Source organism: Asparagus officinalis, chromosome 2, assembly GCF_001876935.1.
Source record: "Asparagus officinalis chromosome 2, Aspof.V1, whole genome shotgun sequence".
Lineage (NCBI taxonomy): Eukaryota > Viridiplantae > Streptophyta > Magnoliopsida > Asparagales > Asparagaceae > Asparagus > Asparagus officinalis.
Window position 1 is genome coordinate 1,019,367 of NC_033795.1, and position 71,509 is coordinate 1,090,875.

The 71,509-nt window shown below is 37.0% G+C and overlaps 6 protein-coding genes across 8 annotated transcripts; 2 read left to right on the forward strand and 4 right to left on the reverse strand.

Moving 5' to 3' along the window:
* LOC109829814 lies at positions 6,451-7,969 on the reverse strand. The gene is made up of 5 exons (XM_020396862.1): positions 7,872-7,969; positions 7,562-7,759; positions 7,216-7,456; positions 7,072-7,125; positions 6,451-6,956 (listed from the first exon to the last, which is right to left on the reverse strand). The coding sequence occupies exons 2-5, from the start codon at positions 7,613-7,615 to the stop codon at positions 6,853-6,855; spliced, it is 453 nt and encodes a 150-aa protein (XP_020252451.1). The 5' UTR covers positions 7,616-7,759; positions 7,872-7,969; the 3' UTR covers positions 6,451-6,852.
* On the reverse strand, positions 29,878-32,174 carry LOC109829344. Of its 3 annotated transcripts, none has more exons than XM_020396477.1 (6): positions 32,020-32,174; positions 31,680-31,731; positions 31,039-31,118; positions 30,875-30,947; positions 30,695-30,755; positions 29,878-30,165 (listed from the first exon to the last, which is right to left on the reverse strand). In XM_020396477.1, the coding sequence occupies exons 1-5, from the start codon at positions 32,134-32,136 to the stop codon at positions 30,739-30,741; spliced, it is 339 nt and encodes a 112-aa protein (XP_020252066.1). In that variant the 5' UTR covers positions 32,137-32,174; the 3' UTR covers positions 29,878-30,165; positions 30,695-30,738. The 3 variants fall into 3 exon arrangements, with proteins under 3 accessions (XP_020252066.1, XP_020252065.1, XP_020252064.1); XM_020396476.1 differs by having other exon boundaries at positions 31,039-31,124; XM_020396475.1 differs by having other exon boundaries at positions 31,039-31,169.
* Positions 42,967-46,706, reverse strand: LOC109829815 (cucumisin-like). Its single transcript, XM_020396863.1, has 9 exons — positions 46,435-46,706; positions 46,259-46,338; positions 46,096-46,187; positions 45,271-46,025; positions 45,100-45,203; positions 44,745-44,963; positions 44,551-44,662; positions 44,220-44,433; positions 42,967-43,524 (listed from the first exon to the last, which is right to left on the reverse strand). Exons 1-9 carry the CDS (start codon positions 46,648-46,650, stop codon positions 43,001-43,003), a joined length of 2,316 nt encoding a protein of 771 aa, XP_020252452.1. The 5' UTR covers positions 46,651-46,706; the 3' UTR covers positions 42,967-43,000.
* LOC109829817 (elongin-C) lies at positions 49,430-51,031 on the reverse strand. Its single transcript, XM_020396864.1, has 3 exons — positions 50,861-51,031; positions 50,656-50,761; positions 49,430-49,793 (listed from the first exon to the last, which is right to left on the reverse strand). The coding sequence occupies exons 1-3, from the start codon at positions 50,970-50,972 to the stop codon at positions 49,715-49,717; spliced, it is 297 nt and encodes a 98-aa protein (XP_020252453.1). The 5' UTR covers positions 50,973-51,031; the 3' UTR covers positions 49,430-49,714.
* Positions 51,306-54,802, forward strand: LOC109829818 (ras-related protein Rab2BV). The gene is made up of 3 exons (XM_020396865.1): positions 51,306-51,416; positions 51,509-51,685; positions 54,118-54,802. Exons 2-3 carry the CDS (start codon positions 51,521-51,523, stop codon positions 54,595-54,597), a joined length of 645 nt encoding a protein of 214 aa, XP_020252454.1. The 5' UTR covers positions 51,306-51,416; positions 51,509-51,520; the 3' UTR covers positions 54,598-54,802.
* Positions 58,940-61,132, forward strand: LOC109829819 (protein NRT1/ PTR FAMILY 5.6). The gene is made up of 4 exons (XM_020396866.1): positions 58,940-59,076; positions 59,165-59,382; positions 59,461-59,975; positions 60,051-61,132. Exons 1-4 carry the CDS (start codon positions 58,950-58,952, stop codon positions 60,919-60,921), a joined length of 1,731 nt encoding a protein of 576 aa, XP_020252455.1. The 5' UTR covers positions 58,940-58,949; the 3' UTR covers positions 60,922-61,132.

Consider the following 71,509-nt stretch of genomic DNA (forward strand, 5'->3'; position numbering starts at 1 on the left):
CACATCGAATTTCTGTCCTAAAGTTTTTAGCTCCTAATGCAAGAACAAGAAGAAAAAAAGAGGGGAGAGGAAATTTAAAAAAAAAACTTTTTTACTTTTTGATGAGGGATTATTAAAGATACACGTATAGGATATGAAGGTACCTTGCATGCCTCCATTGATTTCTTCGATCATGCATTTTTTTCAGGAAGCAGGCTTCCTTTTCTAACTGCATTGAGTCCTGCGCGCACCGCACAGTAAAAATGAACTTTAAATGAAATATGAGATTATCTATGTAACTCAGAATGCAGATCATCTTGAAAATGGAAAAATGTTAATGAAGCAGATAAGCCGTTGAGCTTATTCAAAAGAGAGAGAGAGAGAGAGAGAGAGAGAGAGAGAGAGAGAGAGAGAGAGAGAGAGAAAACTCCGCCGCTAGCTTTAGTCAGTTTGAATATAATCAAAATCAAATTGACGAAAATTCGCGTGAAAGGATGACACAATCTATGACTAGATTTTTACATTTGTTTTTGTTTTTTATTTCTTGAATCCAATTTCACAATTGAACTCCTAACATTTCCAGCCATTGCGAGCTGGTTCAATGATTCTGGTACCGAATGCATAGTTTTTTTTAATAGGTAAATCTAACGATCGCCAAAAAAACACCAATTTAGGTCTTCAATAATTAATCATCAAAAAATGCCAGGACTACTCTTTTTTTTTTGTAAAAAAAATGTAGGATTTCCATTTTATGGTGCGAATGAGATTTAATTTAATTAAAAAGAAAGAAAATTGGTAGAAAATAAAAGGAGAAGAAAGGGGTACCTGAGCTTACTACATTCGGGGGACGAAATTTCGAAATTTAGCGTCTCTCAGCGTGAAGGAATTCAGGGGATGGTGTAGTATTTATAGCATCTTGGAACTCCAGCAACAATTAAGGCTTCGGATGGAGGCTCGGCCCGTCTATAGGCCCAAATAGAGTTTACAGTACAAATAGAAATAGTAGGGGGCCCTTATTGGGCTTTGACTAAATGCCATTATTGCTGCTTACCCGCGTGCGACATTTGAGTTGTACTAATACAACGTTGATAATTGCAGCAGTAAAATACCCTCTGATTAGTATGATATCAACTCCGTTGACATAATTAGGGTGACCAAAAATATTTGTATATTAAGAAAAATATTTGTATCCGTATCTCTTAGATTGTGGATATGATTGCGAATATCTATGTAGGATAGAATATGATAAAGAATATAGTTATGTGGTGGAATAAGGGGTGGTTTGGTTTGATTTCTATAAAAAAAATGGAAAATGAAAAGTGTCAAGAATTTAATTTCCTTTTATTTTTATAAAAATTTGTAGGAAAAGTTTATAGAACTCAAAAAGTACTAGTTTTCTTATTTGTCGCTATTTCTTTGTTTGGTTCAAAACATAAAAATGAGTTCATAACTTTATAGAAAATAAGTTGTTTTCTTCTTCTTTTGTTTGGTTGGATAAGAAAATTTTATAGAAAAGTAAAACTCATGCAATAATGTAGGCAATTTAAAATTTCTAGGTAATTTCAAATTTAATGGAAAAGTGATACGGGTGTTATTTGCGTCGGAAATCTTTTTCATTGTGGAATTCATTACAATTGTTTATCAATTACATATTCAACAAGAAGGAGTCTTTTAATAAGACTTTTCTTACACAAATGAAAATAAATGAAGACTTCCTAGAAACACACGCAGGATCGTTTATCGATCGCTGGTTGCGTGGGATCTTTGTCTATGTCGGGGACGCTTTGATCCGTGGACCGCCAAAAACCAGATTCGGTTGATCGTGAAGAAGGTTTATTGTTCCCGTTCCCTTATAAAAACAAGAATGGAAGTAAATATCTCAATGATACGAGATAAATATCCTTCTCAAGATCAAAACGACAGTATGATCTTGAGGGAACATGTGACAGTGTGTAGATCTCTCCAAATGTTCTTCTTTATGCTTAAGAACTCGCCTTTAGATCTGAAATTCGTGGCTCTACTCTCACAAGGTCAGCAACTTGCCTCAAAGCTCGAAATTCCTGATCCCCTGTATAGGAGGCCTAGGGGTGTATTTATAGGCTTCGGATGCCGTGTTTTCGGATAGGAATCTATGATTTGATCATATCCTCAGTTAATAACAACTTTTCCACATTCAAGGATAACCCCAATTAAGGAGGCTCCGGAACCGTCAAAACCGATCGAAAACCGTCGAAAACGCGTTCGGGAGGCTGATCTGTGCAAAATAGTCATGTCCATTTCGCACATGTGCGAAACACTTTGGTGTGTTTCGCACGTGCAAAACACATCGAAACATGTGCATGTGCGAAACAGTTTGTATTGTCTTCAGTATTTTTGCTTTAATTCTTTCGTCCGACCTCGGAATTAGGTGATTCAAGTTGCGTTGGAAAGCTGGCGAAGAGACCTACGACTTTTGTGTTTTGAGCTATTTCGGATTCGGATTGCATCATAGTCGAAATTTCAGTTCTTCATATTCGTGCATCTATTTTCTTCTCGAACCATGCATTCTAAATCGCGTTGTTGCTTCATCGCTTCCTTTACTTCCCCCTTGGCATTGAATAATCTTTTTTGACTAAGATAACGACGTTCTTCTTCTTCTCTTCGTCTCGAGCTGTGTTCGGGAACTTATAGGTAATTTTTAATGCCTACAGGTATATTTTATTATTATTTAAACATAAATGTCAGATTTCCTTGCAATTTGCGCCCTTTTGGAGAGAAAGTTGATTTCTATATAATAGTATACACTTTTTCCTACTTTATAGAAATTATTTCTATAAATTTTTTATAACCAAACACAGTTTATAGAAATCTAACGAAATCTATTATTACAACGACATTGTCAGGTGTTTTCTCAAAAAAAATTATAAAATAGGTGAACCAAACAGGCCCTAACTATACAATCAATTTGGATTGATAATCATTATATTTGCAACAATTTTAATTCTTAGATTTATAACTTTAAGATTAATTTTAATGATCAAGAGATTTAATATTAGGTTTTAAAATATAATGAACATATTGATGAAGAGATTTAATATTAGCTTTTAAAATATGATCAACATATGAACTCTCTTGCTTGTACCATATGAACCAAAATTTTTTTTCAATATTATTTAATTTTCTAATATCTGTTTTGCATCCGCATCTATATCCGCATGCATATCCATATCGGTAGGCAATTTCAGCAGATATGGTTATGAATTCTCTTTAGTAAGACATATTTATATCCGTATCCAAAATTGATAACTAGATATAATAAGTATCATATCCAGTAAGTAGTATCATATCGGAGCGGCAGCAGGCACGACTGGATATGATACTTGCTCCCCTAAGGGAAATTTTTCATATTTGAGAAAAAAAACATCCTATAGAAAATCCTGTTAAGGGGAGAAGAAAAGATGCAAGCTGTTAAATTAAGGGAAAAATATGTCCAGGCCCCAAAAACAGAAACTTCATGTGCTGCAGCCCCTCCTAGTTTTCCCCATGTGATTTAGCCTCTTGAAGTGTGACATTTTGTGCTGCACCCCCTTTTTAACAATTATTACATGCCAACTAAGCTAAAATCCCTAAAATAACATTATCCCCTCTCCTCAATCCTTCAAACTCAGTTCTCTCTCTCTCTCTCTCTCTCTCTCTCTCTCTCTCTCTCTCTAAGTATCAGGCAGTCTAAATTGGTTTGTACACATAAGACTAAGTATCAGGCAGTCTAAATTGGTTTGTACACATAAGACTAAGTATCAGGCAGTCTAAATTGGTTTGTACACATAAGACTAAGTATCAGGCAGTCTAAATTGGTTTGTACACATAAGACTAAGTATCAGGCAGTCTAAATTGGTTTGTACACATAAGACTAAGTATCAGGCAGTCTAAATTGGTTTGTACACATAAGACTAAGTATCAGGCAGTCTAAATTGGTTTGTACACATAAGACTAAGTATCAGGCAGTCTAAATTGGTTTGTACAAAAGTATCAGGCAGTCTAAATTTGATGTTGGTATTCTTATCTTTGCTTGGATTTTGTCATGGAGTATAAAATAGAACTAACTTGGTATAAAATAGAACTAACATTGTATAAATTAGAACTAACTTGGTATAAATTAGAACTAACGTGGTATAAATTAGAACTAATTTGTTATAAATTAGAACTAACTTGTTATAAATTAGAACTAATATGGTTAAAATTAGAACTAACGTGGTATAAAATAGAACTAACTTGTTATTAATTAGAACTAACACGGTATAAAATAGAACTAACGTGGTATAAATTAGAACTAACATGGTATAGAATAGAACTAACACTGTGCAGATTAGAACTAACACGCTACAGAATAGAACTAACACTGTGCAGATTAGAACTAACACGCTACAGAATAGAACTAACACTGTGCAGATTAGAACTAACACTCTACGGAATAGAACCAACACTGTGCAGATTAGAACTAACACGCACTAATTTGGATTTTTTACAGAAAATAATAATTGATCTGGGGTTTTGGGGGGAAATAATTGATGGTAATTGACCTAATGGAATTTTCGGGCATACAAACCTAATTACAAGTTTAACCCCATAAATTTATTAAAGAATGAAGTAAGTCTACTTGGTGCACTAACGATCTTACCAAAAATCCTGTATTGGGAGCACCATGTTCTGCATTTGGGCACAAGAAGGTATATGATCCGATCTTTCCACAAAAAACTTGGCCTCATATGCAGAATAAGCAGGAAAGAGTCGTGCATGGAGTAAAGTAATATGACTAATTCCACATTTGAAACTAAAACTTCAAGGAAAATAACATAAATGATGTTTATTACAGAAACGTTAGAGAACTTCATAAGCATGACACTTTTTATACCTTGGACGTAAAGTTTGATGGATGTCTAACAGAAGAAGCTCGGGATACTTTCGAATAACACGAGGAAGTTGACCTCTCAAGATGCCAAAATCTGTGAGGAATTGTACTTTCCTCCTGAGAGTATTGTCGACATTAGCAGAAAATATCTCTGAACAGCGACATAATATTCTCCTTATGGTTCTGCCATCAAAACCAATTTCTTTCATAAATGAAACCACCTACAAAGGAATGGGAGAAGTATCAGGAGACTTAAACGCTACAGTGTTAGTTCTAACACGCGGCTACAGTGTTAGTTCTAACACGCGGCTACAGTGTTAGTTCTAACACGCTACAATGTTAATTCTAACAAGCTACAATGTTAGTTCTAACACGCTACAGTGTTAGTTCTAACACGCGGCTACAGTGTTAGTTCTAACACGCTATGTTAGTTCTAACACGCGGCTACAGTGTTAGTTCTAACACGCGGCTACAGTGTTAGTTCTAACACGCTATAATGTTAGTTCTAACAAGCTACAGTGTTAGTTCTAACACGCGGCTACAGTGTTAGTTCTAACACGCTACAGTGTTAGTTCTAACACTGTAGTGTGTTAGAACTAACACTGTAGCGTGTTAGAACTAACACTGTACCCGCGTGTTAGAACTAATTTTTTTTTTGACATTTTTTCTTAGCTTCTCCTATCGGGCTCTGTTTTTCCAGTCTGAATAAAAAAAATGGGAGAAGAGTTTAGAAAGAAAAGTGAAGTTTGTCCAAAGCTACTTAATCTGATGGCGTCAAAGGAGAGAAATTGGATTGATGAAGAAGATCCTTCAGTCCTCTCTCTGGGTTATTTTCCTAAAGCCTCTAAACCCACTAAATGAGGATTTTTGGACACAGTTGCAGCCAATACTGAAGGTACACTTTCAATCCAGGCAAAGTTTTCTTTAATGTGTTTTGTTCTGTAGAGTCTAATGATCTCCTTCTTTGCCATTTTCTTCATTTTTCTTCAGGTTGCCCATCATCACTACATGTTGTTGCCTCTGTTAATGCAGCTAGACCCAATAGCAAGAGCTCTCAATCAAGACGTAGTCGAGGGCAAGAAGGGGAGCGACGACGAGCTACCGTGACGAGGTCGGGCGGAGGAGAGGAGGGGAGGCGGCGGCGTACTCGGGGGAGGCTTGGGAACCTGGGCGGAGGTGGCGACGGCGAGGAGGACGAGGGCCAGAGCGACGAGCTTAAGAAAGCCGAGAGAGAGAGAGAACTGGGTTTGAAGGATTGAGAAGAAGGGATAAGGTTATTTTGAGAATTTCAGCTTAGTTGGCATGTAATAATTGTTAAAAAGAGGCTGTAGCACAAAATATCACACTTCAAGGGGCTGAACCACATGGGGAAAACTAGGAGGGGCTGCAGCACATGAAGTTTCTGTTTTTGGGGCCTGGACACATTTTTCCCTTAAATTAAACATGACTATATTCATGATATTCTTCGGATATAATTACCTACATTTGCCATCACAATATTGCAGCTGTACATAAATTGCGAAGCGAACGCTAATACGACAGCAGGCCCATAAAGTAAGCTACTTTGTGAAAAAAGATACTCGTGCAGCCCACATGAACTTTCATTACTCGTGCTACATTTCATTTTCCATCAACTGCCATCATCATATTTCTTTTACACCACACAGCCAAAACTTTATTGCAAAACTACCCTCCGCTACAGCACTTAGACCAACAAACCCCTGACAACATTAACAAAATACCCCCTCCACTTCATTGTTATTATTTCCGGTTCCCTGCCCAAGTAATAATAGAACAGAAGCAACAAAAACCAAAAGGGCACCTACTGCAAAATCGTAACTTGAGCCGGTAATTTTTTTTTTTTTAAAAAAACAAATCTATGTAAAATAACAAAAGGTAACTATTCCTACTGAGAACTTTTTCTTTATAACCTCCTCCAACCTTTCCAAATTGCGTACATGACCACGAGAGAAATCAATCATCAATCAGTAGGTCCACTCCTGGGGAAGACGAGCATCGTGGGCCGAAAATGCGGCCCGTTGTGGGCCGAGCGGCGACCGTTTCCCCTCATTCCACATCTCGTTTACGCCTGAAATAAATAAATTTAAATATAAAAAAAAAAGATTCTACGATGGAAATGCGGAATGTAGCAAAAAAAGAATAAAAATATAATTAAAAAAAAGGGTTGATAAAACCACCATTACCCTTCATGTTGAGCGCATTACCAACCCCAACCGGTAACAAAACAGTCGAGCAAGCTGAAAATAGATAATAAAATAAACAGTTATAAAATTCGTAAATATCATTAAAAGCCGTTGAAAGCGGAAACCTAGGGGATTAATAATTACCAGGATTCCTCTTGGGCTCAGTCTGGGCTCCTGCTCGGCGTGGAATGAAGACGCCTGTCCCTTTAGACTCCCTCCGACCGACAAACACGGCTCTCACAGAAGGCTCCTGTTGGGCCAGCTTCTGAAGCGGCGGCCCAATTAGGCCCATCTCATCTCCACACCCATCATTTCTCGAAAATCTGCAGCGGTTCTTCGCAGCCCACTGCTCCTTCATCAGTTGCAGCCTCCTCAACTCATAAAACTGAAGAAGATAAATCACATAACAACATTAATTATTATACAAAATATCGAGTAATGCGGTGGTCTTCGAAAAGGGGAGGGGGGAAAAGTCGGGGTTTTAGCTTACGCGAGCAGCCCGCAGCTGTTGCTGGATGAGAGCTCGATTAGGCGGAAGGCCCATCTTGTGATGAGGCCCAGCAAGCCCACATCGATGAAGGTATTGATGGTGGAGGCTTATCCTTGAAAGTTGTGCAGCTGCGTAAAGAAGACGGAGAGCCTCGTCACCGTGAGTCGCCGACTCTGGCTGGGTCCCCACTTTTAAAGACTGTGTAATAATTCAAGAATTTAGCAGCAACCAAAAAAAAGGAGAAAAAAAAAAGAAGAAGAAGAAGCCTGTTCGAGTTTGAGAAAAAATTAAGAGCGAAGCAAGTTAGCACCTTTGGATTTTGTCGAGCGAAAGCAGAGAAAGATCCAAAGCTAAGGCCGGAGACGAGGCCATCTGCAGCCTCGTCCTCTGCTTCGGGCGGGCGACGCCGGGATTCTCGACGAGGGAGAAATCGTCGGAGAAGAAATCGTCAGGGAGCCAGAACTCGCCGGAGCTCACGATCTCTTTCGGCATCCTGTCTTTTTGATGATACGGAGAGCGAGGATGCGGGGTAATGGGGTTTTGTCAAAGGACAGATTTTGTTTATTTATTTATGGAGGAGAAGAGATTTGCGCTTGATATGCGCACTCCCTTTTAATCAAATTCTACCCCGGATATTAACTTACCATGGTTAAAACATGCGGTTGAAACGTGGCTATATCGCACTTAACTAACTCACACTTTCATTCACTTTGAACTTAAATAACCTCACTTGCTTTTTTTTTCCAGCAATTTATATATATATATAGAGAGAATAATGGAGGTAACCTGACAGCTCACCTCCCGTGAACTACAAGTGCTAATGACACTGTGCGCCCCTACTAGTCATAATCGTGGGGCTCACATGTCATACACTTACAGCTCATGGGAAAAGGTGAGCTGCCAACTCACCTCCATTATACTATAAATATATATTATATATATATAATAATATATATATATATATATATATATATATATATATATATAAGTATTATATATATATATATTTGTTGTGGTGGTGTGTGTGTGCTGTGTTAAGAGCATGTGTATTACAACTGGTTAAAGTGGCTTAAATAACCTTACTTGTTATTTTACGGTATTTATGTATCCCAAAGTTGTTTAAAAGCATGTTTGGCAACTGGTTAAAATGACTTAAAGTGTCTTATACATCAAGCGATGTTTTGCAAACATCTTATTTTGGGTTACAACCCAAAAAAAGGCCTGAGTCAAGCAGTGTAGCTTATTTTTTTTTTAGTGGCTTACTCTTTACCCCTTAACATTTAAAAAAATATTAAAACTCTCTTTCTCTCTCTCTCTCTCTCTCTCTCCATTTTCTAGTCGTTTTGACAACGAGTATTCGTTTAACACCATACATTTACCAAACACTCTAGTATTGAAAGTGAACTATAAACTAAGGGGGTGTTTGGTTGCACAATTTTATAGAAATGTTTGTTAGACCCTAGAGGGGGGTGATTAGGATCTTATGCTAATCTAATCCGATTATATGCCAATTAAAACTAATTAATGAGTTATCCTAGCAAGTATGAAATATAACAACTATATAAGCTAGGATAAGCAATATGAACAATGAGATATATCCTATATGATGAATATATATATATGCAAGGATATATAAACTAACACAAGATGACATATCCTATCAAAGAGATATACAATATGATATATGTATATGCAAGGATATAAAACTAACACAAGGGGTAAACAATATGAACTAGATAGTGGATCATATAAATAATGAGCTAATGACAATGGCGACAAGAAATATAAACACAAGTATAAATAAACGCCAAAGCACACTCAAACACAAGATATGATCACGGAGTTCGGACCTTTCGTCCTACGTCTCCGCTCCCCACTCCCGGGGAGAAATCCACTATCACAACCGAGTTTTCTACGTTCACCCGAACAACGTTTACACCTCACACTCGGTTTTCTAGCTAACCGAAAACTTTACAAACAACACTCTTGTAATCACACTCTACACCCTCACAAGTGTTGGACCTAGCCGTGTCTCCCTCAAGTGCTCGGTTACAACCTCTCCCTAGGCTCGTCAACCGAAGCCACTCCTCTTGGGACGATCCCCGACTCTCACCACACACTCCTCTCGGTGTACAAGTGTATTACAAAGTGAATCTCACAATAAGGCTTAATACAATAATTGATTGTTCTCAACTATGGATGAGAATACAATGAAAGCTCACACTCAATGTTATAACCTCTCACCAACCCATAATATATTATGAATGCAAATACAATAAGCTCAAGTGGGTGTGTGTAACAATGAGATAAAATAAAATCTAACTCAAATAGCAAACTAGCAATAATAAGAATATAAAAATCAATAATGAAATTGCTAGAGAAAAGAGTTAGAAAACTTCTCTATGAACACAAAGAAGAGGATGAAGAAGATTGAGAATAAATCCCTCAATCTGCAGTAAAAAACTTCCTCATTTGTAAACAGAAACCCAAACTTAAACAAACATGGGAAAAACCTTAAACCCTTGTTTAAAAACTTTTCTTAGCTTGCAGATAACTGAGATCAAGGAGGGTATTTATAACCTCCAAAACCTCAGCCAACAACCCCAAGCAAAAGACAAAAACAGCCCCAGAAAATCAGCTCAGAAAAATAGCCGTTGGGAACCAACGGATATATTGGCGGTCGACCGGAAATTCCTGCGGTCGCCCGATGGAGCTCTCGGTCGACCGGACCGGTCGACCGACAAACTCTCTGCTGCCCACTGACGGCTGAACATATGAGCGGTCGACCGGATCGGTCGACCGAAAACCGATACATGAAAATCTGATTTCCTAATTTTAAAACGTTGTTTAAAAGTATCAAATAAATTTCAAAAAATGTAAAACTTTGGGGAATGATTGTAGACATGATAATAAACATGCTACAATGACTGTTTTCCAAAAAGGACTTCCCAAATGAAAAATATCATCATTTTACAAACTAGTCCAAAACATGAAAATATGAGATACTTGAATTTTGATGTTTTGACATAAACCAACTTTTGAATATGTAATATCATAAAAACCAAAACACATGTATGTATATATATAACTATATATATATACGAAGAAACCAATAAATGTGTGTGTATAGATATTGAGCTTAACGTACTTAACACACATAATATAAATCCTAAACTAAATTACCCAAGCCGATCTTGATCTTCAATAAGCTTGACTTGGTACACGTTGCGGATAAAGCTAAACTTGGATTTTGAACTTGAATTGTACGATGCTTCACTCCACAATTCCGCCAACCTCCTCTTGATATGATCGTGTAGGCTCAATCCATCTAACCTCCAACTACGTTGTTTGTCTATAATAAATAAGAAAACACAAATACTAGACAAACAACATTAGAAGTAAATTGTTTGTTAAACATCATCAAAATAAGAAGGCCAACAAAGTTTTCTCAAAATGTCTGATAATGGTAATTCTGTAATTAAAAATTTTCTGTAGATTTTCGTAAACTGTGTTTGGTTCAAATAAAATTTACAGAAATATTTTTTGTAAAGTACAAAAAAGTACCAAAATTTACAGAAATCAATTTCCTCTCAAAATGGGCAGAAATCACCCAGAAATCTGACGTCACATTGACACTTTTCTATAAAGTTGACACTTTTCTATAAATTTAGAGGGTATTTGGTTCAATTTCTATAAATTATAGGAAATCTTGCTATTTTCTATAAAGTTATGGGCTATTTTTTTTGTTTTGAACCAAACAAGCAAATTAAAAAAACAAGAAAATTGATACTTTTTGATTTCTCAAAACTTTTCCTATAATTTTTTTAAGAAATGCAAGGAAATCATATTTTGGCTGGAAAACATTTCTTATAATTTATAGAAATTGAACCAAACACCCCCTAAATGGATTATAATTTAAAGTTGCCAAAACAAGCTGTAAATTAATACATTAGCGTCCTCTATTATATAAATGCGAAAGTCTTTATTTGAACTTTCTTTAATGATACTCCAAATCAATTTAGATGAAGATATATGTTGACATTTTAAACTATAAATGTTTATAAATGATACCGAAGACAGCTGAGAGCATTTTAATGCAAAGTAAACAAAATGTTGAGGGATTTTCGGTTGGTTTTTCGTTCTATGGTTAATTTGAACTTTTGTTTTGTTTTTCAAGCAGATGATATATTTAATTTTTGGTATGGGATTTTCCCCTACTCTCCTAAGAGGACAATTGTTTATTTTTATGCAACTCTTGGAGATATTTCATCATTGTTGTTGTTTTTGTTCTTTATTAAACAGTAACTAATGAAGCACTGAGGTTATTATAACAATTATTGATTATCTATTTGAAGTTTAAGACTTTTTTTAAGGACACGTTAGTCAAATGAGGCATTTCACGCCGAGTAGGATAATTATTAAAAGTGGAATAATTTTTTGCTAATAGGATATTTTGATTGCGATAAACGATAACAGTTTTAAAAAACGGGATATTTTGATAAAGTAACATGGGATAAATTTTTATAATCATCAAGTATATATTTATGCATTTTTAGGGTATAACTACTATTTATGTATTTTAAACTTACTATTATTGATTAATAATTATTTTTCGAGAATGTTATTTACCATTAAATAACTTTTGGCTGGACTATAGGTTATTGGTAATTATTATTATAATATATATTGTGGCATTTTTATTTTTTAATTATTATTGTAGTATGAGTCTTAAAAAAAATTATATTTTCCTTCCTTTTTCTTTCCCTCATCTCTCAATTTTTTATTTAATAACTTATGGATTGATACAATATTTACTTTTAAATTAATTATATAATTATTACATTCGATAAAAAAGAATAATATCAGAGATGACTAAGAGGAGACGAGATTTGATCTGACGACATTGCCTAATGATGATGACGACCATAGTAGGAAAAAAGTAAGGGGAAAAAATTAAATAAATAGTTTTTTTTACCATTTATCTATTCATCTATAATAATGAGAGGATCCAAGATCCACTATTCATGCCACAGTGAATTACTGTAGCATTGTTATTGTACCACATACGGGAGAATTTTCATGCTACAATAAATTGTTGTAGCATTATTACTATAGCAGAGGCGGGAACTGGACCGTTTAAAAACATTACTATAATATTATAACTGTAGCATAAGCGGGAGGCCATAAAATTTTAAAAATGTTACTGTAGCACATAAAAAGTAGTATTTAAAATACATAATAACTGTAGCAGAAATAAAAAAAATAAAAGTTGCGCTTTGCAAGGCGTGCACACTAGTTAGTTCAAAGCAAAAAATATGGGATAATTTGAGAGACTAGCACTCCTATTTTTATATAAAATAATAAAAATATGGGATAACTTTGTAAAATTCTCCTAGTTCTAGTTTTATAATAATTCTAGTCAAATAACACTTTATTTTAGTTAACTAACAACGTAAAATTTTATCTCACAAATTATCCTAATTCTAGTTTTAAATTCTATTTAATTAAACCTGAATACAAATTAAGAATAAGCATAATTTATGATGATATCATGGGTGCTAGATTTAAAAAAAAAAAATCCTCAACCACCAGTTAGATAGTCAACCATTGTTATTAAAAACAGTAGTGTTTTGACTATTTTTGAAAATAAATGAATAAGTTACATGCCGCACGTCAGAGGCGAAGAATGTCTCCGCTTTTAATCTCACCCACATTTTTAACCGTACCCGACCTTAACTTAACCACACCAAGCATGAAAATGACGAAAGCACCCCTCCACAGTCCAGCATTCTCCGGATCCGCTCCCTCGCGGTGACGCTTAAACCTGCGCGAGAAGCGTCGGTGGAGGTGCACCGCTCTAACCGGACGACGTGGCATTTACAAAGGCGGTAAAAACGAAAGATCTGCCGCCGTCTTTTTTAACGGCGTCAGGGTGAAGAAAGCCTCAGCTATCACTTTCGAGTTTCGAGGCTGCGCCGTGCCGTTTGCGGACGCAAGAATCAGGTTTTAATTGGGTTTAATGTTTTTTTTTTCCTCCTAGTTTCCCGCCAAAATACTGGGAAATTGTGGAATATATTGTTATGGTACACTGATGATAAAAGTTATGGGAAGCTCTACCTGCTGAAAAGGACACCACGATGGAAAGTACGACAGTTTTTTCTTTTTTTTGCTTTTCCGGACTTCAGTTGTTTCAATAAACTAATATTTATAATATTATATTAAGTAATTTTTTTACGTAAATAAGTAAAATCTTTTTTAATTAACATAACTAATTAAATCTTGAAGACCACTTTTAAAATATTCTTTACTTCTTATTCAATCAATCTATCTGACATATCCTCAACGGTGGTAATTCTTAACTTGAGTAGTGATAAGTGCATTACAATTTTCGTGCTACTTTGTCATTATCACTCACAAAATAGTAGGGTTATGGTAAGTCATCGCTATAATTTTCTAGTGAGACCCTCAATCTTTTGTGGGTGATAGTGAAAAGTAGTACAAAAAAATATATTACACTTAGGTCCCGTTTGTTTGTATTTTTTTGCCTTGAAAAGTCTGCTACATTTCTGACATTTTTCAGAAATGTGCCAGCTTTCAATGGGGGAAAAAATACAACCAAACGGACCCTTAGTATTTTTCTTCTCAATTGTTATATGTTATTATTTAATTTTCAAATTAATTTGTTAGGTTTTTTCATAGAAACCACCTAATAAATAGAGTGATTATATAAGAACTGCCTATAATTTTAAATTTATATAAAAACAACCCAAGTTTTGTCTACTTTAAGACCAATTTTCCAGTAATATCCTTAATAAGGGCACGTGCCGCGTGTGTTTCTCCCACCAATAATTAAAGGTGTTAATGAAAGTTTAGTCAAAAAGCCAGCAAAAAAGCTGACACGGGTGGCTGATTGAAAGGAAAAACATACTTTTTAGGTTATTCTGGTATAAATTAGAAATTGTAGGTAGTTTCTATATAATCAACCTATTTATTAGGAGTGTGCAACGGTCGGTTTGGTTCGGTTTTTATCAAAATTTGAACAACCAAACCGAACCGCCTATAATTCAAAACCGAACCTAACTTTTCCAAGTCGGTTCGGTACGGTTCGGTTCGGTTTGTTCGGTTCTAACTTCATCAAACTTCTTATCAAACAACAAACTGTGTTAAAGAAAAAAAAATATCAACAAAGTAGGAGATTATGAAACATTAAACACTGATATAATGATACTGTTTTCAACCCATAATGATCCAGAAAATGAGTTTAGAGTTTGAGTCTTTGACTCTTTGGGGACAGATCGGGTAGGGTTTGAGATCAGAATGGCTAGTATTGCATTATATTCGGTCGGTTCGGGTTGAAAAGTTTTCAAACCGACCCGAACCGCCCTACTCATAAAACCGAATTTTTCGGGTCGGTTCGGGTCGGTTTTTTCGGTTTGGACCGAACCATGCTCAGCCCTACTATTTATAAGGTGTTTTCCATGGAAAACCCCAAATTTATTTCTATCATTGAAAACAAGGCTAAATTGCACTTAAATGTCTTTCATCAACCTTGCACTTTAATACCCTCTATTTTAAATCTGTGCATTAAAACACCCCCAAAGTATTTAAGTATTGCAGATAAATAGCTAAAAGTTTCAAAATATTAAGCATTTGTGCCCTCTAATTTATCCAATGCTACACGATATGATGCTGCTTTCTTTTTTACCCAATGTTGCATATAAATCCTCAATTTGTATATATTCTCATTTAAATATCCTAAAGATTTTACGTGTTTCAGTTTAGTACTCCCTATTATGTGATATTCTTAGAGACGTAGAGAAAAGTTAATGCAATCTGTAATTTTTTGACTACGCTGCATTTAAATGTTTTGGGGCATTTTTTTTTTTTTACTTCGTTTGAAAGTAAAGGTCACTTGAGTATAGTGTTAGTGAAAACATTAGGCCATTTAAGTGCAATTATTTAGCCTAGAATATAATGCAAAATCAATATAAGTTTCTGTAGTTAAAGCACAAAGAATAATACGTGATGCTAGATTCCATCACACCTATCCATATCATATGCAAGAGGTATAGGATTGTGCTATCCACAGAGGCGTGGTGATTAGTTTGCATATTTCATTACCCATTTGATTGGTAAACAACTATATATCCATCATATTCGGATGGTTCTAATTTAATTTAATTTATGAGCACTAGTAAATATACAGAAAATTATATTTGTAATTAATTATACTAAAAATTGGGGGGATAAAGAATCAAAAGCTTTATTCAACATTCCTAACTTAATTTTCAAGAAAAATAAATAAGAAAAAAGTTGTGGGAAATCCAAAAGAAAAAAAAAAGGTAGCCTCAATGGACACTTTTTGTCTCCAGCCTTTTGAATGAAATTTAAGTTTCCCGCCGAAAGTAGCACGGGGCCCCACCCGTCAAACTCTGAATAATTCGTGCGTCAAAAACTTAAAATTCAAACATCGAAAATGGGTCAAGATCCAGAATCGAGATCGGACCCACTTTCGGATAAACATCCAAAATCCGAAACAGTTGCCCGTATGTTTTTGGTTGTTTTCCGAATTTTTCCTGAAAAGCAGGACGAATGATATAATAAGTTATTAACAAACATCACGGTCCAATTTCCCAAAGTTTGAAGACCCAAGTTCGAGGTAAATAATCAAGTCGGTGGGTTTTATAGGCGTCGGGTGACTGGACCCGACCCAGATACTTTCTCCTCATTGATTTCCTTAAATTTATAACATTAATTACGGTTATAGCATATTATATTTATTTTGTAATCGCAGTGTAATAAAGCTCAAATACGAAGCTAATAAATGTTTGCATGAATTAGTTATGATTAGATCATTGATAAGTTACGTTTTGAATTACATTAGCCACCGTCATATTTGTCGGGTGCCGACTCAAACTTCAAACTAGATTCGGATTTAAAGGCTTAGTCAAATCATAGTAGTTTTCTTAAAGGTCAAGTTGACAGTCTTCTTGGAGGTTAAGTTGACTTGGTGGGTAAATCAGAACGTCTTTATATAGGTGGGAGATATATAATATTTTTGTAATCGGTGTTTAATAGAGAGTGCATTCGGGTTCGAGGGTAGTGTAAGAGAGAGGGTTTCACCAGGGGTTGATCCAGAAAAATTTGTCTGTGGGGGGCAAGATCACTAGCTACAAATAAGTATATGATACTTTAACTAAGTGTTAACAACACGAAATCAAAGCGAACATATATATACACAAAAAATAGTCAATAGAAGTATTTTTTTTTTTTTTGAAAGAAAACAAGGGATGTACCCTGTCATTATATTAGTGCCAAAATAATTACATAAAAGAGGATACTAGATGTATCCAAGATTGGAAATTAGAAAAAGTAGTTTCTCAAAACAAGTGATATATGACTTTCTTCTTTCAAACATCCATGAAGGTGAAGAGAGGGCATTGCCGTCATTCACCGTTGACATAGATATAAGAAAGAACCAAAGCCAGCCATATATATTGTAATGAGAAACTAAATTTTCTAAAACCCAATACAACAAAAGAATAATACATACTGTGTTTATATAACAAAAACAAATAAAACCAACCCTTTTTTCTTACAAGACATCAAGTTTTCCTTGCAATTGGTTTTCCCTCCAACTTAGCTGATAACTTCATAGCTGCAGATCCACTTCCAAAGCCTATCCATTCATATAGACAATGTATAGCTGAGTTTGTAATATTCTTAATAGAGAAGTTTGTATGATCAAAGATATACTTATTCCTTGCTGTCCATAAGCTCCAACATACAGATGAAAAAAAATTTCGCCACAAAAGTCCATAGAGATGCTTTTGATTCTCTAAAATGATAAGAAGCTCTTCCAAAGAATTCGGCCAAATGAAAGGTAAGTTGTAATTCATGAAATGAAGCCATATTTGCTTAGTAATCAAACATGAGAAAAAAAGATGTTCCCTTGTCTCAGGTTCCAATCCACAAAAGGAACAAGTAATGTCCCCATTCCACCCTTTTGATTGTAGAATATCTTTAGTATGTAGTCTGTTATTAGTGAGGAGCCAAACAAAAATACGAACTTTAGAAGGAGTCAAAGGATTCCAAATCACTTTATATATAGGGTTAATCACTCCTCTCCAGCTTAAAAAGCTGTAAAAGGATTTAACAGTGAATACTCCATCAGTGGTAAGAGACCAGGATGGAAAGTCTGGACTATTGAGAACATGATAATTCTTGAGAAGATCCTTGAGATTGGTTTTGTTGATTTGAGTAACCTGTGAGATACATCTCTTCATCAACAATTGCCATTGCCATATGTTGCAATGAAAAAGGCCTTGGCTCCTGACAGATACATTTGTGGAGAGAGCTAACTTGTATGAATCAGGAAAAATACTTGCTAGACTATTAGCACAAGCCCATTTATCCTCCCAAAATCTAATGTTTTCTCCTGAGCCTAGCACCCATAAGATATTGTGAGCACAAGCCCATTTATCCTCCCAAAATCTAATGTTTTCTCCTGAGCCTAGCACCCATAAGATATTGTGAAAAAAAGCCTCCTTAATAGATATAACAGCATTCCAGAAAGAGGAGTTTGAGTAATTGAAAGTTCGAGATTGAAGATTTGTGCCTGTATGGACATAAAGCTTGTGTAGGAAGTCCCCTGATGCTGTTTGTCTATGTAAACACTTCCATAACCACTTTGATAGAAGAGAAACATTAAACAAAGATATATCTTTAACTCCCAGTCCACCCTCTTTTTTGCTTAAACATACCTTTTTCCAATTCACTAAGCATTTGAAAGAATTGACATCTGCTTTGCCTGTCCATAAGAAATTTTTTCTGACTTTATCAATTTCCTTAATCAGCCACTTAGGTAGCTTGTAAAAGGACATATAGTATAGAGGAATAGAGGTGAGCACTGAATTTAGGAGAATCAATCTCCCTCCAAAAGATAAAGAATTTGTTTTCCAAGTAGCCAGCTTCCTGTAGAGATTATCCATAAGAGGTTGCCAATCAGATTTTGATAGTTTCCCATATTTAAGAGGTAGGCCAAGGTACTTGATTGGTAAGTGATCAACCTTGCAATCTAAAGAAGATGCTAGGGTCTGAGCCTTAAGATGCATTTTACCAAAATATATGATAGATGATTTTGAGTAGTTAATACTCAGACCAGACATGTCTTCAAAAAGGTAAAGAATAGTTTTGAGAGTAGAAATATCCCTTGAAGCACTTTTGACAAATAGTAGTGTGTCATCCGCAAACTGTAAGATCCTCAATTGATTGAGAGGTTCTCTAAGACCAAGAGATGATAGAAGACCCTCCTCAACATTATTCATAATCATTCTATAAAGAACATCTGCTGCAAGATTAAATAACAAGGGAGATAATGGATCGCCTTGTTTAAGCCCTCGTTTACAAGAGAAAAATTTTGTAGGTGTACCATTGACAAGTACAGCACAATAAGATGATGAGATGATATATTGGATCCATGTACACCACCTAGAGCCAAAGCCTCTTGCTTTCAACAAACTAATGATAAAATTCCAATCGATAGAATCAAAAGCCTTTGCAAAGTCAATTTTGAACATAGCAACTTCTTTTTTCCTTTTAGAACAAGAATGTATCATTTCATTAGCTAAAAGAATGGAATCAAGAGTTGACTTTCCAGCTTGAAAAGCCGATTGGGTAGGTGAAACTAAGGATGATATCAATGGGGATAGCCTATTTGCCAAGAGCTTGGAGAAGATTTTGAAGAGGCAATTAATAAGGCTAATAGGCCTGAAATCTTTCACCGTGGAACATTCCTTAGTTTTAGGCACCAGAGTAATGAAAACTTTATTAATTCTATGCAAAAGAGAAGGATCCTCATGAAAAAAGCTCATTAAAGAACAAAGGTCTTCTTTAATCAGATTCCAGAAGGTTTGATAAAAAGCCATAGAGAAGCCATCTGGTCCTGGAACAAAGGTCTTCTTTAATCAGATTCCAGAAGGTTTGATAAAAAGCCATAGAGAAGCCATCTGGTCCTGGTGCTTTGTTAGCATTCATACTAAACACCGAAGGTTTGATAAAAAGCCATAGAGAAGCCATCTGGTCCTGGTGCTTTGTTAGCATTCATACTAAACACCGTTCTTTTAATATCAGCCTCAGTGAAAGGCTCTTCTAAGGAGAGCAAAAAAGACTCTTGTTGAGGGTATAGAGTAGACCAGTCAATATGCAGGTGGTTACTATTAGTCTGCCCAAATAAACCATAATAGTAATCATAAAAAGCATTGGAGACCTCACAATCACCCATGAGATCTCTACCATTATGTTTAATGGTAGCAATAAAATTAGCAATAAAATTAGTCTGTCAATAGAAGTATTTTGATTAAAAAATTTACAATTGTTCCCTTCGCTTTGTCATGTTTTGATAATATTGTATGATTTTCTCATTGTCAATGTTATCAAATATCTCTCTCTCGATATAGGTGGCTAAACAATCATTCAACCAGTCATCACCCATGCGATTGCGCATTCGATTCTTCATTATATTCATTGCAGAGAATGTTCTTCCCACGATCTCAGTAGCAACTAGTAATATCAAAGATAACTTCAAAAGAAGATATACTAAATGATGTGCAACATGCTTTTTTGTCTCTACCAACTTTGCAGAAAGATCACCAATTCCTTTTAGATTTAAAAATCTATCATCTAATGCACATCTATAATGTAATTCTCAAACTGCCCATCAGGTGTCATAATATCAACTGAGAAGAATTCTGAATGATAGAAGTGGCGAGCTGGATAAGTTTTTGTTTATAAAAAAGCAACAAATGAATCTTGCGTGCTAGGTGTTAACGGAGCAGATACGATTCAAATATGACACTTACCATATCTGTAAGTAGGTTTGGCCTCATGGGCCAAATTGTTACTCGACCCATTAAAGGACTCAACCCGTTTTGTTGGGAATATCCCACGTTCAGGGATTTCTTCCGTTGGAGAGAACGGGTCTTATGGAGAGTCGATTTTAGAGAGATAATGGGTAGATTTTTGGGGACGCAGTTGGAGAGGAAAGCCCATAAATAGAGATGAGTTCTTCTCATTTGAGTATATCAATCTCCATTGGAGTCCCTAAAAACAATTGCTCTCTTCCCCTCTCAATATCCATGTTCGCTTTCTATAAACGGATACGGATACGAATACGGATATAGATACAGATTATCTTCGGTAAAAAAATCTTAATCATATCCGCACTCATCGGAAACGGATACGGTTCGGATATTTGATAATCGGATCAGATACGATCACGGGTATGGGCTTAATTTTGGATGGGGTGGGGGGCGAAAATGTGATTACTCCCCTGCCTCACCCCCCTCTAGTAACTGAATTTAACTCAGATGGGTGGGGTATTAACCACCTCCGAATTAGAACTGAATGGAAAATTCAGGTGACTTATTTCAATCTATTGATGTTTCAGGGGACTAATATCTCAAAAAAAAGATCGTTATTACGAGGGTAAGCAAATAGAATTTGTACTACATCCTGCAGTAAAATAGATTATCATAAAAAATGTGCACAGCAAGAGTTTGCTATCAACCTGACAATAATTAAAGCCAAGGCCCAAGGGTGGCAAAAAAATCAAATGCTGTAGATTATTTCTGGAAAGATGGGGTAAGTTATAATATGGTCACAGTCCAATGGAGAAAGATATGTACTTCTGTATAAATCCTAAGCATATGGCAAGTAAACTTCAATAAAGAGGTTTCCAGCAAGTTGTTTTAACTTTAGACATTCAAAATCCATCAAGTACAGTAACCAAACATGAACAGTTTCGAAATACTAGGCTTTGCTTATGAATGACGCAGATGACGATGCCAAAATCTAGTTGAAAAGATGGGCGTATTACACTGTGGGAACAAGAATCTAAAATTTTGTTCTTGGGGATCAATGAATTGGGCAACAACTTCATAGGTCGGGTTGAAATTTTTAACACAATTAATTTTGTCTATATGGAGGAACCCTATGTTTTTAAGAAAATGATTGGTGCACCTAACCCTAAAGTTTGGGACAAAGGCTTCAGTACTGTTGTTATTTTCATACCTGTCAATTAACAGCAGTAACAGATGATAAAACATAAATATTTTTTGGTTCTACCTGAAAAGCACGTTGTTAGAATTAATAGCGTATGGCGTGCTGGAATAGTAATAATAATTTGCCCTTGAACATCCAATATAAATTATGTAATAATATTGTAATGTTAATAAATCTAATTGTTGCACATAATTTGGGTATTATTTATATAATTGTTATATATATCCTTAGAAGTTATTTTGTTAGATCATGCACTGTGATGGTCACTTGCTTGGAGATATGATCTAACTTAGAAATTTCTTAAATTTGTGCTTAACCTATAACTAGTAAAGGATAACTTTGTTATAACAGGTTATTATGCATGACACCGATATATGAGATATGGTGGTGGGTCTCAACCATCGAGAATGGAGATTCTCCGGGTGTATGTCATAAGCACGCATTATGATGTGTGTAGCACTAGACCGTATTTGAATTCTCTAGGATGAGTCACCTAAGAGATAGAGAGTTCAAATTGTTACATGGTCCCTTTGACTTGATGATATTATCATTTTCGATTTGATAATTTAGTATGCTTTGATGTGATGGTTAAGCTTGTTTAGCAAGCGCTACACAACCTGAAACATTGGGTTGCTAAATTTCATTTAGGAAAATGATGGATGTCTAGATAGGATCCAGTATGCTCATTATGATGAGTTAATTTATTATGCATTCCCATGAAGCTATTAAATTCCTGCCGGCAGGTAGCTTTGAAAATATTTTTACAAAATTTATTTTCTTATAAAAAATAAAATATTTTGATGTTTCAAAATAATTTTTATTTATGTTCATGGGAATTGCAAATTTAGACATGAGCAAATAGGTGAGTTGTCCTACTTAAAAGAGTTGCCTAGAATAAATGATACTGGAAGGGATTGAATGTAAGATATTATTTATTAATAATTAATCCCATATTATGGAAGAGCTTTTATGAACAATTGGTCGGATAGGGATTTGATTGTTAAATTAAAATTATTAATTTGATTAATAATTGGTTCTCGATATGGGACCCAATTGGTCTCACTAATGTCATTAGAAGAGGTATACATGCAATGCAATTCTATTTCTATCCTTAATTGTTATGGATAAAGTTTTTGAATAAATCTATTTCTATCCTTAATTGTTATGGATAAAGTTTTTGAATAAATCTATTTCTATCCTTAATTGTTATGGATAAAGTTTTTGAACAAATCTATTCTATCCTTAATTGTTATGGATAGAGTTCTAGATAATTATGAATTGTTTAAAGTTAAAATCTCTAAGACTAGTGTAATCCTATAAATAGGGTTCATATGTAGCCTTATGAGAGGAAAGAGATGAGATTGAAAATCTTATGAAGATAATATGAAGAAATAGATTTTTGAGAACCTATCTCTCAGTATTGCTCCTCTACGGTGACGGGTGGATTTCAATTGGAGGCTTTTTCTCTTGAGGAAGCTATTTTGGATTGATCTCGGGACAGATTATTGTAGAAATTCGGAAAGCGTTTCAGGTATTTTTCTAATATTTAATTAATTTTGATTAATAGTCATGATATGCTTTTTCCGCTGCGTTGTATGTCATGATTCCAACATGGCGAGCCTATCACGAAGACGAGGCGGACCAAGATGAGGTGGGTGGCGGTGAGATCTGACGGCGTGCGGCGAAAACTAGGCGTGTGAAGACGACGGGATTTGACAACAACGGGAGACGAGGCGAGAGATCCGACGACATGAGGCGAAGACGAGGCGGGTTTGTTAGCAGTTAAGGTTTAAAACTTTGGATACCTAAATGGACCCGAATTCTTATATTTATTAAATTGCGGATATCCGTATCCGCAACCGAATCTTATACTCATATCCGTATCCTGATCCGTATTCGAAAAAGAAAAATCCGTATTCGAAACCGTATCTGCCCGGTTTTAAAAATGACTTACCATATCCGCATCCGTTCGGATACGGATGCGGATCGGTTCGGATAAAACCAAACCGTTGGGGCCCCCTATTGCGCGCTCAAACATGCTATACAAATGAGCAATTTGGTATTTGACTCTGTGAACCGGTTGTTCAGTTATTGGAGTCGCATGTCGATGACCTGATAGAATAGCCGAACTTGAAAATGGTGCAAGTTTGTTACTTGCTCAACTCTACAGCCTTGACCTTCCTTGAGGAACAAATATCTCTTCCATTCTAACAACAATGATATTGTTATTCTCACAAAATAAGCAAACTTCCTCAAATAAGGAACTCCATCCATCATCTCTCATTAACTGGGTTTGGGTATGTGGTTTTGAATTTTTTTTGGGCCTAATACTAAATAAAAATTTGTTGGGGGTCAGTTGCCCCCACTGCCCCCATGCTAAATCCGCCCCTAGGTTTCACAGTTTTTGTCTGTGTAAAAAATTATAATTTGACAGTGAGAGTGAATTATTTTCAATCCCTTAATTTTCTCTTGTTAAGAGGTTTCCATGTTAAATCTTATATATGATTCTATTTAATGCATTTAGTGATTTTCAGGATTTTTGACGTGATAAAAAATTCCTAACAATATTATGAATTCTCTTGTTATAATTTTCTGCATAAGACAAAATCCTAGGCTTTATTTATGTAAGAATAAATATTTGAACGTCGTGAATAGACAATAAAGTTGTTGAAGGTGGTATGAACTTGACTTGCAGACATATGGCTTTTGTTCGGACATGCCAGGTCAAATCCAACTGGCCAGCTTTGGCACCTAATCTTCAGCTTTTTAAAAGAAAATGAGAAATTGACGCAAAAAAAATTAGATTCTTAAATTAATTAATACAATTAATTTAATGAAAATAAGGCACTGTCGCGTGGCCTTTTTTTTTTAAAAAATAAAAGGGATTAATTTTGTAATATACAGATTTTGAAATTTCCAAACACAGATATTTTATTGTGCCATATCACTTGTGACATCTATAAACTACAGCCTAAAAGACACGCCCGCCTCCTTTTCACCACTAAACGTAGGAATAGAAGCATGTTGCTCCTTAAGTATGTACTAATTACCTACTAATTATGGTGATTATTGTAATAACGAGGGACAAGATTTGTCATCACAAAAAAAAAGGCTATACGAGGATGTGAAGTATATGTTCCCTTTTGATTGGGTGGAGAACACGCCTCATTGAATCACGGCCAAGATTAAGCTAAATCTTTTATATATGGATTGATTGAGGCGCCCGTGTTTTTGTCCTTATCCTCTTGTTTATTGATGGATAATTGCTGTGTTGGAATCTATTAGAACTTCGATCACGTGCCTCCCCCCTCCCCCAAAAAAGGGCATTAACTTTAATTCATGGCTTGAAGCTTTCTACTTTGTACAGACCAAATGCTGATTTGGGCTAATTATGTTCTCGGTTTGGTTTGCAGATAAGGGCATGTTTGTTTGCACGGAAATAATTGTGAAGTAGCTGAAGTAAAAGAAGTAGAGGCTACTTCTGCTACTTCCAAGCAAAAAAATGTGTTTGGTTCTCTAAAAAACCTACTTCCAATACTTCCTTAAATGCTTATGTGGCGCCTACGTGTCATCCTTACTTCCAAAATATTTTTCCAATCCTCAATACTCAGAAGTAGCTCGGAAGTAGTTGAAATGCATATTAATTATGACATAAATAATTTTTTTTATTAATATTTCCTTTAGTAGTTACTTCTAACAATTTTTCATTGATAAAATTACTTCCTAATAATATTTCCAAATGTTATCCAAACAAAAAAAGTAAATGAAGAGGAAGAAGTTCTACTTCCATTACTTCTAAAAATATATGAAACAAACAAAAAAAATGCTATTTCCGTTCTACTTCCATTACTTCTAAAAATATATGAAACAAACAAAAAAAATGCTATTTCCACTACTTCCTACTCCATAGCTTTGAAAGTTAATTCTATAACCTACTTCTTACTTCTAATGCGGATTTGGTCGGAATTCTTGAAGTACAAATTAACCTAACAAAATGCTGATTTGGGCAGATTCTGTAGATCTTTTGTTGTTGTTTTAAGACCTCATTAGTTGGCATCGCTTCACAAGTCTTAATCTGAGCTCAATTAACGAGACTAAAGTAAGTTCATAATTGTTCCCTAAGGTCAAAATATTAGTTGAAAATCGACAACATACCTGGTCACCAACTTAATAAGGACGACCACTTCAAATAGAAATGAAAAAATCGCAGTACTAATTGCTCAGGGACTTTTGACATCACAGCGAACTCAGTTGTATTAAAACTTTGCTCCAGTAGGCTGACTTGGCCCTGCCAATTCTCTTAATGATTGTGATCCGCTGTTAATACCCAGCTTAATCAAAAGATTAAACTGAAAGTCACCATTAATCTTGACACAACAATCGCATCATCCTACCATGCAGCTGACCTTGTATCTTTTGTCTGAGTTCCCATAGTACTTCCAGGTATTTTATAAAAGAGGATAAAAGCACAAGACTAGTTGTAATCGGGCTTAGCCCAAATGAAAAAGGAGAGAAAATAAGACTCGTGGCCTGTAGGCCCATGAGAAAATAAACCAAATCCAACTTTTATACGCCCGTTCTCTACGCTCTACGGGTGACTGTCACTGATCAGCGATCAACTTCTTTTATGCAACTCTCGACCGTAAGAAACTGGTGCACGCGTGCCTAACACTAAAGAAAACGCGCGCTGCTTACTCGTCTTGATCAAGATCACAGAGCACAATTTTCGTGCTTGGAACGTAATCCGTCTCCTTCATCTCCGTAACCAATCACACGCACAATTAAACAAGAAAGCCGGTCAATTTGTGGCTTCGTTTCATCAACAGACGCAGAAGAGCACGTACAACTTTTTCTTCATCTCAATCCAACTGCATCCAGGCACTTTCTGCACTTTACATACATTGCATAGGAGCATTGAACACGGATACGATCGATGCCAGCCCTCTCCTGGCCTGAGAATTCAAGCTCACTTCTTGCTTGCCCGTCCAAATGAGAGCTCAAGACCCCTATTTATAGTTGTTTAAGAGGGCTAGGAAGCGTGTGGAAGAGTCATTAATCCTAGCCATACATTACTACGAAGTTTCTAAAAGAATAAATACTAGCCATACACTTGTATCTTCTAGAAACTTATTGGTAGATATTTTGTAAGATGTTATTAGAAAGGGGTTCTAGAAAGTTGTTCTAGAACAATCTAAGTTGGTGAGCAATTCTAACAAACACAACAGAATGCACACGTATATTCGAATTAGATGGGTGCGGAATATCCAAGCACAGGTGCCCAAACCTCTCATGCTCCTGATAAGTAGAGAGAGAACCACTACTACAAAAGCCTCTTATAGCAATGGTTTCAACCGTTGCTTATAGGCCTATTAGTAACGGTATGGACCGTTTCTAATACATTAACAACGGTGAAAACCGTCACAAATAATCCGTTATTGCAACACTCTAAACCCGTTGCAAATAGAACAATCGTTGCTATTAGATTAATTTTTATAAAATAATAAAAATTCCACGTCAGCAAATCCTTACCGTTGCTATAGTCTATTAACAACAAAAAACAACCGTTACTATAAGATTTAATATTTATTTTTAAAAAAATAAAATTATTCTCGCAACAGAATGCTACATGGTATTAAAAAGATATTTTCACTAAAATATTAGTGTTTATTCTCGCATCCAACTGTAGCAATGATATTCATCTATTTCTAATCATTTATTTCAATACATGATATCATTCAAACGAAACAAATAATTACCATCATAAATAAGAAATTAACTTAATCAATTAAAAAATAATGCGTGTTCGATACAAGCTTTGTCAATAAATTCCATGAAGTGATAATCAACTGTAAAACTTTGACTTTAGACCATTTACAAGGTTCACAACTTCTCCGCATCCTACAACTCTTGACTAAAATTCAAATCTAACAAATGAAAACCTATTCAAAGACATGTATGAATGCACGGCGGCAGGCCAACATAAGCGCATACGGTCTAATTAGTGAGATATCCTGCCCATCAAACTCCTCGGGGACACAAGAGGCTTTCCGTGATAAAATTAAAACCCAAACGCAAAACCCTGCGGCCTGGAATTTCTGCCGGCCTCGCGCGCGAAGGGTCTTGAGGTCTTCAATATGTAATTAACCAACAAAATCCTATTCCTACTAATCATGCGTTGGGCCCCACGTTACTTTTAATTTCCGTGTGACGGCTGGGTTTGCCTTACTTATGGTCAAAGTTCTCCAGCCCAATAACAGTGGGCCCCACATGCTTTTAATTACTCGCTTTGTTATGAACTTAATAGCCTACTAATTCCTTCGTATAGACTATATATAATTGCAAAAACTTTATATTTAATTGGGAGGAAAAAAAAGAAAACGATTCACTATATAGCCCCTGAGCTCCCATAGCCTTATCCTATCGAAAAGCTGAATCATTAATTTCTAACTTCTTTTAGTCATCCTCTCACATGATTTCTTCATCTTCCTAAACAAATCCCATCTCACTCCCTTTTTTTTGTGTAAATATAGCAATCATCCTAACTTGCTAAAATACCGTCAAACTTCTCATTATCCCACTTCATGGTAGTTATTATCATCTTCTTATCTGATCAATAGCTGAGGCTTTGATACCAATTTGTTATGGCAAATCCCTAGGATAAACTAATATGAATTAGACGAAAATGCAGAAAATATCAAGAATACAAATAACAAAGGGATATATATATGCTGTTATGCTTGTAGGCTATGTCCACGGGCGAAAGCACTTAACCTATTTAACAATTTCTACCACCTATAGAGCCAAATCAAGAATCTCTTGAATCAATTGCTTTAGTCTATTGATCCCGGCTCAATGCTTATTGCTGCCGTCAGGTGGATCAATCGCATGCATCCTTAATACCGTCGATGCTCATCGGAAGCTTAGCCAGAATGGGTTCAGCGAATGGTGGGGTCGATCGCTATATATATAGTTCGGTGTCATCACAGTAGCAGCAGAGCAATCTCCATCATCAACGGAATTGGATACTTGATACGTGAACATATCCCAAAATTTGAAATAGATTCGACTTTGTTGTCGCTTCCAAGTTCCATAGAGATGGATATATACCTGCATTGTGGGAGTGAAGAGAAGAGAAAGAGTTCGTCGCCGAGGGATCGGGCCAGAGCCTGAGCCTGAGCCTGCTGATGTTTCTTGATGGAAATCGGGATCGTACAGGATAAATTAAGGAAGCCATCGCTTGCAGACGGAGCGGAATCTCGCGATGGCTCCTGCCGGAAGATTAGACCGAGCGCAGAAGCCATCGCTTGCAGACGGAGCGGAATCTCGCGATGGCTCCTGCCGGAAGATTAGACCGAGCGCATGTCGGACACGATATCCAGCAACATTAGATAGATTTTGTAATAGAAATAAACCTCCCTGATTTTATAACTTCGGACCTTAATTATGAGATGATGATTTGGAGGGAAGTATAAATCTTGTTTTTTTATTTTAAAAAAAATTCTTCAACAGTATGAGTTACTATATCCTCCACTGGTTTAACAAACAGTAAGATTGGAGAGGTGTTTTAATAAACACGGAGGATTTGGGGTATATACCCAAAACAATTCCCATAATAACACGGTGGAGCAGGCGGATTGTCTATTAGCCGTCCATGCTCAAATTCCATCGGACGCGCACTTAAAGTAGAATAGTGTGTCCACCAAAGTTTTTAACCACTCATATTGCCTAGAGATCCTTGTATTATATAAAAATGTGTTTTATATTAATAAATATGTGGCTACAAACTTTGGTGGACATCAGTTAAATACTCTGTTTTTTACTGATAACAGAAAGTAGGTCGAAGTATAAAATCCCATCAAACCCTAACACTCAAGGACTTGTCTCGCAACCCACTAAAACTAGGCTAGGATTAATTGATCCTAACTTTGTTTTGGTATATTTGATAATCAAGAAAATTTTGACCAAATATGCTCGGTTTAGAATATACATCCAAGAAGTGCGGAAGTTTTAAATTAAAACATGTATTATATAATTGAGTGTAAGCCTAAATAAACGTATACATATATTCAAAAAGTATCCAAGAAGATTGGGTACAGGTACGGATACAGGTATGTGTTTGGTATGACCACAGTTTCCGAATAGAAGTACCCAGGTAACATAGATGTCCACAAACTATACATCAGAGGAAGCTTCAAACCTTTGAACAAAACTATATACAAACAACATCAATAACCTTCAAAAATGAGAGACCTGAATAATAAACATCTGATTGCTATTTATATAATTTACTATAACATTGAAGTGCACACAAAAGTATCCATAATCCCCACAAGTGAATATTGGGAATACAGTAAAACAGCTGATACGACACATGCAGTTCTCCATTTCCACACATAGTAAATATTTAATCATTTATCACTTGCTATACACACTAAAAGCTGATCAGGATAAAAGAGAACAACTTGAAGGAGCCATTGGACATTCTTTGGTAGTGACTATTGATGCTGCATCTATCTTCAGCAAATTTTCCGTCGTAGCTATTACTATTGCCATAAACAAACCATAGATCAGTTGAGAAACAAGAAAATTTATTGCAACCCTTAAGATAAATTAGATTACATTAGAGTATATTCCAATTATTTTACGAAGGTTTTTTCATCCAGTCAAAAAAATGTGTTCAGACAAATGAGGCATGAATTCATGCACTGTTGATTTTAAGCATAAGGTGAATGTCTTGGATAGCAATTAACTTCAATAGTAAAAGTTTTTGAATGCCTTGTTCACTATTTTTTTTTTCCTCAGAACAAAATTGCAGAGTGGAAAGGATTGCTATGATGATATTTTTAAGGGTATCTGATAGCTTTAAAAGTTTGAGTACCATCCTCATAACTATCTTATTAAATTTTGTTAATCATATCAACATGACTTTGTTGAGGAATCATATTTATGGTAGCCCTTCTTGATCTACTCAAATTTGTAAACAATCTGTGGTATCCAAAAACAGAAATAAATCATAAAGGTAAATGAAATGTAACAAATAAAACATATTAAAGGCTTAGAGATCTGAAGTACCTTCTTCCTATCTAAATAGAACACCAAGGTCTTGAATAGTTGCTTCAATAGTACAATGAACCTGTAAACACAGAGGGGAAAAAGTTATCCACACTTTATATCATTATGATAACAAATTTTTGATCCTAATAATTGATAATCCAACCCTACTGTGATTTAATTCCTCCATTGAATTCTTACCTTGCCACCATTCTCCTCTTGAATTTTCGGGGTTCAAATACTCATAGCCATCATTTTTATCCTTTTTCTTCTCCTGAACATGTGTTAAAAAAAATTTAGAACATAATCCCGTATATATTTAAAAAAAAGAGAACATATGATTTTGACATAACTTTGTCACTTACATTAAAATTTCCAGGCTGACGGTTGGGATAATAGTTGTCTCTGCAACCATAATCCACAGATGAGCCCATCGAGCATGGTTCTGACACTTCAAAATACACAACTGAGTTAGCTTTTCCTCGAGAATAGCCATCTGAAAATATATGCAATTTCCATTTGAGATAATCTTGAATAAGCCTTGAACAAAACCATAGTAAGTTACTTAATAATTACCCTTAAATCTCAGCAACAAAAGGAGGTTTGATTCAGTTCTATGTATCACTACGTGCATTTGATAAAATTGAGTTTATTTTGTGTTACATTAGATGGTTGACACATAATTAGGAGCAGAGCCTCTCACATCTGCATATGTTCTTTCCTTTAGTTTATAGAAGCTATTAGAAATTAGATACTATTATCACTGGTGCATGATAAATTCCCTAAACAAGATAATGAAGGTAGAATTTCAAATTCATGGACACACCTAACAATTTGGCTAACATTGCTCAACATTATAGACTATAAAATTTTTGTTGTACAACATACTTCTCATTAATGTAATTAATAATAAGACGCATAATTAAATCATCAGTTACCGACACACGCTAGTTTGTACATAGAGTTAGAAGCTAACGATAAAGCCAAAATGAGGATATTCAATGACCTGCAACTGCATTTGAACTCTGACCACCATATCCCTCCCTCTTTGAAGCCTCCTGAAAAATTCAAATCAAAGGGTTAGGAGAAATAACAGGGACCCACAATCTTAAATTTTGAAACATATACACACAATCTTCATATCTTGCATGGATCCCTAGGTATCGTCAATGTATAGAAAGTTTGGTGGATGGTCCACTTAAGTTAACATAAGAATTTCTCTCTCTCTCTATATATATATATATATAGATATAGATATATATCCTCTCAAATCAATCAACCAACAAGAACCCATTTGCTCAAATAACCCAAAAACTAAGATAACTGATCAAATTAATCTAGATTACCTGCTGAGAATTTGGAGGAAAGAGATCATTGAGAACATCAGGGAACCTAGATTTTGGTTGCTTGACAGGGAAATAGTTGTCAACAAAAGCCTTTGCTGCCTTCTTGTTATCCTCCATCTCTGAAAAATACGATATTTTTCTGTGTTATAATTCTCTCAAAGAAGAAGCTAAGGTTGAGAATGGAGAAGGAAGAGGGAACAGGGGCCAGCATTTAAAGACTCCTCCCTCCCTCCACTTTCTCTCTCTAGACTCTCTCTCTCTAGACTCTCTCACCGACCTAGATAATTATGCTAAATCCAAAAAAAGAAATTAAATCCCGAGAAATCCTCTAATTATTATTTACTAATGTATGTCGACTGAATCTTAGTAATATATATATGCTTTGTTTTCTTTTTGGAGGGGGTGTGTGTGTGGGGATTTTGCTCTCGTCAGTCACAAGTGCCACGTGGCAGTAGGAGGGGGCAGTCTGATGTGGGTCCTAGATGCTGAGGCGGTGACACGTGTGCTAGAGGATATAAACGGCCTTAACTTCCTCCGCTCGGGTTCTGGTCTTGTGCTGTATTGAATTGGTTTTTTGAGCTGGCATGGGGAGAAATATGGGGCCTTCGGTTGAAAATCACACAGAAGGAAAGAATTAAGAATGCGAAATACTTTTAAGTTGTCTTAAATTTAGTTCATCTCCGAAATTATAGTAATGATCAATGATTATAGTTTTATATTAATTCTAACATGTCCTCGCAGGTCGTCCTTTTTTATGGGTCGAAACCTATACAAACGTAGCAGTGTCAATTTTTAGAAAATCCGCATTTAATTCGTGGCCGGTGAGATTTGAACCTGTGTTGCTCTGATACCATCTTAAATTTAGTTCTTCTAACCATTACACAAAAACTCTAAAGTTATGATGAGGATCAATGATTATAGTTTTATATTAATTCTAACAAGTTGATCATATAAACTGATTTATTTTGATTGTACTGATTCTATAATAGTTTTATTATTGATTTTCATCTATTATACATAGGGCTGGACATATTCGGTTCGGTTCGGTTTTATGCCCAATCCGCATCCAATCCGAATTTTTCGGATTCTCAAAACTCTCATCCAGATACAGATTTTTTCCCCTTCATACGAATATTCGGCCCAACCGAAATTCGGTTCGGTTCGGTTCGGTTCAGTTTCGGTTTTGAATTTGCAAAGAGTTCTATCCAAATACTTCTGTTGTGAATTTGCAAGCTGGGCATTGTCCTCATGATGAGGTTCCTGAGCTCGCCAACAAAGCTTTATTAGATTGGTTATCATCTTTAGAATAAAGTTTTGAGTTGATATAATTACGCAGAGAACTGATGTTTTAAAGATGTTGTTCATATAATACATCATGCTTATCTCTTGTAAGTATCATGTACATAACACATTTTGTGATTGATTTGAATCTTATGTAATTCTCAAGATCTTTTCTGCGAAATTTTTTAACTAAAGTTTAAGTTTATTTAATTATACAGGGGAGTGATGTTTTGTATGATATTGTTCATATAATGTAGCATATGCATCTTTTGTAAGTGCATCATGTGCATAACAAATTTTCTGGATTGATTTGAATCTTTACTTAGTTCTCAAGGATATTTTTCTGTGATATTACTGTACTCATTGCTTGAAACTGCTCCTTGCGCCGTTTGAATCTATTGGATGATAACAGGAAAAGTTTTGAGGTATAAGTTTAGTCTCTAAACCGCCCAACAGAAATCGGATCGGTTTTTTTGGGCGGTTCAGGGGTTCAAACCGGATCCAAACCGGTTTAATTCGGTTCGGGCGGTTTAGAGACTTCTTCTCATCCATTTAATTCGGTTCGGTTAACCGGTCCGTTTTTTCGGGCGGTTTTTTCGGTTGAACCGTTTTTTTGGGTTTTTGCCCACCCCTAATTATACACACATCTAGGCCATTACGTACAAATTCGATTATAAATATATATCAAGACCATACTAGATGGTTCGGATATGTGGTGACATCTCAATGACACCGTATAAATTGGGGAATGATATAAAAGTCTTCTTCTTATTTCTTTCTTTTTCTTTTTTGTTACTGTTGATGTCTGATATCACACAGTCGAGGGGGTTGCAGTTCTGGTCTTCGCGCTGGCGGCGAATAGGAAGAGGATGAGAGATGGGGCCGACTCCTCATCCGACTTTATACCCGATCCTTAGACTGGAATTCCCGATCCTTCTGCGCAAACAAGGAGAAACCCGTGGGAGGGCGGGGCTCATTTCCCCCGTGATACCTTCGACGGTGAAGTTAGCTAGTGGGCTTGAGTGGGGTTTAAGGGAGAGTCCCTGGGCCATTGAGGTCCTTAGAGGATACTTTTTGAGAGTTATTAGTTCTTTTTCACAAAGGTAAAAATCAGAGCTTTAGTGAAGTAGCAGCAGAAAAGATATACCTCCCCCCTTCTTTCCTCCCTTTTATAGCACGTCGCCTTTGAGAGTTTGACCCTTTGGCTTTGACTATGCACATGCGGCGGTTGGGGGTGAGCAGACAGGCTGCTGAGTCGTCCTTCTCCTTCCAGATGCCGGCTGACGATTGAAAGGGAAGTCATTTGAGTACAGGAGAGAAATGTCTGTTCAATATCCTGGATTTGACAGATGAGGCAGGACAAATGATAAGCCAACTACTTGGTCGTCCTTCTCCCTCCAGATGGAGGCTAGTGATTGGAGGGGGAGTCATTCAAGGCCAGGGGAGCATTATGGCGATCCCTGGGAAATAACTTGTGAGTAGAATAAGCGGCTTAGGCACGAGATTTGTCAAAGCGGAGATCTTGATGGGACTGATCAATGTTGTAGCATCGATTGACATCTGAAGCGAGCTTAGCTGGACCTCATCCCCTTAGTAGAGGCGGGTCGGTTCGTGAGTTGTCTTTATGATTTCTCGACCCGACAGCCGAGTGAGCTTCGGGTCGAGTGTATGATCGAGATGTCTGCTCAAGAAGTCATCTTAATTACGGGGACCGACTGATCCCGCACTTCGAGTCGGTAATGATGACCATTGGTCAAAAAATGACTCGTCTGTTCGGTTAGCCGACAGACTTGCCCTTGGCATCAGCACAAGCACTAACGTTTGGTTGGTTGGTCTTGAGGGATTCAGTGCTGGCCCTGGGCATATCCTAAATCCTGAGGAGCACATTAATTGTGTGGAGGGGGAGGAAGTACGTAGTCAGGCTCCTTCAGCTAGCCTTCATGTTTTGTTTTGTTTTTTTAATTTTCTACAGGCCAGGGTGGTTGTTTTACAAGGAAAGTGACGGTCAAAGTCGATGAGTACGTTTTTACAGGGAATTAACGTGATGGTCGGAGTTGATGACTCATGCACGTAACTTAATTAACATGGTCAGATCGATCGATGCCCAGTAGGACCAACTTGACCACGAGACAAGAGCTCCCATTTTAACAAAATTCAAGCATAGTGGAATAGCATTTGTTCTCATATATGTCGACCCCTCACTAATGAAAATTATATTCTTGTCAACCAATGACGACCCAACCTCTTAGAGGAACCTTTAACCATGTGCAATGATTTATCCCACTGTTATGTAGATAGATGATTCCTAGCTAGCTCAAGGAGCTGTTTATCAATTTAATCATCATTACACGTACGTACACATGCTTAATTAATTAATAATTAGACTAACAATTAATTAACATCATCGCCTGCACATAATTAAAAAGAACCGGCCAGTTGTTCCATCTTATCACACTTACTGTGGAGTATGCTATCAAGAAAAAAATGGAGCTATATATTTTTATGTTTTTTCTTTTCAATGTTTTTGAAATATGAGAAGAGAGATCAAGGTAAGAATTTATTTGCGATGTATATTAGATAATTTGAAGATCTTAATTAATTAATTTCTTCAGAACCAGCCAAATGATCATTCGTCGTCTTAGAATAGGTGGATGTTGATGCATGTGACACCTAATTAATTAAGTCCCCGCATATATATAACAATCTTGTGAAGTTTAATTTGGATAAGATAAAATGCAATATTTTGCAATTTTCTTCTTGGAAGTTATTGATTGCTCTTAAGAATTTTGGGCCTTCCTTCTACTTTTGATGCATACAAGTTGGAAGTGCTAATATCGTGTTCAATTAAGGACAACATGAAATTACCTTGTGGTGACGAGGTACCATGGACTTTATCTATGTCGTCACGTGAAGAAAACTACAAAAAATGTAAATTATCCTAATAATTAAGGATCGGAGGAGACGTGCTCAATGCTTAGCCCACTTACTAAACAAGGAAGAATTCAACCATTGAAATGATGATACTTGTAATAAATCGAAGAACACAAGATTGGCATTTTGTGAATATTTCTTCAAGTCAATTTTTACACTACGTGTCGCAAGATACCCCACTCTCACCAAATTGTTTGGAGTTTAAGCGATACAAGCCTCTAAGCATGGAAGTATCGCATCTGATCCCAAGATTGTAAAGTCTTCAAGTATTCTTGCCGCATCAAATTAAGCCATACACCAACTATATATAATCTCAAAGAAATTAAATGGCAACTAGACACTAAAAAAAAAAATTCTCACATGATATATCGTGATACTTTAATACGTATCATGTTATGGATAAGGCTCTCTTATCTAATCTTCATGCAACTTTCTTAGTTGCCCTTGTTCATTATCATCTTCTTAGAATCACATGATTCTTAATTAACAATCATAGAACAAAAGATATGGGCAGGGTTAATCATGACCAAAGATTTGATTTTTACTATAATATCATATATATATAGATTCAAGTTTAGCTTAGCTTTGCCGCTGGCTTAAATCTCATATAATAATGACAAGTCAATCAATTCTCCATCATGAAAGGGGAAAATATGCACTCCACACTTGTTGAATATTTCTACTTCACCTCATCAAATCTCTTGAGCTATCTATATGGTGAGGATTAAGGATTATAATGTTATAATCTAACATGCATATATATGCAGCTTTTAAGATGTTTTCAATAGGTTGAAATCTAAACAGCTTTACACACCGGATATACTTTTTCAAAACCATATATATTAAAATGCTTTCCATTATGACAAAACTCTAGAGTTATGTGGATTTAGAATGTTATAGTTTTATAAAATATATGCTAAACCACCAGTTGTTCAATAGATAAATTGAGATCATGATATCCAGTACTAGTGTTGGATTCATGTGACCCTTGTGGTGACCATGCGATGTGTCTAGCTCTCATTGAGATCAACATGAACCATAATGTGATGCGGATAGGCCACGTGGGTCAAGCTCGATCAACATGCAAAAACTAACTAGCTAGTATGTTTGACCCAATTGTAGGGCCAAATTTAGCTGGTGGTCTGATCCATTGGCATCCCACAAGCATCAAAAGGAACGAGATGCTATTGGAAGTCTGATTTAGGGGTCAGTCTCTTGACTCTGAGAACAAAAACTAGTTGTCGGCATATGGAATGAGATCATAGTTAAAGGAAATCAGAGAGAGAGAGAGAGAGAGAGAGAGAGAGAGAGAGAGAGAGAGAGAGAGAGAGAGAGAGAGAGTACCGCGAGCTGTCTCAAGCTAATAACAAAAACCGAGGAGAGAGATGGGAGAGAGAGAGAGAGAGAGAGAGAGAGAGAGAGAGATTAAACCTTGGTTTAGGTTGTAAGCATTGCATTCCTAAAAATAAAAGAAAATAATATTTAAGCATTGCCATTTTGAACATGTTAAAAGTCAAATCACTTAGGTGTATGCTAGCTAGTGGTGCGTGCGTGGGATGCGCCTATGAGTAACAAGAATCAATTCAATAAATAATGTTAAGAACTTGTTTGAACCAACAAATTAAGACTATTTATCTATATCTATATATATGTATCTATACTATTTATTAAAGAGAATATTCATATCAACACTTTTTAATTTCTTATTTTACCCTTTTAAAATTTATAATTCACAATTATACCATTTTTTAATAAGTAATTCTTAAATTATTATCCATAACTCTTGTTATAACGTCTAAATTACTAAATATTAATCCACATAGAGAAGTCAAGATGTGTCTTACACTGTACCTAACCAAACTGATTCAAGACCAAGATAACCCCTCCTCAACACGCTTGACTTGATTGGCTGACAACTAGTATACTGAGTCAAAAGGTGGTACTACTCGGTCAACCCCTCAATTGACTCCACAAGCGATCCGATTCAGCCCACTGTTCAGCTAACATCTCACGTAACCGAGTCAAAAGGCGGTACTTCTCAGCCCTGGACCTGACGAGTCGAAGGCCGGTTATCTCAAACCCTTTGCCACCTGACTACTATCGCATTAACTGACCTGACAACATTATCATTACTCTAGCCCATATAGTCTTTATGACTCAGCAGACCCAGTCAGCACTAAGCGTCTATTGTCATTCCCACAATAAATGACCAGGTGTCTCACCTCCTTCAACAATTGACACCTAGCACACGTCTGCCGACTCAGCTGCCTAGCTGGACTCGGCCCAAGTTACCTTCTTGGCGCTCAAACCCACTATAAAAGGAGCAACACTTCATGGGGTAACGGTCTCTAGCCTTTTTGACAAAACTAAGAACTAACTCCATACTTTCCCACTCATACTTTCCCACTCATATTTTCCCACTCAAGATCACCTACTGACTTGATCGTCGGAGGAACAACTGGAGAACTCAACTCCACCCTCTTATGAGTTCCTTCATGTGTAGGAAAGAACAGGGAGCCCCAAAACCACTCATCAAAAGGAGTTAGAGGACCCTAACCACTCCACAAACTCTCAAATAACTCATTGTTTGATAACTGATATCAACAACTCTTTATCAATGCACCTTCTAATATCCCCAAAATATTTGGTCAAGAATATAATTACTATCAATAGTTTATGATCTAATACTTCATACAAATGCTTATATTTACATTTAGAATTTTAGAGTGTCAATGTTTAATTTTGGGCTACCTTAATTGCGTGTCGGGAGGCTTTACGACTTGCTCCTCTCTAAAAAGTTGAAACAACTACATTGAAGAGACATTAAAGTTTAAGCCAGGGGAGAACTAGAGTTTTGTAGGAACCACCTAAGGTAAAATTAGAGAATGACACCTCATTCTTTATCGGTTTGGGCCTTTTGAGCACAAGCTGCTAATGAGTCTAAAATTTCAGCTCAAGAATATAAATGTAGAGTTAAAGACTTTTAAAATTCAATTTGAATCAATGGATAAACTATAAACCCAATTAACTAACAAATAACCTTTTTCATTTCCCTTTATATAACTTCTACCTCATCTCTTGAGTATAAATTGGCTCATACATTGTCTTCCACTCACTATAACATCTATTAACCCAAATTCATACAATTACAAAAGAAAAGCTCAACCAAAACTCCACTTAGATTAGAATGAAAATTTTAGCAGAGCACAAGATGCCGACTTCTTTCGAGGATCAAATTTGCTCAAACACGTGTTAGCTTGATATTTTCCTCTATAATTCAATTAGAATTTTGAAAGTGTGTTTCGAAACTTGCTTGTTATAGAAATGAGTCAATTTCGTATGATTTAAATTGCTACAGTCAATTTGATGAATAGTTTTCTTTTTAGAGACATTGGTATCAGGCGAATATAAAAATCTATTATAAAAAGACTAAAACAAACAAATGTATCTTAAAATCTCATTAGATTAAATACTTTTAAAATTCACCCCCTAAACACATTTCACGGCGTAATTTGAAAATACATTATACTAAAGATATTTATGATGCTAATATCATGAAGTATGGACATGATTAGGAATGCATCATGCTAATTGTATTACCCTTTTGATATTACTCTTAGAAATACAAAATAAACTTTACCCTTTTGATATTACTCTTAGAAATACAAAATAAACTTACTTACCATGATTTCAGACAAATAAAGTTAAATAAATACTACAACAAGCATCATATTTACATACATCCAAAATAAATATAACATTTTATTATAATAAACCTTGATTGCTAAAGTGATATCTTCTTAAGATTTGACTTTTACCTTCTAAGTAATAACTCATTTTTATATGTGATATCTATTTTTCATTTATTTCTCTCTCTTTCTCTCCTTCCAACCATCCAACTTCTATTTTTGAGAAATGAAGTTCTTAGGATGATGTTAAAGATCGTATAGATTTTCATAGAAATGCTATCAATTTAGTGCCAAGCTGTGAATTAGAGATTGATGAAAGGCATATGAATAACATAATCAGTCTCTCTTGTGATTGTCACGGAACTTCAATAAGTGACAAATCTCTACTTTCAAGATATACCTCCATCATCCAATCATGTCAATTTCAGCTTCAAGTTTAAGAAATTTATTTGGGAAAGCTCTATAAATTAGCATTTAATTTCTTTAAATAGCTTGAACCTTTGTGTAAATTGAGCAAAGATGTATCTCCTATCTCTAATATTAAAGCATCTTTTAATGTTGATATTGTGTTTACAGAAGAAGTTTGTTCACGCATAGGATTATAATTTTTTTTACGTTATTAATCCACGTTGGATATAAACTATTTAGCAAATTCGGCCCTCTATATCTGTATGGTTTGTTTTAACTTCAAATGCTAATGATTAACATAGATTTTGATGAGGTAATTAAAATTAGAACATGATATGAATTGGCTCCTTTCTTTGTACCATTACCTTACACATTCAGGTCCTTCTAGCTTGTTGGCCAATCTAATTACTTAAGAGACATAGCGTACAAATCTCTAATTACATCCTTTATTTAGGTTCTATAAATATTGATCAAATTTAAACCAACTTAAGCACATGAATTGAGAGTCTCCATCGATTCACTTCATCATTTTATGGTCCATGTTTAAAATTTTCAACATTAAACAAGAATGCCCACGTGCAACACACATGCATTTTACTAGTTATACTAAAACAACATTGGTCAAGAATATAAATAGATACATCAATCTGTGTTATCATAGTTATATATTACTATGATTTGTTAAAAAAATAACCCATATTTACTATAGCTATATACGACTATGATTCATTTTAAGAAAAATAAATAAATAAAGTTATCATAAAATATAGTAATCCTTATATTTAAAATAAGGGGTTTTTTGCTCATAAAAATAAAGTTTTTACTCTCATCCGGTAAAAAGTTCACCAAGTCATATATATGTTCCAATTAATCCAATATACAAAATTTATTTACCTTGAAACCCAAAGAGAATAGATGGTGTATAACAGCAAACAATGGGTATACAAAAATACCTTGTAGAATGTAATAATACACCTTGTAGCAGTAGTATTTAGCTATATACACTATAGTATATAGCTATGTATCCCGTTGGAGTCAGCTATAAACTTTAAATTCTATTAAGTTGGGTTTGTTGGAACATATAGAACTAGGTATAGGTTTTATAGTAAGTGGGAGTAAGACTTTAGGTTTATAAGCAAAACACCCTTAAAATAAACCACAATCATAATAGCATACGTGAATGTTTTAAGGTTAATTTAGGGATCGAGGCGTTACAGGCACACCTCCGACCACACCCCCTAGCTATAGTGCCGGAGAGGGGGGCACTTGAGATTTTTAAAAAAATCTCAAGTGGGGCCCCCTGCACTGTAGATAGAGGGGGAAATCTCAAGTGGGGCCCCTGGTACTGTAGATAGGGGGATGGGGGTATGCCGGCGGTGTGCCCGAGGGTGTGCCTCTATCATTTCTCGTTAATTTAACCCCTACACCCCCACACCACACCCAAAAAAAATGGAATGTATCTTAGACCCCCTCCCCAACTATTTTTTAACTCTAGAACCCATCTCAATTATGGAGTTATTGTAGATAACCCCCCTCAACTTTCAAAATATTATTTACTCACCCTTAACTTTTCTCACTGAACCCCTAAACAAATAGATAACGATGACGTAGTAGGTCAAAAAACACTTGGGAATGTGAGATTCAATGCACCTACTATGCAATCACCAAAGTATGCAACTTGTATTTGTGTTCTCACTGAAAAAGACAAAATAAGAAGAAAGGGAGAAAAAGAGTCTTTGAATAGCTTGGACAAAATAGAGGAAACTTCTCTTCAATCCTCCATAATAATAAAAAAATATAGGCCCATGCATTAACTTAAGGACGAAGAGAAATCTCAACACGTTTCCTAATAAAAATCTTTCTAGAAACTGAGGGAAAAGTAATAAATTAATGACAATGTTGATGGTAATACCACTAATAATTCAAAGCAACGCGACAAAATGACCCATCATTAAACAAATCATGAGCACAATGACTATAACATAATTCTTCAAGAAATAATTCCTCAGAGAGAGCCCATAGAGAGAGCCATGGATTCTAAGGGAGCTTCCTTGGTTCTTTTGCTCTTGGTTTCCTTCCACGCTCATATTTTTCCAAGCTCAGAAGCAAGGCCATTTCCTATTATTAATGAAGAAAGTAAGTAATAAAGAGCTCTGTTAATCGTTCTTCTTCTTTTTTTTTTTTGGTGTTTTGAGTTTAATTAGTTTATGATTATGAATGAATTGGTGGTTGTTTCAGGGTACGTGATGGTGTTGCAATCTCTTGGTATGAACTGCCGCTGCTGCGACGACCGAGAAAACGGAGGAGAATGCAGGAGCTCATGGGAATCCAAGTGCAGAAATCTTGATTGTAGACCCTGGAAAATTTTGTGATTTTTCCTTAAGTTTCTCTTTATATAGATGTACCAATTCAAAGATCCAGATGAATGATTAGTCCTGTAATTATTCTGTGACTTTCTTATGAGTTTGAGATGCTATGGTACAATACTTTGAAAGGCAGTATATTATTACAACCAGAAGATTCCTCAAAACACCCGTCTCGAATGTTTCCTTTTGATCCATGTGTTTGCAAAACACAGTATACAAAAAATTCTAAACCTCATGAAGAAGAAGAAAAAAAACTCGCAAATTAATTCTTCATTAAATCACTGACACACAAATATAGATTCATCATCAGGAGGAAGTATACACAACAACTGGACTGCGAACATAATTTTCACCATCAGACCACGCTATTGAACCTGAGCTCAGAAACTTTGCAATCGCTCCTTGGATTCTCACCTCAAAAGATTTTTTCTCCGTCGAGAACTTAAAATGAAGTATACTGGGCTCAACAGTTATCTTTATACCCGACTGAGTACTCACCACAGCGGTATATGTAGAAGATTTGTGTCCAACATTAGTGACAGTTCTCTTGAAGATAGCAGAGAAAGCTTTCCCACTCTTGACGGAGAGAGCGAAAGAGGGATAGTTCAGATCCCAGACGGTCCCGTTATTAGTGACAGAACAGGTGCCGTTGTCTCCAGTGACAAGCCGAAGATCCTTCGAGCTGTATCCTTGCCCACATAAAAATCTAACATAATCCGCTTCGCTTGTGTCATAAACCAATCCAGGGTTTATGGCTGCTATCGGGTTTACTTGGCCAGCACCATATGCGAGTTGTGCTTCAGGGTTTTTGGTTGCTTCCATCGGATAAGCTGCAATGGAACCAAAAAATATATGCATGCGCTATACGTCAGTAAGAACATTGTGAAGATCTAAGATTGTATTTCTAGTTTAAAAAAAATGGACCATCAATGATTTCAGCAGCGCATATATTAAGCCGTCAACGCAGCAATGCAGAGAAAAGTTCTTCACTGACATAAAATCTGCCTGCAATAATGTGTTCAAGGTCGAACCATTGCAAATTGTTGTAGAAAAACACAGCACAAGACCACAGAATAAGACAATCTCAAACACACATAATTAATGAGATTCGGAAAAGTCCTGGAGCAAATAATTTTTCTTATTAGAAAAGATAAGAAATGGTCACCAACAGGAGAATTCTCTGTAATACTAATCTCCTTACCCTCGTTGCATACGGAATGCATAGAAATTGCAATGATGGTAAGATTATTTCCCCAAAACAGAATTCCCAAGGTACCCCCTAACCAAAGTTTTTATATAGGTCAGATCGAAAATTTTGTAGACTTACTAGTCAGAAATTGAAAACAGGTTGGAAATAAAATAATAGATGGCATAGAATTCAAGACATCCCAACTCAAAAGGCATTGTAGAGGGGTTTCGAAAAATTGTCTGCAAATTGCAATGCCAATGTATATCTGGCCATCACAGACGGAATTTTGCAGTCTGCAAATGTCATGTTTCCAGTAGCGATACATGTCAGACTTACCACTTGTCATGAGAGCGGACTTGATGGCTGCAGGAGACCATGTTGGATGGAATGATTTGACGTAGGCAGCCGCGCCTGTTGCATGAGGGCAAGCCATGGAAGTACCTGAAAGCAAGTTGTAGGATACAGATCGCTTGTCATCAGGATACACCGACATCGATCCTATTGGCGACCATGCAGCCAGAATGTCAACCCCGGGTGCACACAAATCAGGCTGTACACACGCAATACGTTGAACCGTGTAGTTAAATTCTTGAAACACATACACACATGCGCATGCGCACACACATCAATTGTATATATCAATTGAGAAAACACATGTTACTATTACTTTGAGAATGTCAGCTGTAATAGGATTAGGCCCTCGAGAAGAGAATGAGACGATGAACGGAGCTCTTGTATCATCGAGTCCTTGGCTTTTCAAAATATTAGCTCCTGGAACGCTATGAATAAACAAATGAAACTTATTTAGGCCATAAGTTGTACCTAAATCAATATGAACACGAAGAGGCAAATTTTCAATACCTTGTCATGTTAATGTATTGCAAGATGTTTCCACGATCAAGAGGTCCTATTACTGTGGCAGGCAACGGGTATGAGAGAGCATAATCTGTATATGAATCTGCTTGCATGACTGCACCAATAGCACCGGCAAGAATCAGACCCCCGCCTTCAGTCCTTGAATCGCAAAGCACAATCTTCCCCTTCACGATTTTCTCATCCAAGGATCCATAGTAACAATGTCTGAAATATGACAACAAAAATTACTAGTATCAATTAACCCTTTTTAGTAAGGGGTCCTGATGGGAATTTATTAACAAGAGAAAATAGAAACAAAATGTAAAAGAAGAGGAAGGGGGAGAAGATGCATGAATTTCACCTGGAGGAGGATCCATCATATCCTGCAGAAGTATTCGGTGCATCTCCTGCATAGACTAGAGGATGCATTGTATCCTTCAAGTCAAAAGTGTTTACTGTTGTCCCCTGCAAAGTAAAATTAAACAGAAATAGCCGCAATTTCTACTTATTCAACAACATGATGAGAACTTACATTGTAAGAATTTCCATTCCTGAGCTTCACTTCTGCAACAAATTGCCTGTCAATGGTGCTAGCAGCCACTGTAAGCGACCATGGCGAATAATTCTGAACAGTCGATGAACTTGGTCCCGTATTTCCACCAGAATTCGAAGTCAGAATTCCATTCTTCATAGCATGGAAAGAACCAATAGCGATAGAGTCATCAAAGTAGTCAGATCTAAAAGGTCCCCCGGCAGAGATAGAGATTATATCCACACCATCATGGATTGCGTCATCAAATGCAGCTAGGATATCTGCATCAGAGCATCCATCTGACCAGCAAATCTTGTAAACAGCTATTCTTGCTGAAGGAACTCCTCCTCGAGCGATTCCTTTAGCAAGACCATACAAGCTTGCTCCTCTAACTTGTCGTCCCGCAGCAATTGATGAAGTGTGTGATCCATGGCCATTAGAATCTCGAGGTGATGCTATTTCTCCTTTGCTTACATTTCTTTCGGATAAATAGTATTTTGCTCCGATGATTTTTCTGTTGCAGGTGAAATTTGAGGAATGACAGGTTCCCTTCCATTTGCTAGGAGGTGGATCAAAGCCTTCATCGCTGAAACTATCGGATTCAGGCCAGATCCCTGTGTCGAGCATGCCTATGATGACATGGCTCTCAAATGCTAGCTTGGATGCATTTATAGGGAAGCCTATGAAGCTCCATGATCTTGTAGTGTGGAGCTCTCTCTGCTTGCTGGGGAACACTGATACAACCTCATCCCTGTCTGAGATTAACATTATTCATCAAGAAGACCTCTTTTTGTTTCATTTCAGAATTCAAACAAGCTAACTTACTGGCAATCTTCTTAGCTTCTTCATCAGAAAGATTTGCGGCAAAGCCATTGAAGCTCTTTGTGTAACTTCTAACCAAGAGCTCTGATGCACCGCTGTATATCATTTATCAATAGTATCAGATGAGTTGTAGGTAACATTTATGCAAAATGTTAGAAAGAGAAACCTGCCAAGTTCTTGATCAAGCAAGACTCTGTGATGTATGCGATGGTTAACTGTCAGATCTCCCATGTACACTATATGGACCTAATAGATATATAGAAAAAGTTGCTTCAGTAACCATATTAATATCAAATAGTAAGAATTCTCTATGCGGTCTGTGAGCTTTAGATTAAAATTTACCTTTCTATCAATCCTCAATGCACCGACAGAGCCATAAGGTACAGACATAAGAAGTGTCGCATGAAAGATAAGAAAACATAACAAACGTAGATAGAAAGCTTGACAGAACATGAGCGTATGAGAGAGTGTGCACGTGTGTGTATGAGATAGAGAGAAGCAAGAGTGTGAGTGTTTATAAAGGCCTAAAATATTAAACATTTCCTCAGTTATGTACATTTCATTTAGAAATTCATTGAAAGAATATTACAAGGAACAAACACATAAAGGTGTGAAGGCAATCCGAGAAATGACATACAAGGAGTTCAAAATAAGACAGGTATGCTAAAATAATCTCTCTACAACCAACGTGGCCTGGCTGTCTTTCATTTAGTGCTCTAATGGTTTCCAATCAAGATAGTCAAAATATCAGCTTTACCATAAGAAACAAAAAGACTATTGATCATCTACTTGCCCTCAACCACAAAACATCAAACAAGTGTTTAGAGAAAGGTCTATTTCTTAATTTGTATCCCCCAAAAAAAATGAAGAAACACACATTTCATTTAACTCAGCAGGAGACTTGTCTTTGTCAATAGAAATCTGTCCTAATATGATTCTCAAAGCTTAATATATTCTGGCCAGCTCATCTCTGATAGCAACCTCTATCAAATAAATCTAGCAGAATTGAGAATGAGATGTAGGCCTAAATTGTGAGCATACAATCCAAAGAATACAGCATAGAAGTCATAGAAACTACATATTCATTTGATTGGAAACCTCAGTGACAATTATTAACCTCCCAACAGCAAGACCTGAATGAGAAAATTATGCAGTTTAAGCATGTGAGACCAAGGAAAAACCTGTAAAAATCTCTAAGACTAAGAAAGTGTAAAAATGAAAATGACGATTGAAAACCAGAGAGCATAATGGAAGATAAAAGCCATGGCATAGATGGATGATATTTACATGAGACTATTTAATTGTTCAGGTTAACAGTACTTGATGTGATCTTTTTATACATGCAAATTATAAAATAGCGTTAAAAGTGAATTCAAATTAGGCAACAAGATATAAACGGCTTCAATGATAGAGGTAGGCTGCTTGCATCGTCACTTCCAAAGTCATTTCATTTTCAATCTAATCGAGATAAAGAAAAGCCTCTACAAGGGGGGCAAAAATCACAGAAAAGCGTCGAGAGAACATAAACAAGATCATCTTTGCTTCTATAGCAATATTGTAAAAGATTTTTTTTTTACAACGTTCATTCATTCACAAACTAATAAAAAGAAGTAACTCAAAAACATAGTCATTTTACTTCTTTCTTTTCACGCACAACTGGAGAACAGAAAGGATTCCTCAAGAATCCCAGGTTCAAGAAGCGTGTGACAAATACCAACAAAATCCTAACTTTTCATGACATCCATTCATTCACAAATAGAAAAGGTAAAACTTACATATATCGACAATGTTAAATCGAACAGATAAAAAATCTCAAAGTTCTTCAGGCTATAGGCTATACTATACATCCCATGATGTCAAGATCAATATATTAGCTTATCACAGCTATAATCAAAAGTTTTGCTCCAGCATATGTTTTAATAGAAGCATCCCCTCTGGCAATGCAAAGCCATAAAGGGTAACAACAAAGAGACTTATTTCTATGCAAATAAAAGCGAAATACGTGTCACGATATGTCCCCTATTATTGTCAAAACTTTTAGAGTTGAAAGTTCAGAAACTTGTTGTTCATTGAGCAAGGCACTATCAGGATTCAGGGACATCAACAAAAGTGTCAAAACTAGACAATGACAAGAGGGACACACGTCAAGATGCTAGCAGTCATTGATGAATGAATATTCAACTAATTTCGTCCTAAATTTCAATAAGAATTGCATATTTGTAAGACCCATTGAATGTTTCAACAGACTTAGGCTTGAGATGAGAACTTTTAGCATTTAGATGTCAAGTGAGCTCACCGCATGCAGCTAAATTTGCAAGTAACTGCCGATGTAAATAATACCCACATAGTTACCCCAAACATAATAGTACTAAGAACTTGCGTTTTTTTTCCAATTTTTTTCTGTAGCTTATTCTTTATTCCATTTAGGACATTGCAGTTTATTTGACATATATGTTCGACATTGAAAGTTGAGTGAAAAGCATGAAAGTGAAGTCATTTTCAACTAACACACGTCAACCCTCAGGGATAGGTATATAGCAACCCGGATTGCCGAACTTGTCTTAGTTTTCTTGTATAAATAACATTTTCTTCAATTCTCAATTTCACAATTGCACTCATAATTAGAAAAAGGAGAAATTGCAATATAATACAATGCTTAATTAGTATTGGACTTTAAAACCCTATGATCAACCATTAACCATCCAGAACCAAGATCCAGAGATCACTACTTCTGTATAATTATGAAATGACAAGCATGGATAGAATTGACATAAGTATGAGGGCAAGTTTTGAAGCAATTTGACTTCTTACCTTCATGGAGATGATACATAAAAAAAAAATGCAAACCAATCAAACAGAAAAACTACAAAAATCTATAAGTAATGATGGGAGCATTCTATCATTTCTACCATGGAAAAAGTGTAATTTTCTTTCTTCCATTCTTTAGCAGTAGACATTCTGTATGAACAGCAGTCGTACAACGTGGTCTGAAGCAAAGTATCTCATGATACTTCATCAAATAAAATGTCCATATGTAATCTTATCGTACTACCCACAGAGGAGAGTAACAACTACAAACTCATATTGCTATTTTGCAAATATTTGTAACTTCATTATTAATAATAACATGAAAACTAAAGACAAGGACTACTGGGTAAAAATACCTATCAATTGCTGATATCCATATATTTACTCACAAATATGAAATCATAACTTTTCAGCACAACAATCTGCATTCTCTCATTCTCTTAAAGGTAACGACAAAAATCTATCCTGCTTAATAACATTATTTGAACACTCATCACAATCACATGTTAGTATTCATTTCCATCAAGCCGAAGTTCAAATGCCTGCATGACGCATTAACATTGACATCACAGTAAACAAATCAAACTAATAGAAGCAGACAAGGAACATGGCGCAAATACAAGTTACAAAGCCGTCAAACTGCGCACAGGCATAATCAATAGACCTTGCTAGGTCACCCTGATAAATGACATCGTTCTACAAAGAACAATTGACTAATCGCTTGATCATAAGTACACAACACATATAGAGGCAAAATATACAAGCAAGGATATAAGTGAATGGCCTAAAGCAATTGGGACATGCAAATCTCTTTCTATGTGTGGAGATAGTTAGCAGCCATCATCAACTCCAAAGTTAATTCAGGTTCAATATGAAACTCCGTCTCCTTTCCACTGCCATAAACAAAAGTTACGAGTTAGAGAAAGGCTTCATTAAGCAACAACAGCTTTAAAATCATATAACGATTCAACATATAATCACAGTTGGGAAAGATAAATAACATTCATAATCCAGTGCTTATCCTAGTTAATGTCAGTATCAACTATCAAGGAAACACAACTGGAGGTTGGATTCTAGATGTAATCAGAAAGGAAGACATCGTTTCCTTGGGAGAAATCTCAAACATTGAAAGCTCAACAGCGGACACACGGAAGATCCACAAGTTAAAGCTTTGGAAGCCTTAACCTTCAGTTTATAAAGATCGAAGCTTGAACAAAGAATTACCAGGTAACGATTAAGGTTGGCATCAGTATGTTTTTTCCTCATTGGTAGCAATTATTACCTTTGACGTCTCTTTTTCATTAAAAAGAAAGCCAATGTATATCGCGAGGAGGAGGAGGCCGGGTCAAGATCAAGGACATATAGGTACATGGGCACTTCTACCACGAAGCCATGCCCGCATTACACACGACACTCCTTTGGACACCCCTCGTATACGTGAACGCATGTGGTCATTCATGCACAACGTGCGGAAGTTTTGTTTTAACATTGTATACCTGTTAGCTTTGGATTCGCCCAACCTTGCATTTAAGTTGCAGCTATAGTCTTGCAAAAAGCTGTTTGGGATCCGACGACGGCAGTTTTCTAAACTATAGTCACACTAACTTCATAGTTGCTTTGGATACAAGATAGAATCTATTTTAACCAAACAAATCATGAGAAATATCATAAAAGCAAGATGTATCAAACCCCAATCAAGGAAAACACTTTCTCAGCTAAATCATAAAATCCCAATTCAAAGAGGGGAAGAACAACCTGGCGAATTGCAAGGACCAATAGAAATACTGACAAATCTTCTCCAAAATCGGCGCCGTTATCTCAGGAAACGTCACCTCTCCGTGCTGCGCCTCCGCAAACCCCCCTTGAAAGAAAAAAAAAATCAATTTTTATCAGATCAATTCCAGATATCGAAACCCTAACCCTAACCCTAGGTTTCTGAACCGAAGACGGCGATCGGTACCTGGAGAGGTGAGCATGTTGCGGATAGTCTGAGAGACCATGGCCGCTTCCTTGCTGACGACGAACTCGAACCCCTCCGCGCTTATTAGCTTCACCGTTTCTTCCTTCTTCATTTTTCTCGCTCCTCGGAAATTTCCCAAATCCCACACAAAATTAGGGATTTCATTTCCCCCTTTTAGAGCACGTGGGCCTTTGCTAAATAGTTACACTCCTACCTGGCCCATTTTCAACAATGGGCCGTAGAGAGTCCGCACAAGATACATGTTAATCGCACGTGCTTAGCTGTTGTCTGCTGTTAGCCGTGCGCGCTATCCGCCCCAAAAAAATGACTATTAACAGAAACAACCTCACAGCTTTCTGTAAATTGTAATCTTAATCCATGGACTTGTTCTGCAATATAATGATTGTATAAAATCTCCCCAACTGCCGCTTAAAAATGATGCCCCCTCTTCTTTCGCTTTTCTGTTTCGATCTCAATTTCTCCCCAAAAATTCTGTTCAAATTCATCGAGTCCTCAGCTTCCTCTAGCGCGCTCCTTCGATCAGATCTAACATCGGGTAACGTTTCTTCCTTCGATTTGATCTTCAGTCGTCGATCTCTCTTTGTTATTGATCTTTTATATTTTCTCCTTTTGTTCTGGTTTTTATAGATCGGAGGTATTATGGCTCACAGAGTGGATCACGAGTACGATTACCTGTTCAAGATCGTGCTGATCGGCGATTCGGGGGTCGGGAAATCAAACATCCTGTCGAGGTTCACGAGGAATGAGTTTTGTCTGGAGTCCAAGTCGACGATTGGGGTCGAATTTGCTACCAGGACCCTTCAGGTGACATCCGATTCCTTCGATCTGCGTTCTTGTTCGATTTTGTGTAAGGTTCCTGCAAATTTTGCTCTTTTTACGTTAAATAAATTGTTTTGTGCGTCCTCTGTCTTCGCAGGGATTATGAAACGCGATAATTTATGTGAACTTATTAAAATTTGTGGTATATTGATAAAAAGATCCTGTTTAAATCCCTTAAATTCGCCAGCTCGGTGTCAATATTAAGTTGGGCTTGAATTTAGCAAGTGAAATCATGTATACATTGCTAGATATGCCCATGATGGAGCTATTCTTTTAGAAAAACAATTCTTTGCATTAATCGGGCGATTTAGTATTCAGTCAGAGACATGTGAGGCAAAAAAGAAGAGACACCTTCCTTTAGATAAAAGGCGCAAAGTATCAAATTTATTACATTTGCACAATGTGTTACAGCTGTTTTAGTCATTTGTGTCTTAAATCCTTCCAGATGCTTCAATATTTTTGTACAGTCTCGCTAAAAGGAAAAGAAAACTTATCTTCTATCATTTTACAACAGTTGCAATGTTGCATAATATATGTATAGAAAATGGCATGAGAAGCTTGAGATACTAGTAATTACACTATTGAAGCTTTGTGTTAATTTGCATAGTTTGATAAAGCAAAACTTTACTATTGTAAGTTTCACTCTAATGGAAGAATGTTTTGTTTGTGCCTATGTGCCTTTTAAGATTATTGTTACTGAACCTTTAAATGAGTATGAAGTGTTGTGTCTGAAATGGGATTGATTTCCCTCCAATTCCTGAACAAATGCTATAACTGTCTCATGTAAGTTAGATACACTTCACATTCTCATGATGTATGTTTAAATTGGCAATAACTATGCAATGTAACTTATTCTCCTTCATTTTAATGTTGTTTCTATAACTTTTCTTTATGTCGGCAATACCTGTTTCTGTTGCAATATGTGTGAAACTTTTTTCTCCTTATTTCACTTAGTCTTCTGATTTAACTCTCTGCTTTATATTTTTTATTGTTAAAACTATTTTCATATTACTTGTCGAACTTGGTTTTTTTTTTTTTTTTTTTTTTGGTTGTCTGAACAAATGCTATAACTGTCTCATGTAAGTTAGATACACTTCACATTCTCATGATGTATGTTTAAATTGGCAATAACTATGCAATGTAACTTATTCTCCTTCATTTTAATGTTGTTTCTATAACTTTTCTTTATGTCGGCAATACCTGTTTCTGTTGCAATATGTGTGAAACTTTTTTCTCCTTATTTCACTTAGTCTTCTGATTTAACTCTCTGCTTTATATTTTTTATTGTTAAAACTATTTTCATATTACTTGTCGAACTTGGTTTTGTTTTTTTTTTTTTTTTTTTTTTGGATGCTATCCCTAAATTAATCTTGCTTGGATACTAGTGCAAGTGGTGGCGTGGAAGTCAGGATGTAGTGGTCGTATGACCTGATAAAATGGACACCCATAAAAAAGCATTGCAGATGTCATTGACCTGTTAATGTCTAAGGCCTTATAGTTTCAAGCTCGGGATAGCGTGTGCCAGCTTAACCTCATTCCATTTTCCTTAAATGCTTTCATCTTTGTTTTACATTTTACAAAATGCTAGCATGCTGGATTGTGCAATGCTAGTATATAGGAAATTATCATTAAAACATGCCATGAACTTGTATCATCTAGGTAACAGGTAATTTGATAATTTGTTGACATCTGTGCTGTGGTCAACATATAAATTGTCATAATTTGATATATCAATTTCCTTTATGAATGTGGTGCTACTTCTTAAAATGTGGAAATGGAGTCATAGACTTGAACATCCAAATATACCTTCTTACTCATATGCAAAACCATGAGTAAGATGGATATTGTCAATTTTGGAAAAAAGGAAACATGATAATTGCATTTCTACTGACAGTAGCAAATGCATCTTATAGTAGTTTTGACATTATGGAAAGAATTGTATATATGTATATATGTGAAACTTGATTTTTTTAGACATTTAATATTGGGATTCTCTGCTAAACTATTGCAACTGAAACAACTTCCATTCACTAAGTTCAACATGTAACTTTCAAGGTATTAACAAAAGAAAAATGCTACTGAGAGTGAGAGTTAAAGTGCATGTAACTCATTTATGCAGTCTGGGCGCAAGATCTTGAAGCTAAATGGCAGTAATAACCAAAATCTTGTGAGAATTTTATGCCCGCAGTTTCCCTAGACATAGTAGACTTATGTTATGGTTTTGTATGAATGTGATGTGATTGGAAAATGGTAAATTTCATGAAATTTGTATTGGGTGCTTTTTGTCTGATATAATTATTACATTATTGTTATGTAACTTGAGGCTACTATGAGTTCTATGGGCCTATAGAGAAGTTTTTATAGCTCCTCACATTATGTTGTTTGACTACTGCTGTAACTATTGTTTTTGCGAACAGATAGAAGGTAAGACAATCAAAGCTCAGATATGGGACACTGCCGGTCAAGAGAGGTATCGTGCCATCACAAGTGCTTACTACAGAGGTGCAGTAGGAGCACTCTTAGTCTACGACATCACAAAGAGGCAGACCTTTGAAAATGTCCTGAGGTGGCTTCGTGAACTCAGGGACCATGCAGACTCTAACATCGTCATCATGATGGCCGGTAACAAATCTGACTTAAATCATCTACGAGCAGTATCTCCAGATGATGCCCAGGTTCTTGCTGAAAAGGAGGGGCTCTCCTTTTTAGAGACCTCGGCCCTTGAAGCTCTCAACATTGAGAATGCATTTCACACTATTCTTACTGAGATTTATCACATAATAAGCAAGAAGGCACTTGCTGCTCAAGAGGCTGCAAGCAACGCTCCTCCGATTCAAGGGACAACCATTAATGTAACTGACTCTGCTGGGCAAAGGAGAGGTTGCTGTTCTACTTAAGGTTGTTTACTTTGGACCTGAAAAATTGTGTAGATTATCTTTTGTTGTTGTTTTTTTTTATGTTGTGGAAGGTAGGCTATCACCACCAGGAAGGAATTTTCGCTTAAACCATGGACTACTTGTTTAGTGCAGATTGGTTTGTCATGAGACCCAAAAAAACATTTTAGAGTAAACACAGAGCAAGTAGAATTGTGGTTCCTTGTTTTGTATAAGTTGTTGTTAAAGTTGCAATAATAATTTTCACTGCATACCCCATTCAAGAAAACATTTCAATAAATTTTGAATCAAGCTTTATGAAATGAAAACATCCAATATTGTTTTGGGTGCATCATCTACTAGAATGTGATAGGTTTGGATCTGTTTTCATCAGATTACGAGTAGTGATCTTGGATGCTTAAAGTTTTTACCTCCTCAAGTTTTTCCTCTGAGGAGGTAAAAACTTGTTGTTATGGTTAACAATAGTGTTAGTATAATAATACCCTCCCGTGCTTTACAGTGATTGCTTTCAAGTTTGAGAACTACATATAGATTCGAAGTTTAGTGAAGAATCCTAATCAAATGTATCATCTATGTCTGTGATTTTCTTAAATATCTACTACGAATTATCTTAGATTCACGTTGAGCATGTTACATGCATGTTCGAGATATAAACTGTATGCACACTGCAAGTGAATATTTATCTGGGTATTTGTAAAAAAAAAAAACCAATAAACAAAAAAGTCAAATGACCTCAACTGTGCATAGATGTTAAACAAGAGAATAATTCCGTCAAAACTGTAGGACTTTTTCCTCCAAAAGCTTAGAGAGCACAAGCATTTGAAAGACTACAGGAAATTGTTAAAAGTTCAGAACTTAAGTCAGCCAAGAAATATATATGTATATGTATGTATGTATGTATTCTAGTGTATGTTCTTCTTCCCTTGTTGCTTGTCTATTCTAGAATATCATGATTTTAACTTGCATAATGCAGTTTGTGCTGCCATCAATGTTCTTAATTTGCTGAGGAGAAGAAAAAAGAAAAGTTTTTTCTTTTTGAGTGGTGAAGGAAGCAAGTAGTTATTATTCTACTAGGTTAGGCTGAAGAGTTGACTTCCTAGTGTGTTCGTAGGTTATGCCTAATGTCCTACTTCAAAAGGAGTAAATATCTCAACTTGGCTGATTGGATTAGAAAATGTAAAAAAATAAAACGTCACGTAATGATCGTTGGTATCCTATTAAAGAAAAACAAAGAAAGGGATGGCATAGATAAAATCTTTTCCTTTTGTAGGTTTTGCTTTCTTACAATCTTTCCTCGGTGTTTGGTTGCACAATTTTATAGAAAAGTTTTCTCAAAATGTCTGACAATGACAATTATGTAATTAAAAATTTTCTGTAGATTTCTGTAAACTGTATTTGGTTCAAAAAAAAATTACAGAAATATTTTCTGTAAAGTACAAAAAAGTACCAAAATTTACAGAAATCAATTTCCTCTCAAAATGGACGGAAATCACCTAGAAATCTAAGACCATATTGACATTTTTCTATAAGATTGATACTTTTTTATAAATTTAGGGGGTGTTTGCTTTAATTTCTCCAAATTATAGGAAATCTTGCTATTTTCTACAAAGTTATGAGTCATTTTCTTGTTTTGAACCAAACAAGCAAAGTAAAAAAAAATAATACTTTTTGACTTCTCAAAACTTTTCCTATAATTTTTTTAAGAAATACGAGGAAATCATATTTTTGGTGAAAAACATTTCCTATAATTTGTAGAAATTAAACCAAACACCCCCTAAGTATCGGTAAAATTATTGGTGAGGTCAGAATTTCTTGCATGAGAGAGAATAGATAGTTTAGAGGCTAAATATCACAAAACACCCCCTTAGCTTTTGACGATTATCAGACGACCCCCTCAACTTTAAAAATATCAGAAAATCCTCATTAAGTTTGGGGGTTATTGGCGAACCTTCTTTTAACTTTTAAGATTTTACTAAAGGGGGTTTTCTGATGAAAGGCTTAAAGTTAAATGGTTTTTTTTTTTTGATCCCTATACTTAAGGGGGCTTTCTGATATTTCCATCACACTGATTAGTTTCATTCACTTGGAAACATCGCATTATTATCCCAAATTAAGAGAAGAATTGATGGAGCCAGCTGGGGTAATGGAACCCCCACAAAAGCTCCATCCAATAGGTTGAACCCAATTTAAAGCAGGAAAAAGATTTGCCCACTAACAAATCAAACCACCATCGAGCTGTTACCCACATAATTCACCACTGGGTAATTAAGAGCAGTTAAAACGTTTGATAATGTGCAAATTAATTACAACAATTCCTCGAATTGGTGTGAAGGTAATTGCCTGCCGACGAAAAACTTGTTTCACTCGGGGGCATGAAATGACACACAAAAGTATGAGAAATCGATCATGATGATGATTTCTAAATGTTAAAAACTTTTTTTTTTTTTTTTTGGGTTCAACAAAACAGAAGATCGTGGGCAAAGTCAAAGACAGATTACTATACAGCCAACTCCTTTCCTCAACATCCAAAAAAAAGCGATAAACATCAAAACTTGTCGCGCATTATTATTATTATTATTATTATTTTCCTTCTAAAGATCCACCTGAAATGTGCGTTTGATGATGAACATGATGTAGAAAATGTGAGATATCAACCATGAGAGCAATTCTCAAACGGTACCGCTCACAAGTCAAAATGTGCAAGTTATAACAGCTTGCTTCCAATAGTCCAGGATCTCCCATTCAAGTGGATCAGAGAGAGGGAGAGAGTCATTATAGTGACAATCAAGTGGATAATCTTCATCGGCTCGTAAATGCTCCACTGTTAACACCAAAACCTTTAAAAAAAAAAAAGAGAGTCAAGGTGATCAGCCCACCAACAGCAACTTGCATTCCCAATTTGACACCTTTCATCGTTATCATCATCACTAACAGCATCCCCTCGGCTTGGAGCACGTTTATTTCGTTCTCAGCGCGATCTCGCGTGATGTAGTAACTAACCCTGCGTTTATGTCGACAACATGCAATAAAACACTCGGTAAACTCATATCCTCATGGGCTTGATGCGCATCTTAGTGGCTTTTGATGCTCATCCTGACCGCATTTCCCCTCCGATATCAAGTCAAGAGATACAATGAACTAAAAGCGAATTGGTTACTGTCGGCAGGCATATACAATTTCTTCAGGTTAAGAAAGTAGTCCACAGTTTTCTTCTTCCAAGTAAGAACGATCGCTTTTTTTTTTTGTCCTCATTCTGATAACAAACGTGGAGTATTGAGATGAGCAAGCAACCGACGATAACTACAGCCACTCTCCTGATGGCACGTCTTGAATCCTATCCGGCCGTCTGTTCTTGTGTATAGCATGTTTCTTGTTTCCAGATGTTAGAGGGCATCCAAAGTTTTTTTTTTTTTTTTATCTACTATGTATCCGAACTTGTTGAGGGGATATTTTAAAACGTATGTTTAAGGGGGGAAAATTTTATTCTGCGATTTTAATCTGTTACTGACAATTTATACATTGTTCGGTGTGAGGAGAATTTGGAAATCAGTTGTGTGAGAACAATTTATACACTGTCCGAGGAAGTAGGACTCGATCCTTATTTTGTGATTTATCTGGGTATCTATGTTTGTTCGACGACGGATACAAATCTTTTTAAGTGGAATGTTTGAATGGAGCTAACCCCCATTGTTGATCTGATATTGGGCTATAGTTTTTAGGCCTTCAATTTTTGACCATCATCAAACTAAAATCATGGACCCTCCTTTAATTGACTTATCGTAGACTATTTATCTCAGTTCGGGGTTCTACCCCTCTTTGGCTTCTCTGATCTTGAAGAAAATTATGATCATCCACAAATAGGTTGAATCCTGTCCTAATTGTATGTCAGCTATTAATTTAGGGAAGGCATACATGCTGAGAAAGTAAAATACCATAATTAGCAGAATCGTCAGTTTCCACTCTATAGTTTTCTCAGACCAAGAGCAGTCACATTTTTCTCTTTTTTTGATGGTGAAGGCGGAGTATATCCATTACGGTAGTCGACGATCAAGCAACAAAGCGGTAGGTACAAACCATTCACGATGCATGCTAGTTTTCTGAAAGAGGATGTGCTAGTTTTCTGAAAGAGAATGTGTGAGTGGGGCTAATCTGATATCTCAAGATACGGGCTACACCTTTTAGACCTTTTAATTTTGACCTTTTTTTTACTCAAACGCTTGACTTACTAGCCTTTGACATGATAGCTAGCGGAATAATTTATGACCAATAAGAGAGTATGTCACTTAGTTGAACGCTATATAAGAGCCAGAGACTCATTGCTACTCTCAAGCCACATCTTGTGATTAAAAAAAAAAATGGACATGAGGAAAGAGTTAGAAGCTGATGAGGAGAAATGGGTATCTGATTCTTCTGTTGATCACAAAGGAAGAACTCCTCTTAGAGCCTCGACAGGAGTTTGGAGAGCATCCCTCTTCATTATAGGTAAAATATACAATCATAACTTTGAGTTTTCGCATTCATGTTCAAGGGAACTTTGATTCTGATCAACTTTTCAACCTGTAAAATGTAGCGATCGAGTTCAGCGAGAGACTGAGCTACTTTGGTCTGGCGACAAACCTGATTATATACCTGACCAAGGTTTTGCATCAAGATGTCAAGACTGCAGCCAAGAATGTGAACTATTGGATCGGTGTCACGACCATCATGCCATTATTTGGAGGATTTGTTGCAGATGCGTATCTTGGGAGGTTCTCTACCGTTCTTATGTCTACTCTCATCTATCTACTGGTAATTTTTTAGCGTAAATTTCAGTTTAAATTGCTTTCTTGGAGGGAAAATGGTATTCATTGGAATTTGTCACTGCAGGGTCTTGTTCTGTTAACGCTGTCTCAATTAGTACCAAATCTGAAACCAAGTAGGTCTTTAAGAGTACATGAGATAGTCTTCTTTGTTGCCATATACTTGATCTCTGTCGGTACTGGAGGCCATAAGCCATCTCTTGAGAGCTTCGGGGCTGATCAGTTCGATGACAACCACGCTGACGAGAGAAGGAAGAAGATGTCATATTTTAACTGGTGGAATTGCGGAATATGCGCTGGAGTACTCCTCGGTGTCACAGTTATTGTGTTTGTTCAAGATAACGTGAGCTGGGGAACTGCAGATATAGTACTTAGTGTGGTTATGGGGATTAGCCTCGTGATATTTCTCATTGGCAAGCCATTTTATCGGTATAGAATCCCCGAAGGTAGTCCTCTAACACCGATGATACAAGTTCTTGTAGCATCCTTCGCCAAGAGGCACCTCCCATATCCCTCAGATCCTTCAGAATTATACGAGCAAAAAACTAACAAAAGATTATTATGCCATACTGATCAATTCAGGTGAGATATACAAACGAAATGTATAATTCATGAAACCTAACATATATTGACCTCTATGAAAACTCTTCATGACAGGTTTCTCGATAGAGCCGCCATTATCGAGCAAAAAACTAATGTGGATGTCGTAGCAGACAAATGGCGGTTAGCCACTGTGACTCAAGTCGAAGAATTGAAACTATTGCTATCGGTCATCCCCATATGGGTCGCCTCCTTGCCCTTTGGCATATGCGTCGCCCAAGCCTCAACCTTCTTCATAAAGCAAGGCAGCATAATGAACAGGAAAATAACAGCAAACTTAGAGATACCTCCAGCAGCTCTCTACTCCTTCGCAGCCATCAGCATGATAATCTCAGTGTCCTTCTACGACAAGATGTTAGTACCGCTTCTGCGAAAAATCACGAGGAATGAAAGGGGGATTACCATTCTTCAGAGGATGGGGATTGGTATGATGTTTTCAGTGTTGTCAATGGTGGTGTCCGCGTTAATTGAGAAAAAGAGGCTTAACGTGCACTCTATGAGTGTGTTTTGGCTCGTGCCTCAGTTTACGATACTAGGCATCGCTGATGGATTCACGGTAGTAGGATTACAGGAGTATTTCTACGACCAACTGCCAGATAGCATGAGGAGCTTAGGCATTGCTTTCTATTTGGGTGTTATGGGGGCCTCAAATTTCCTCAGTAGTTTTCTGATATCGGCCGTCGACAACATCACAGAGCGAGGAGGCGGAGATGGATGGTTTGCTAAGGATTTGAACAAGAGTAGGATTGATTGCTTCTATTGGCTCTTGGCAGGCATAAGTGGGCTTAATCTTGGTGTCTACGCTTACGTTGCAACTAGGTATTCTTACAAGAAGGTCAAGGGACAAGGGAGAGTGGGGGTTGGTGACACCTTTGAGAGTGAAGATGGTGATCATTGCAACGCAAATGTTCAGGGTTCTCGTGTTTGATCGATCATGATTGTGAATCTGTGATGACGTTGGTGCTACATGCTGCATCATGGAACCATGTGGAAGTATGCATGTCACTGATGTTGGCTATATATATGAAATAATGATGCAATATTCAATCACTTGCATAAAAAGGTTGTTTGAAAATTAATATAAAGCATATATTTGCAGCACTTCATGTGAGAGTATCACCATTTAATAAATTAGTTTCCACAAGATTTTCTTGTATTAGCAATATTATAAACTAAATAAATTAGTCTCTTCCCCTGCACCAATGCTCTGAAGTAATTGCAGTGACGGTCTAGTATTATTTATAGAAAAAAATTTTAAGGACCCAAAATATGGGACCAATAGGGGGGGACAAGTGAGGTGTCCCCCTCCTATTGGTTAATGAGTTGGCCATTATTAATGATGGCCAACTCATTATTCAATAGGAGGGGGACACCTCACTTGTCCCTTTTATTGGTCAATGATGGCTAACTCATTATCCAATAAGAGGGGGACGCCTCACTTGTCCCTTTTATTGGTCCCATATTTTGGGTCCCTGTAGCAAAGCTCTTATTTATAACTTTATGTTGTAACATGCTAAAACATTATACATTTTATAACTTTATTTTAAATGCGTGCCGTATGAGATTTGAATGCGAGTGGTTTTCATTTCTCTAAGTAAGTAAGCTTTGAAATTAGAGTGAGGGTTCTCTACGTACAAGCATAAACTTTTCTCCTTATTTCTTTTTTGGAGAACAATAGATATCAACAATCAAATTAGGTGTACGCTCGTGAATTCCAACAGCGAAGGAGACTTCGGGGACAATTTTTCTAATGACAGTTGACTCTCCCCCTGCTGGTGTTTCCTGATGCAGTCTCGTTCTCCCCTCACCCTTTTGGATGCAGCTGCAGTTGACTCTCAGTTCCATAGTTGCAGACTCGTTTATGTATGTTTTTGGTTGTCTGGTTTTTTTTTCAGCTTCAACAGTTTCTGTGTTAAACTCTGATGTGATGTGGTGAGTTTATGTTTTTTGTTTTTTGGGGCTTTGGTCGATGGTTTTTAAGTATAGAGTAGTTTTGGGTAGGTGACGACACGGTCCGCTCCTTACCCTCCTCCTCTCTACTTAGAATCTTGTCATGTCCCTTTTGAGTCTTTCCCCTCTTTCCCCATGTTAACCCCTTGGTTTATAAATATCTATATATATGAACAGGGTATCTCACCCTGTTTTTCAGTTCAAAAAATTAGGTGTACGCTCTAGAGCCCTCGAACCTTTACTTTTATTTAATCACACCTCAATGTATAACTTATTATGAAACTATTCTTGATATAATATTTTGATATGAAGTCATGTCCTTTAAGTAGTGACATGGTAGATTCCTCTCGATATGTTTTCCCTTTTTTCACATATAAAGGACGGACATTGTTGAGATGAACCGTCTATAAAGCAAGCCTGATGTTTTATTCTCCTTCTTAAAAACTCCAAAGTATTAGGACTTTGCTCATAATTATTTATTGAGCACAATCAAAGAGAACTATATATAATACGATGATTATACATGTGACGTTCTCAAGGAAAGATATTTCCATATTTAGAAAAATATATATTCGTATAGACTGCGTTTGGAATACCATAATGTCATGTCGGCATTTAGGCTATGGTTTTTTATTCCAAAGTAGAAGCTGTCAAAATTTATATTCTTGTTAGTCAATTAATATAAGCATAGAGCTGCTTGTTGTTAAGTAAAGCGGGAGATTTTTATTCTTTTAGAACTCTACATGCCATATGCATCATTATTAAGTAAAGCGGGAGGTTTTTTTTTTTTTTTTTTTTAATATAGACTGCGTTTGGAATACCATAATGTCATGTCGGCATTTAGGCTATGGTTTTTTATTCCAAAGTAGAAGCTGTCAAAATTTATATTCTTGTTAGTCAATTAATATAAGCATAGAGCTGCTTGTTGTTAAGTAAAGCGGGAGATTTTTATTCTTTTAGAACTCTACATGCCATATGCATCATTATTAAGTAAAGCGGGAGGTTTTTTTTTTTTTTTTTTTTAACATTTTCCACTTTTTGGTTTATTATATGGATAGTACCATATATTTACAGATTTAGAGAGAAAATGAAAAATAGGTAAATATGAGGGGAGACAGAGATTAAGCGTTTTAACTTTATTATATATTTTATTAATGCTACTGTTTTCTTCCTCTTTAGTCTTTACTGTCAAGATGTAATGCTGTCAGAAATAACAACAATTTATTTGAAATTATATTACCAAATTCCTTTATTAATCAATTATGTCAAGGCCCCAAATTTGATAAACTCATGTGACCAAGCCCCTCCTACTTTTATCTATATGCTTAAGCCCTCAATTACTGGGAAAAATATGGCCTAGCCTTTCGAGCTCATCTACAACCTAATACTATGTGTATTTAACCCAAAAACCCAACTTTACCCCTCCCCAAAAACTATAATTACCCAAAAACCAAACTCATCTCCTTCCTCCTCTCCCTTTTTCTGTCCTCATCTCAAAATCCAAGCACCAAAACCTCAACCCTAGCAATCTCATCTCCTTCTTCTCCTGCTGCAATCACTCCTCCCCCGCCACCACCGCTTGACCTCCTGATCCTCATTCCCTCATCCTCTTCTCATGCTCCTTTCTCATCCTCTCCTCTCTCTCCCACCTCCTCTAAGTCCTGTTCCAAGCCCTAATTCTAACCCAACCCACCAATCCTCTCTCCTTCCTCCTTCATCCTCTTCAGAATCTCTTGATTTTGCTCTTGCAAGTGTAGAAACCCTAGGTGCAAGGGCTTGAAGAATGTGCTCGGGTTCGATGTCTAGATTTAGACAGAGAATTGTTAGTCTAAGTGTGTAGACCCAAAGCTGCAATCAAAAAGACGAAGAAAACAGTCAGAAGACTGTGCGGTCGACCGCAGTGGCAGAGCCGGTCGACCGCGTGCACTGCAGGAGACTGAGAAGAAGTTTTCGCTCTGGCCGGTCGACCGGCGTGGTCACTGCGGTCGACCGATATCGTGCACAAGACCCTGTAGGATTTCGTCGTTCTGACCGGTCGACCGACCTTGGCAAAGCGGTCGACCGCGACGCAGATTCGCTGTTTCCTATTTTATCTAGGAATCCTGTTCTGCTGGGGTTTGTTATAAATACCCAAACGTTTCTAGGGTTTGTAAGGACATCAAAAAGAGAGCTTTTTGGCTGCTAAGAGAGAGAGAATCTCAGAGAGATTTACCCCTTGTTTGAGAGCTTGTATTTTCTTCTTCAATTAATAGAAAGATTGTGTGGTGTGGCTCCCGAGGACGTAGGCACGTTGCCGAACCTCGTTAAATCTGTGTGTTCGTCTCTTTTACTGTTTTTTACAAGGTTAGATCTTTATTTGTGGTTTATTCCTACTTTCCTACTTTCAACACAAGGTCCGGAAGGGCAAGGGTTCGATTGATTGTTTCGAATCCCCAACAACTGGTATCAGAGCTTCGTTCAGCAATTTGTGTGAAAGCCATGGCAGAGGAAAGCAAATCAAAGATTGAGAAGTTCGACGGATCGGATTTCGCCTACTGGAAGTCGCAGATGGAGGACTATCTGTACCAGAAGGACTTGTATCGCCCGCTTCTGGGCAAGGAAAAGGGAAAGAAGACGACGGAGTCAGATGGTGATTGGGAGGTACTGGATAGGAACTTATCTCCGTGGACATCACGTTTGATGACGAAGTGCAAGCCCTATTGATTCTATCGCAGTTGCCGGATAGTTGGGCAGGTTGTGTGACAGCAATCAACAATTTGGCGGGGAAAGAGAAGTTGAAGCTGAATGAGGTTGTTAGCATGATTCTATCCGAGGAGGTTAGAAGGAAATCGTCCGAATCAGAAGGTTCAGGTTCAGCCCTAAGTTTCGAGCAGAGAGGCAGAAGCCAGAAGAAAGGGAACCAGAACAGGAATCGGTCGAAATCAGTGAAGAAGAGGCCGAACTCGAAGGTTAGGTCTATCAAAGGGAAGTGTTGGAACTGCGGCCAGGAGGGTCATATGTCTTCGGTCTGTAAAGCACCAAAGAAGGATGCGGGTGAGCAGGAGGCTCATATCGTGCAGGATGCCTTGATCCTTGCTATGGATAGCGATTCTGATTCTTGGGTCATCGACTCAGGAGCCTCTTTCCACGCCACTGCTAATAGGAGACTACTTCAGAACTATGTAGCAGGGGACTTTAGTAAAGTATACTTGGGGGATAATGAACCTTGCAATATTATTGGAAAGGGCGATGTTCAGATACAGATGAAGGGCTCCAAGTGGAACTTGAAGAACGTGAGACACGTGCCGAAGCTGAAGAGGAATCTTGTTTCGGTGGGACAGCTTGGAGCAGAAGGCTACGTTTCGACATTCACCGGGGATTCGTGGAGGATCTCCAACGGTACGATGGTTGTTGCCCGAGACAACAAAACGGGAACTCTCTACCTCACTTCACATGCGAGTGACACCCTCGCAATTGTAGCTGGCAAGGAGAGTACAGATCTGTGGCACAATAGGCTGGGGCACATGAGCGAGAAAGGGATGAAAATTCTACATTCACAAGGAAAGCTAACCGGGATCGACACCGTGGAAGTCGGGGTTTGTGAAGACTGCATCTTTGGGAAGCAGAAGAGGGTTAGTTTCCAGAAGGGTGGAAGGCCACCTAAGGCTCAGAAGCTAGAGTTGATTCATACAGATGTATGGGGCCCAGCCAGTGTGTCTTCTTTTGGCGGTTCGAGATACTACGTCACCTTCATCGACGATCACTCGAGGAAGGTGTGGGTTTACTTCATGAAGCACAAGTCAGAGGTGTTCGAGATCTTCAAGAAGTGGAAGGCCATGGTCGAGAACGAGACAGATCTGAAGGTGAAGTGCTTGAGATCAGATAATGGTGGAGAATACGAGCTGGAGGAGTTCAAGAGGTTCTGTGCTACGAATGGGATTCGCTTAGAGAGGACTACTCCAGGGACGCCGCAGCAGAACGGCATTGCAGAGAGGATGAACAGGACCTTGACAGAGCGTGCGCGGAGCATGCGATTACATGCAGGTCTGCCTAAGACATTTTGGGCGGATGCGGTGCATACGGCAGCATACCTTATTAATCACGGGCCATCAGTTCCATTAGATTTTGGGATTCCAGAGGAGGTTTGGAGTGGAAAGAAGATAAATCTCTCACACTTGCGGGTATTTGGTTGCGTGGCTTATGTTCATATCAGTGACCATGTCAGGGACAAGCTAGAAGCTAAGTCACAGAAGTGCACATTCATTGGATACGGCATTGATGAGTTCGGGTATCGCCTTTGGGATGAGAAGAACAGGAAGATCATCAGGAGCCGGGATGTGATATTCAATGAGGAGGTGATGTACAAGGACAGGGACAATGCCAAGGATAGCCAAAGCAGTGGGAGCAGCACTACGGATACAGGTGGATCCGAGTACATGGATTTGGAGGAACTTCCAGATGGGGGCGACGATGTCAGTTCTGACCGTAGAACGGAGGAGACTACAGGTGCAGAAGCTACTACCCAGGGCGTGGAGCCTAGGAGGTCATCTAGGGTACCCAAACCAAATCCCAAATACCTCTCGTCACTTGATTATCTACTCTTAACAGATAGCGGAGAGCCGGAGTGTTATGAAGAGGCAGTGCAAGTGAGTGAATCTCAGCAGTGGGAGCATGCGATGCAGGAGGAGATGGATTCTCTACTCACTAATGAGACATGGGAGTTAGCCCAGCTACCTGCACAGAAGAAAGCCTTGCACAATAAATGGGTCTACCGGGTCAAGCAGGAGAGTGATGGAAGCAAGAGATTCAAGGCCAGATTAGTAGTGAAAGGGTTTCAACAGCGGGAAGGAGTGGACTACACGGAGATATTTTCCCCTGTTGTGAAACTCACAACCATCAGAGTGGTGTTGAGTTTGGTAGCTGCAGAAGACCTCTTCCTTGAGCAGTTAGATGTGAAGACTGCCTTTCTTCATGGTGACTTGGATGAAGAAATCTACATGAAGCAGCCTGTTGGCTTCATTGAAGAAGGAAAGGAAGAGATGGTGTGCAAGCTCAAGAAGAGCTTATATGGTTTGAAACAGGCTCCGAGACAGTGGTATAAGAAGTTTGATAACTTCATGCAGAACAATGGCTACAGAAGATGCAATTCGGATCATTGCTGTTATTTCAAAAGGTTCGAGTCCAGCTTCATTATTTTGTTATTATATGTTGATGACATGTTGGTAGCAGGACCGTGTTTAGAAGAGATAAACAGTTTGAAGAGGCAGCTAGCAAAGGAATTTGCAATGAAGGATCTGGGTGCAGCGAAGCAGATTCTAGGGATGCGAATCAGTAGGGATGAAGCTGAAGGGACATTGAGATTGAGCCAAGCTGAATACATTGAGAATGTACTTCAGAGGTTCAACATGCAGAATGCTAAAGTTGTTAGCACACCCCTTGGAAGTCAGTTCAAGTTATCTGAGGAGCAATCGCCTAAGACAGATGCAGATAGAGAGCATATGAGCAGGGTGCCATATTCTTCAGCCATTGGGAGTCTCATGTACGCGATGGTTTGCACGAGGCCGGACATCGCCCATGCAGTGGGAGTTGTGAGCAGATTTGCAAGCAATCCAGGAAAGCAGCATTGGGAGGCCGTAAAGTGGATAATGCGGTACTTGAGGGGAACAACGAACAAGCCACTATGTTTCAGGAGGAAGGAGTTGGTGCTGCAGGGATACGTGGATGCGGACTTCGCCGGTGATCATGATACGAGGCGAAGCACCACGGGGTATGTTTATACCTTAGCGTCGACAGCAGTGAGCTGGGTCTCACGTCTGCAGAAGATTGTGACTTTGTCTACAACCGAGGCTGAGTATGTCGCGGTGACTGAAGCAAGCAAGGAGATGATCTGGTTGAACGGGTGCTTGGAAGAGTTGGATCTGAAGCAAGGGAGAGGAGTTCTTTATTGTGATAGCCAGAGCGCTATACATCTTGCCAAGAATCCAGTATATCATGCCAGAACGAAGCACATCGACGTTAAATACCATTTTATACGCTCGCTGATCGAGGACGGAAAGTTGCACTTAATGAAGATTTTGGGGAGTCAAAATCCGGCGGACATGTTGACGAAGGCAGTCACCATTGAGAAACTGGAGTTGTGCGCAACTTCAGTTGGCCTTCACGAGTAGAAGACGAAGGCGGAGCCACACTACGAGGATCGGCGCAATCATCGGGATGTTGATTGAAGAAAGAATTTTTCGGGGGAAAAGATACATGTGAAGAAGGGGAGAGTTCGGATGAGCTCATTAATGGCGCTTTGGTCTCCAAGTGGGAGATTGTTAGTCTAAGTGTGTAGACCCAAAGCTGCAATAAAAAAGACGAAGAAAACAGTCAGAAGACTGTGCGGTCGACCGCAGTGGCAGAGCCGGTCGACCGCGTGCACTGCAGGAGACTGAGAAGAAGTTTTCGCTCTGGCCGGTCGACCGGCGTGGTCACTGCGGTCGACCGATATCGTGCACAAGACCCTGTAGGATTTCGTCGTTCTGACCGGTCGACCGACCTTGGCAAAGCGGTCGACCGCGACGCAGATCCGCTGTTTCCTATTTTATCTAGGAATCCTGTTCTGCTGGGGTTTGTTATAAATACCCTAAGTTTCTAGGGTTTGTAGGACATCAAAAAGAGAGCTTTTTGGCTGCTAAGAGAGAGAGAATCTCAGAGAGATTAACCCCTTGTTTGAGAGCTTGTATTTTCTTCTTCAATTAATAGAAAGATTGTGTGGTGTGGCTCCCGAGGACGTAGGCACGTTGCCGAACCTCGTTAAATCTGTGTGTTCGTCTCTTTTACTGTTTTTACAAGGTTAGATCTTTATTTGTGGTTTATTCCTACTTTCCTACTTTCAACACAAGGTCCGGAAGGGCAAGGGTTCGATTGATTGTTTTGAATCCCCAACAAGAATTGCATGAGGGAGAAGGGGAAGGAGTGGAAGGAGATAGAAGATCTACCGTGGAAAGGTGAGCAGCAGGGGAGGAACCTCGATTATAAGATTCTACGTGCCGAACGGAGAAAGATGGCTCCGGTCAATGGCTGGACTGTGCTGCTATTTTCGAGAGAGGTGCGGGTGCCCGCTAGTAAAGATGGAGGCTTGGAGGCCGAAGAGGGGGTCGAAGCGGAATTGGAGGCTAGGGTTAGAGTTTTGGCACTTCAAGCTAGTTGGATGCAATAAAGATGTTTGATGAAATATCGCACAAGAATTTTGTTGCTTGGAATTCTATTATACTATTAAAGATCGAATTCATCAAAAAAAACATCTCAAATTACTATGATCTTTATTCTTTTATTTTTGTTGGTCGTTCCTAGGATATGAGAGATATTGTTAAGAGGACTAATCTTTGTTTAAAATTTTATTTTACATAGACCATTTTTGGCTTGGAAATTATATGTAGCTGTACATAATGAGTTGGTAATTGAGAAATACAAACCTACATACAAAAATGTTTATTTGAAATAATGGGTGTGTAAATATTTAGTAGATTAATTGTTAAGTTTTACCTAACACTCGTGAACTATAGCTAATTAATTGTTAACATTTACATGTTCTATGTTAAGTATAGTTGAGTATGTGTTAAATTTTTTTTTAAATGTTAAACTTAGTTGATTAGTTATTAAGTTTTACCTAAAACATGTGAACTATAGCTGATTAACTGTTAACCTTTAGTTGTAAGTATAATTGAATAACTATTAAATTTTTTCTTTTAAATGTTAAGTTTAGTAGATTGAATGTTATGTTTACCTAATACATGTAAACTATAGCTGATTGGCTGTAAACATTTACATGTTCCGTGTTAAGTATAATTGAATAATTGTTAACTTTTGAAATGAGAACCACAATGTACCAAAAGATGAGATTGAGATATTGCCACCAATTACTGCTAAAAAGAAGAGGAGAAATTAAATAAGGCTGTATAATGTAAAACATTAATTACTCCCCTTATTCTATGTCTGTTAAAATTTAAAAGTAATTGTTAACATATGTATGTTAAAATTCACTTAAGAACCATAGATACTTATTTTATGTCTGTTAAAATTCAAAAGTATTTGTTAACATATGTTTGTTAAAATTCACTTGAGAACCATAAGTACTTTTGAATTTTAACATAAGGGGGAGTAATTGATATTTTACATTATTCTATTTGTCCCCTTCCTTTTAATAGTAGTTGGTGGCAATATTTCGATCTCATCTTTTGGTATATTATGGTTCTCATAATTTAAAAGTTATAAATTACTCAATTATGCTTAATATGGAACATGTAAATGTTTACAGCCAATCAACTATAGTTTACATGTATTAGATCAAACATAACAATTAATCTCCTAAACTTAACATTTAAAAGAAAAAATAATAGTTACTCAATTATACTTTACATGGAAAAGCTAAAGTTAATAGTTAATCAACTATAGTTCACATGTTTTAGATAAAGCTTAATAGCTAATCAACTAGACATAACATTTAAAAGAAAAAGTTAGCACTTGTTGAACTATACTTAACATGGAACAAGCAAACGTTAACATCTAATTAGTTATAGTTTACGTATGTTAGGTAAAACTTAACAATTAATCTACACAACCCATTATTTCAAATGAACACTTTTATATGCAGACTTTAATTTATTTCTCAATTACCAACACATTATGCACAAACTACATATAATTTCCAATCCAACAAATGACCTATGTACAATAAAATTTTAAACAAAGACTAATTATCTCAACAATATCGATCTCTTGTATCCTATGAACGACCAACAAAATAAAATAATGTTCATCATAGTAATTTGAGATGCTTCATTTGATGAATTCGATTTTTAATAGTATAATAGAGCTCCAAACAACAAAATTCTTATGCGGCATTTCATCAAACACCTTTATTGTATCTAACTATCTTGAAGTGTCAAAACTTTAACTCTAGCCTCCAATTTCGCCTCAACCCCTTCTTCGGCTCCCAAGCCTCCAACTTTGCTAGCAGGCATCTGCACCTCGCTCGAAATAGCAACACAGTCTGACCATTGGCCGACACCATCTTCCTCAGCTCGGCAAGCAAAACCTCAAAAATAGGGTTTCTCCCTCGCTACCTACCTTTTTATGGTAGATCTTCAATCTCCTTCCACTCCTTCCTCTTCTCCCTCATGCAATCCTCGGTTTGAATCTATACATTGAACTATAGCACATTCTTCAAGCCCTTGCACCCAGGGTTTCTGCACTTGCGGGAGCAAAATCAAGAGATTCCGAGGAGGAGGAGGAGGAAGGAGGGGAGAAAGGAGAGAGGGTTGGCGGGTAGGGTTAGAATTAGGGATTAGGGGAGGACTTACAGGAGGTGAGAGATAGATCAGAAGATGAGGAAGGAGCAGGAGAAGAGGATGACAGAATGAGGATCAGGAAGCCGAGGGTGGTGGCGGAGAGAAGAGTGATTGCAGCAGGAGAAGGAGGAGTTTTGGGTTGCTAGAGTTAAGGGTTTGACGCTTGGATTTTGAGATGAGGACATAGAATGAAGAGGAGGAAGAAGATGAGTTGGGTTTTGGTTGAAATATAGTTTTTGGGAGAGGGGCAAAGTT

Excerpts from the sequence above, each read along its gene's own strand:
- LOC109829814 (XM_020396862.1), bottom strand. The coding sequence starts at position 7,615 with ATGGGCCTTCCGCCTAATCGAGCTCTCATCCAGCAACAGCTGCGGGCT. Across the intron at positions 7,126-7,215 it reads TGAGCCCAAGAGGAATCCTG|CTTGCTCGACTGTTTTGTTA; the intron begins GTAATTATTAAT and ends ATCTATTTTCAG. Across the intron at positions 6,957-7,071 it reads TAATGCGCTCAACATGAAGG|GCGTAAACGAGATGTGGAAT; the intron begins GTAATGGTGGTT and ends TATTTATTTCAG.
- LOC109829815 (XM_020396863.1), bottom strand. The coding sequence starts at position 46,650 with ATGTACATAACTGAGGAAATGTTTAATATTTTAGGCCTTTATAAACAC. Across the intron at positions 46,188-46,258 it reads CTTGATCAAGAACTTGGCAG|CGGTGCATCAGAGCTCTTGG; the intron begins GTTTCTCTTTCT and ends AATGATATACAG. Across the intron at positions 45,204-45,270 it reads GGAATGGAAATTCTTACAAT|GGGACAACAGTAAACACTTT; the intron begins GTAAGTTCTCAT and ends TTTACTTTGCAG.
- LOC109829817 (XM_020396864.1), bottom strand. The coding sequence starts at position 50,972 with ATGAAGAAGGAAGAAACGGTGAAGCTAATAAGCGCGGAGGGGTTCGAG. Across the intron at positions 50,762-50,860 it reads CAACATGCTCACCTCTCCAG|GGGGGTTTGCGGAGGCGCAG; the intron begins GTACCGATCGCC and ends TTTTCTTTCAAG. Across the intron at positions 49,794-50,655 it reads TGGTCCTTGCAATTCGCCAG|TGGAAAGGAGACGGAGTTTC; the intron begins GTTGTTCTTCCC and ends TGTTTATGGCAG.
- LOC109829818 (XM_020396865.1), top strand. The coding sequence starts at position 51,521 with ATGGCTCACAGAGTGGATCACGAGTACGATTACCTGTTCAAGATCGTG. Across the intron at positions 51,686-54,117 it reads TTGCTACCAGGACCCTTCAG|ATAGAAGGTAAGACAATCAA; the intron begins GTGACATCCGAT and ends TTTTGCGAACAG.
- LOC109829344 (XM_020396475.1), bottom strand. The coding sequence starts at position 32,136 with ATGGAGGATAACAAGAAGGCAGCAAAGGCTTTTGTTGACAACTATTTC. Across the intron at positions 31,170-31,679 it reads GAGTTCAAATGCAGTTGCAG|ATGGCTATTCTCGAGGAAAA; the intron begins GTCATTGAATAT and ends ATATATTTTCAG. Across the intron at positions 30,948-31,038 it reads GTCAGCCTGGAAATTTTAAT|GAGAAGAAAAAGGATAAAAA; the intron begins GTAAGTGACAAA and ends ACACATGTTCAG.
- LOC109829819 (XM_020396866.1), top strand. The coding sequence starts at position 58,950 with ATGGACATGAGGAAAGAGTTAGAAGCTGATGAGGAGAAATGGGTATCT. Across the intron at positions 59,077-59,164 it reads AGCATCCCTCTTCATTATAG|CGATCGAGTTCAGCGAGAGA; the intron begins GTAAAATATACA and ends TGTAAAATGTAG. Across the intron at positions 59,383-59,460 it reads CTACTCTCATCTATCTACTG|GGTCTTGTTCTGTTAACGCT; the intron begins GTAATTTTTTAG and ends TTGTCACTGCAG.